The following is a 72089-nucleotide window of genomic DNA, read 5'->3' on the forward strand; positions in this document are numbered from 1 at the left end:
ATTGCGTTAAAGGTACTTTGGAACTACTTTTGTTTTTTTTTTTTTTTTTGTATCTTAGTTCATTTGCTCTTTCTGGGTCATTTTGGTTCCTGACTCCTCTTTTATACAGGGAAGGATCCAATCCAGCATTTCAATGATATCTTAGATAACAGCCTGCTTAGCCTCTGTTTGGATGGTCGTTACCCATGGTTTCATAACGTATAGTATGGTATTGGTATGGTATTGTATTATACTTTATTAATGAATACAATGTTTGGATGAACTGTATAGTTTGTTGTGATTTAATAACATTTTTATTGTTTGGTTTGACTGTATGGTACTGCAAAATAACATGTAAGTTTACTAAAATACCATTAACCCTTAATTACAAACTAGCGGGGGTGAGTGAGTGGTAAGGTGGGTGTGGGGTGGGTTTGGGTGTGATGGAGGTGGGTGCGGTAGGGTATAATGGGTTAATGAAATACTTAATCACACAAAAATATCAAATTTGTGGTTACAAAAATTAAACTTTTCATTGTTATATAATCACAGAATTACAATATCATATAATGTAATTTTAAAAACAAGAAAAACAAACATGGTTTTATAGAAAACTATACATTAATGAACCACGGGAAACAAGCATCCAAACAGGGGTTAGAGTTTGAGTAATAGTTTAGTTGTATTTGATTTTGTTATTTTGTGTTTTTTCACAAAAATAAACTACTAACAAACTTATATATTAACATTGTCCCCCCACCCCCCCTCCCCCACCCCCCAAAAAAAAGTGCATTTTCAGTAAACCATAAAAAAACAAAACAATCAAAAATTTCAACATTTTAGTTTTTCAGTTCAAATTGTCTATATTATACTCCATTAAAAAGCAGGAAATTCCTAACTTAACGGGAACTATCCAAAATAAAGAATATTATCTAGAAAAGATTTTCTTAATAAAAAAAATTAAATTTATTTTTCAGTTAATAATAAGCAAACAAAAGAATATTGTCTCAAAAGCAAAATACGCAACCTAAAAAATATTACTACCTCCGTCTCAATTTAAGTGTCTTACTTTTCTTTTTGATCTGTCACAAAAAAAAGTGTCTCTTTTTATAATCAGTAAGTTATAGCAAGTTTAAGACCACAAGATGTAAAAGACTACACACATCTTTAATTTAACACCATAAAATTCAAAAGTCTCTTTTATTTTTCAAATTTCGTGCACAGTCAAACTATGACACTTAGAATAGAGAGATTACTAACCATGGCGAAGAATAGTTAAGGGCTAGACGTGGATAGCGGTTAGAGGGATTGAGATGAGAAATGATGATTTTATCTATATTATATTAAAAGCACGAAGGGCCTTAGAAATGTTATTTGAACTTTTTGTCCTTCATTAAAACACTCTACAATAGACAAAGTAGTCATTTACTATTTTACTAAATTATTTCTCTAATATTTAGAAATTAAAAATTCATTAAAATATGATTATTAAACCTTACCTTATTTGAATTATGTACCTAAATTAGGCTTTCATTATTTACCTATTTAAGGAACGAAATTAGCCTATTAATTAGGTACCTTATTAAAGCTTTAGACCGAAATTTGCCTATTAATTTGGTATTTGAATTTTGAAGTCCCCTAAATTTCAATGAATTGTTTTTATTTTCCCATAGGCACTAAAAAAATTTGATATATAGCAACTAATTATTATTTAATTATCTACACTAATAATATATTTTTCCACACTCCTAAATCAATTAGAATTTTACCTTATATAAAAAAGGATCTCTCCAATTCTATTTTAGTAATATATTTTGGATGGAAAACATACATTTTGCCGTAAACATACGTTTCTTCTGCTTCCTTCTTCTTTGTCCTCTTAGTTTTTATTTTGGTTTTGATTTTTGTCTTTTTAGTTTTTATTTTTGCCGTTCTTTATTTCTTTTAGTTAATAACGTTTAAGATTATATATGAATTGTATATAATTACAGATTATTTTTTATTGATTGTTATAACTGTCGAAATAATTTGATTGCTTTATGAAGAAGGTAAAGTCGAAAATCAAACTCGTCTTCATCCTTTTTCTTATTGTTAATTTGTTATGGGTGGTTGTATTAACATCTAAATAAATATTCCTTGCTCACAATTATAGTTTACCATGTAGTATTTTTGTTAATTATTGTATTTTTTGTGTACTAACACCAACTGAACTTTGTTGAAGTCACAATTAGCCGTCATCGTATTTGCGGTATTTTTACATCTGGACAAACTCATGAAGAGTATCCTGTGCAAGATCTTAAAGGAACAAAATTATTATATGGTTCTTCCAGATATTGATGACTTATAAAAAAAAAAAATGCTTGCTTCTGCGAAGCAGATTATAAGGTTGGTAATAATATTGATTTTTAATTGACTTAACATTCTTTTATTTTCTTATAGATTTTAAGGTGAGTTCAACTATTTCAATTTCAATGTTGTCTAAAGAGACAATTCATATTAAACGCCTTTACTTTTCATTATAAAAATACCTTACCAGATTTACAGCTTATGTTATCTGAATTTTATATGTTTAATTTCAGTTGCTGAAATTAACAGGCTTCCTCTCCGATTTTCTTTATGTTAATTGTAAGTTCTTTATTCAATTCTGATTTAATCTAATGTTTGAGACAAGACTATTCGATTTTTTAGTTTGGTATAAATAATGTCTTTGTCAAATTTATAGTGACGAGTACCTAATCAATTAGATTCTTCTATGAAGTAAGATATTGAATTTTTCTATCTGCAATTAATCAAATTATAATTAAATTGAAACTTGCAGGAACAATGGGGGGCACAGAACTACATTTAAGAACTTCTGTAGAGCAAGATTTCTTCCCTTATAAGCCTAGCAAAGCTAAATGGGATAAAAGTTTTCAGGATTTTTTTTATTTTTTTTAAGTTCCTACATTTTAACTCAAATATATTGGTTAATAATTTTTCGATATCTTTTTGAAAATATGTACTCATTAATATGGGTATTGTGTGTACGTTGAGTCCACTAACAAAATTAAAATCTGAAATAGAGATAAAGATGGTGAGAGAATATATATATGTCTCGGCATAAGACTTAACGATAAGTAGATTAAGAAGAAAACAAGAAATTGTAAATATAGAATTGAATAATACAAAGAAAAGCCATAAAGGCTATTGGGGAGGTTGGGGAGGAAGAGGCATTATTCCGGCTAAAACTCTAGACTATTGATTGTTCTCTAAAGGATTAAACAAAAGTAATATTTTTTTTATAGGTTTTAGAGTCTGAGATTTAATATATTTACTTGTAGTTTTTATAGGAAACAGTTGATGCGCTTTATTATTTCAAATATTTAATAACTAAAATTTAGTTGATTTTAAAGTCCTAAATAGTAAAACTTCTGACATAATTCAAATAAGAAAATATTTAATAAAATTAATTTCAAAGTTTTAATTATTAGGACTTCTAACATAATTCAAATAAAAAAGATTTAACAATCAAAATTTTAGGTGATTTCAAAGTCCTAAATATTATAAATATTAGAAATATTATTAAATTATAATTTTGTCCAATATAAAATCTATTTTAAAGGGTAAAAGGGGCGAACGACACCAAAATAATTATATGAAGGACAACTTCCTCAGACCTGATTAGTAATGGACTTTTAGGGCAAAATTGCAAGATTAAGGATTAGTTTCAAGAAAAAATTATTTGGTCATGACATGTCTCTATGATTGAAATTCAAAAAAGAAACCTAGAACATATACACCTTTTATTAAGGAAAATTTACTGGTTATAGCTTCTTTTAGTACCTATTTATTCATAATAATTGCCCTTTCATTTAATTATTATTAATAGCTAATTAACTTTTCTAAATTACAATTGGTAGCTATATCAAAAATACATACCCAAATACATTTATCTTTCTCTATTCCCACACACTACCCATTTCGGATTTTTCATCTTTTCAAAATCCTAAAATACTTTCTCTCTCCCCTTCTCTCATCTGCGCCACCATAACCACCACCACCACGACCTGCGCCGCCGCTACCCCCACCATAAAAATATTTCATTCAGATTATACCAGATTTACCCACAAAAAAAAAACTAAAAGAATGAAAATTTTAGGGTTTTCTTATAGAAGATGATGTGATGATGATTAATAAAACTAGGGTTTGGATGATTATTTTTGTGATAGTAGTTGTAGTTGTACGATTTTGATGTAGATGATGATGATGACGATCAGATCTGTGGTAACAACTTGGATTGCGGCGGCGACTTTATTGCGGTCAATTTTACTGCGGCGGCGACTTGTATGGTGACAGCGAAGGCGACGGTGGTGTCGCCGTCGTGTTTCAAATATGGCCGGAAAATGGCTTAGATCTAGCTGGCTCAGATCTGGGAATTTGAGTGTCTTTTGTATTTTTTGAGTGTCTTTTGTATTTTTTGAGTGTATTTGTTAACAGTGTATTTGGCTAAATATATGAACAACGGAAAAGGGCCTAAAATACCCTCGAACTATTAGAATTGGTGCAAAAATACCCTTCATCCACCTTTGAGCCCCCAAATACCCCTGTCATTCACCTTTGAGCCCCCAAATACCCCTTTCATTCACCTTTGAGCCCCCAAATACCCCTAACATCCACCTATGAGATCTAATATACCCTTATTTCTAACAGTCCCATGTTGACGCCTAATTTTGTCCATCCTTTCGTCCAATTTACATTGTTGAGCTTCTATTTTATTAGAATATTAATTATATTTTTTTTATCACAACCTTTAGTTAAATTTCTTGATGATCTCTATTACTACTACTACTACTAGTATTACTACTACCTTTTCGTTTTACTAGAAAAAAAATCACTCATGCATTTATTCTCCTTCTGGCTTAATTGCAGTGTTAATCCTATTCGTATCTCTATAAATATTTATTTAAACATATTTTTTGTATTAGTGTCACACTTATAGTTGTTGTTATGTTTCTATGATTACTTTACTATTACAAGTGATAAAATTATTTACCAAAATATTTTGTCCCTCTACTTTTATTATCATTATGAAAATCGAGAAAATCTATTTGAAATTACTATATTCCCCAAATAAACCAAATAAATTTTTTCACCCATTTCCTAAAGTTTCTACCCAGCCCATAATCCCTTTCCAACTAAAAATCCCTAAAGGCATCAGGTTACCCCCAAAACCAAATATCCAAAACTCATTGTTATTTACTCAAAATTCCTAAGACCCCGTCATCTCTAAATTTCGTTAAAATCAAACATTCCCCGATTCTCGTCGAAATTCCACGGCTACAAAATCCCTTTCTTTGTGCCTTTTATATTCTTTCATTTATTCTAATTTGATTTTCTCTTCTCTTCTCTTTTCCATTCTACTTTATTTCCTTAATTCATTCACCTTAATTTCTTACTAGTGATCATAAAAATCATAGCTTAATATCCGCCTTAATTGCGAAATCGAAACTTTCCTCTTTTCATCTAATATGCCAAGAACAAAATGACCGAAGTTTGGACCCGAATCTGTTTGAAAAAACCGTCCAAGTTCAAGATTAATAATAATAATAATAATAATAATAATAGTAGTAGTAATAAAAGTAATAATAGTAATAGAGATCATCAAAAAATTTGACTACAAGTGATACAAAAATACAATTAATAATCTAATAAAATAGAAGCTTAACGATGTAAATTGGACGAAAGGATAGATAAAATTGGGTGTCAACATGGGGCTGTTAGAAATAAGGGTATATTAAACCCCATAGGTGGACGACAGGGGTATTTAGGGGCTCAAAGGTGGATGACAGGGGTATTTGGGAGCTCAAAGGTGGATGGAAGGTATTTTTGCACTAATTCTAATAGTTCGGGGTATTTTAGGCTCTTCTCTGTATGAACAATGTATTTGGCTCAGATATGGCCGAAAAATGGCTCAGATCTCAATATATTTGGCTGAATATATGAACAGTGTTTTCAAATACACGGAAATCTAAATGTATTTGGCTTCATATGTAGTTTGAATGTACACAATATATTTGACATTTTGTTGAAATCCATTCAAATACATTGAATATATGAACAGTGTTTTCAAATACACGGATTTTTGAATGTATGTGGCTTCATATGTAGTTTGAATGTACACAATGTATTTGAAATTTTGTTGAAATGGCGTCAAATACATCAAAAACCCATAAATGTAGCTAGAGAATCAATATGTATTTGAAAACAAACAAATACACCCGTTAAAATACATATGTTCATTAAATAGTAGCTATGGTTGGTAATATTGAAAAGGTAACTACTAAAGGTAAGCACCTACTAAAGGGTAGCTATTCATGTAAGCTTACCTTTTATTAATACTTAACAAAGATGCAAGATATCATTAGCAAATTAATCTACATGTTAAAAAGATCTGAATATTGCTAAATTTTCTAACATATATAAAAAAATAAGAAAATACACAGATAAAATTCCTATCTTAAAAAATGATTTTAAAAAAGATTTATAATTATGATTTTTTTTTTACCAAAAAAAAAATTATGATTTTAGAAAGGATAAAATCAAAAGAGTCAAACTAACAAAGTTGTGTAAATTTGTTAAATAAGAAAAATATTGGTGGGGAAAGAAACTATAAATAAAGTAAAATAGATTATAGTATAATGTTTAATGGCAAATTTGTAAAATACGGTTTTAAAATAACAAGGATGAAACAGTAGAAAATAAAATATATTTTAAATGAATTATCATTTTTTTTACACTTATCTAACAAATGAAAGCTATTAATATTCTTTATATATTAAGTTATCTCACTACTAAATAAATATGTATTTAGCGATGGAAAGATAAACAGTAAAATTCATTACTAATCATATTTACCGATGAATTAGCGATGAATTATTAAAAAATATTGTTAGCTACGAGCAATTTAGCAACGGATTAACGATAAAGTTTATAGCTAAATCTAATTTCTTTTTCGTGTTTAATTTGTTGTCAAATGAGGTACGCGCTTCGGTCACGCGCAAAGCGCGTACGCTAAAGCTAGTTGTATCAAACCTGTTTTGGCTACTCACTTTAAGAAAATTATTTTTCTTAAAAAGGTTGTGATCATCAAACACGAGAAAAGTGGACACAAAGAAGAAAAAGAAGGTAAAAAGCACAAAAGGAATAAGAAACATCTCATTAACTTGTTTGGATGATTGTGATACTCCATCTATCTCAATTTATGTGGTACCATTTGACTTGGCACGGAGTTTATGAAAAAAAGAAAGACTTTTGAAATGTGTGGTCCAAAAAAAGTCTTATATAAATGTGTGGCTATAAATTATCTCATAAAGTTAAATTGTTTCTAAATATAACAAGATGACATTCTTTTTGGGACAGAACAAAAAGAAAAGGGGAAATTTCACAAATATACAATTTGCTGACTTACATTGCAAAAAAATAGCCCAAAACTTACATCGCAAAACTTTGGCCCCAAAACACTTTTATACAGTTTTGTACACTTATATACAAAAGACAAGTACATTATGTAGGCGTTTGAAGGTATATAATGTGTAGGTATATACACAAAAATATTTAATTATATAGCATTATACAAGAAAATACGCACTTATACATATTTATACACAATTATACAATATTGTATAAGTGAGTATAAACATATATATGGATTGGTTTTGAAAAAGACTTATACATATTTATACACCTATATACATAAGTATATAAGACAGATACATTATGTATATAGGTGTATAAAAATGTAAAATATTGTATAATAGGGTGTATACACCTATATACACTATTATACAATATTATACACCCACTACCCTGCACCTATCGGTTTCTCCATCACTGACCTCAACCACCTCCGGTAATTTCATCTCCACCACTTGCAGATACATTATGTATATAGGTGTATAAATATGTATAATAGTGTATAATAGGGTGTATACACCTATATACAATATTATACACCCACTACCTTTCACCTATCAGTTTCTCCATCGCCGACCTCAACCACCTCCGGTAATTTCATCTCCACCACCACCTCGATGAGTTTTCTGATAGATCTAGATCTAGCAAGCTTGCTAGATCTAGGTAATTTCTGGTCAGATCTGAGCCACCGCAGCGGAAGAGACGGCGTCGGAAATGAGTATGGTGCTCAGGCGGTGGAAGAGAAATCGCAGTCGTTGTCGCCGAAAAACTTCCTACGAGAAAGAGAAGTTGCAGCAGAGAGAGGGGGGTGGGAAAGGGGGGAGGGAGTAATTCCGATGAGCTTCACCGGTCGGGAAGACAGTGACCGACGATGGTGGAAATTGGAAAAAGTTCTGGTCAATTTTTATAAGATTTAAAAATATGGGTCAATTTTGATAGCATTGGTATCCTAATTAATACACAGTGTAATTATCTAAAAAAAAATGATGTCACATAATTTGAGATAGTGAAAGTCTTAACAATAATATGAAAAGAAAAAAGGTTAAGACGGGATCGACGTTACATAGGTAGCATTTTTTTTCATCAGCATTACATAACATGACAACAAATTTAACAATAATGTAAATTTAAATATTACTACAACAACTATTTATTTAAAATAAAAATATTATACAATTGTTATAGTAATACGAACCAACCATCCAAAATTTATTCCAAACAAGACCAAAATTTTTAGTTAGATTCTATATTCCTATTTCTCTGTTTGCTAGTGACTGTTTTTCTTCCCTTTCTTGCTTATATTTTCCTCTTCTTCACACAAAAAATTTCATCTCCTTTTCACCTACAATTTCTTGCAAACTTCCATTATAACTCCACTACAACACAAAAAAAATCACTTAATTATAGCACCGATTGAGCTATAACAACAATCAAAAATCCCCTTTTTGTCCACCCAATTTTATGAATTAGGGTTTCTCAAAAAATGATCAAAATTCAATTACCTTACTTCACCTAATCGCCGATTAATCGGCGACCTTGTATGGAAACTCGTAACCGAAATAAAAGAACGGAGGCCACGTCATCAGCGCCTTCTTCTTCTGTTAAACGCGCTCGTCTCAACTCACGCGCCGCCACCTCAAACTCGATTTCAATGGACCCCACTAATGAATCTTCCGGGTCGGGTAGTACGACCCGAACCCGCCGTAATAATCCAGAAAAGGGTAAGGAAAAAGAACCCGAAATTATTAGGGATAATAATGATATGGATGATGATGATGATGATGATGATGATGATGATAATGAAAGTGAGGGTAATGTTGGTATTTTACATCATAATTTAACTTCAGCAAGTAGCGCATTACAAGGTTTGTTAAGAAAATTAGGTGCTGGTTTGGATGATTTGTTGCCTAGTTCAGCTATGGTGTCGTCGTCGGCCACGTCATCGTTATCGAACGGGCGGTTAAAGAAGGTTTTATCGGGTTTAAGAGCTGATGGTGAAGAAGGGAAACAAATTGAAGCATTAACACAGCTTTGTGTTATGCTTTCGATCGGAACGGAGGATTCGTTGAGTAGTTTCTCAGTGGATTGTTATGTACCTGTGCTTGTTGGTTTGCTTAATCATGGGAGCAATCCTGATATTATGCTGCTTGCTGCTCGAGCGTTGACGCATTTGGTTGATGTTTTGCCCTCTTCTTGTGGTGCTGTCGTGCATTATGGAGCGGTTTCGTGCTTTGTGGCGCGGTTGCTAACGATTGAGTACATGGATTTAGCTGAACAGGTGATAAAGTTTGTTCCTTTGTGCCTAAGGGAGTTGATTTCAGTGTATATTATACTCACTCCGTTTTAATTTGTTTGTCTGATTTTGACTTGACACGGAGTTTAAGAAAGTTGAGGAGGCTTTTGAATTTTGTGGTTGTTAACTAAAGATATGTAGGATGTACGAAAATGGGCTTTCATATTGTGGTTTTAAATATGCGAATTAAAGGGTTGCCGAAAAACGGAAAGGTACATTCTTTTGAAACAGACTAAAAAGGAAAGTTAGGCCCCGTTTGTCCATAGATACCAAAAAAAAAATTTCACTTTTTTTTGGAATTTTGGAGTTGGAGTTGTGTTTGGCCATAGTTTTTGAAATTGTAGTTTTTGGTGAAATGTAGTTGTAAAAAAGTGAAAAAAGTGATTGTTTTTTTAAAACCAAGTTTTTTGAGTTTTTGGAAGTTGTTTTCGGAATTTTCATGGCCAGACGCTGATTCCGGAAAAAAGTGAATAATTTTTATGGCCAAACGGAACCTTAGACAAACAAATTGAAAAGGAGGGAGTTATTGAGTGCGATTCTGTAGTATTGCGCCTTGTACATAACGACAACAGCAGTAATTAGCTGAACAGGTGAAAAAATTATTCCTTTGTGCCAAAGGGAGTTGATTTCGGTGTATTTCTTTGAAGTTACCGATTCTTGATCCTACTTGGGATAGTTAAGATCCACATTGGTTTGAGAACTTAATTGGTATGATTAAAGGTGATTATTTTACCAATGACAAATGTTTGATGAAAAGTGCATAGAGAAACTTGTGGAAGAAAGGAAGCATTTGAGAGTATAATAATATTTGAAAAGCGTAACCTTATAAGTAACATATTATAGGCGTGAATAAATTTTGCGTATTACATATTATAGGTGAAATTACATATCCTGTTATTGGCGTGAATAAACTTTGTATATCACATAATAAGCACATTGAGAGTATAAAAATAAAAATGTCTGAAAAGTTTAGCCTTATCACATATTATAGGCATGAATAAATTTTGCTATATTCTAATTGAGTGCGACTCTCTTTAGTATTGGTCCTTGTACATAACAACAACAACAATGATTGCATCTCAATCCCAAACTAGTTGGGGTTGGTTTATGTGAATTATTTCATTCCAAAGCTTAATATGTATATTTATGATAAAACTTAGAGTTCTCTAGAACTAGAAATTCTCTATATAACATATCCGCTAATAGAATACGCCTTGTAAGTGCTGCAGTTTGCTGAACAGGTGAAAAAGTTTATTCCTTTGTGCCAAAGGGAATTCATTTCAGTGTATATTCTAATTGAGTGCAACTCTCTAGTATTGGGCCTTGTACATAATAACAACAGCAATAGTTGCATCTCAATCCAAACCTAGTTGGGGTTGGTTATGTTAATCATTCCATTTGGACTCATTTTATTCCAATGCTCATTAATTTGTATATTGATGATAAAATTAAGAGTTCTCTAGAACTAGAAATTCTCTATATAACATCTCTGCTAAGAGAATAGGCTTTGTAAGTGCTACAGTTTGCTTAATATTGGCATGATGAGATTTTAAGTTGTGATGCTAATGTTTAGCTTTAACAGTCTCTACAAGCTTTAAAGAAGATATCTCAGGAAGATCCAACTGCTTGTTTGCGAGCAGGTGCACTCATGGCTGTGCTTTCGTATCTCGATTTCTTTTCCACTGGTGTTCAGGTAGCGACGCTAATAAATTGTAAATGATTTTATTGACATAAGCCATTATTAGTTCCATTAGTAGGTTGCATATCATTCTGATCTTTTTTTCATCCTCTCCCGTAGAGAGTAGCATTAGCAACTGCTGCTAATATGTGCAAGAAGCTGCCTTCGGATGCTGCCGACCTTGTGATGGAAGCTGTTCCACTGTTGACGAATCTTCTTCAGTATCATGATTCAAAGGTGAGATCATCATCACGTCATAACAAAATCACGGGAAGATTTGTCAAATTATTTGGCTCAAAGAATTTATTTTCGTCCTCTTCGTCTCCTCAATTTGCTTAAGCCTTCTCACCTCTCTCATTTTGTTTCTTGGTGCTTGGATGTGTGAGTAGGTATTAGAACATGCTTCTATCTGCTTGACCCGGATTGCTGAAGCATTTGCATCATCTCCAGAGAAGCTAGATGAACTTTGCAATCACGGACTTGTCACACAGGCTGCCTCCCTCATCTCAACCAGTAATTCTGGAGGTGGTCAGGCTTCACTCAGCACGGAAACTTACACAGTAAGTTCAGATCTTGAATGTGTTGATCGTTTACACAGGGCTGTTAATGACTTGATTTGGTTTGCAGGGCTTGATCCGGCTTCTGTCTACGTGTGCGAGTGGCTCTCCATTAGGAGCTAAAACCTTGATGATACTTGGTATCAGTGGGATCCTCAAGGACATCTTATCAGGTTCTGGCCTCGTGGCCTCTGTCTCTATTTCACCTGCCTTGAGCAGACCTGCGGAGCAGGTATGTGTGATAGCTTTAATTTTCGCAATCCACTGCTTGCTGTGTTTGTCACTGTCGTCATAAAGATTTGTTCAGGAATATCAGAAAGAAGAAATATGAATTTTACTAAATTATAGATATTTGGAACAAGTATTTTGTGTCGAATATTGGATATTTGTGGCATGAGGTGACAGGATCAGATATTCTATGTATTTTCATGCGGATAAGTGGAAGTGGACAATAACTGAGGTTTGAGCATTAGTATGTGGAATGGATTGAGTAAACTGTAGGAGTCCGTTTGAGTTCCATTACTCTTGCCTTTTACTTTGTCATTCCCCCACCCCACAAATCAAAGGGAGAAAATCCGGAAACGCTACGAAAAGAAGAATGTTCAGTAGATGATTGATACTACACTCCATGTGATATGAATTAGCGGGGTTCAACCTTTTGTTTCAAAACAAGGTAGTACGGTGTGTCTCTGTTTGGAATGGAACACCTGAGTCCAGAATGGTTTTTCGCAATTGATAATAATGATCATCTAGTTAGTTCATTAAGATTTAGAAGTTATCTATTTCTTTTTCAACTCAGTTTTTACACTTCCATGGCAGCCCTGAGAACTTTGCTATTAGGTTTGGTATTTTTTGTTTGGGGGGAATAGTATTCATGTAATTTGCATGACACATAATCAAAGTGCTAGGTCAATTTGGCCTCTTTCTTTAGCCGCTTTCTGGGCATTCTGGTTCTTGCTTTTATGATAGATCCTAAGTGTAATTTCTTCTTATTGTAGATTTTTGAGATTATGAATCTGGCAAATGAACTACTTCCTCCGCTGCCTCAAGGAACCATCTCTCTTCCAGTTAGCACAAATTTGTTCACTAGGGGTTCTTTGACGAGGAAATCCTCTGCTAGTGGTTCTAGCAAACAGGAGGATCTGAATGCATCTTCTCAGGAGGTATCAGCTCGTGAGAAGCTATTGAATGATCAACCTGAACTTTTGCAACAATTTGGAACGGATCTCCTTCCTGTTCTAATCCAGGTTAATATTATAACTCTATGAGTGTATTCTGTCACTGCCTTACCATAGTGGACACTACAGATGTGACTTCCTGTTGCTTGTTTTGCTGAGCAGACATATGGATCCAGTGTGAATACTGCAGCGCGCCACAAATGCCTCTCAGTTATTGGAAAACTTATGTATTTCAGTAATGCAGATATGATTCAGTCTTTAATTAATGTCACTAACATATCAAGGTATGTCGGGACCAAATTAAAGCTTGATATTATTTTCAACATTTGGTCCGCGGAAGTAATGTTTATCCATAGGACAATCTTTCTTTCAATGATATTTCTCTCTGTGCGAGTTCCATGAAAGTAATGCTTGGATATAATGTCTTAATAGTTTCTTGGCTGGGGTTTTGGCTTGGAAGGATCCCCAAGTATTGGTGCCCGCTCTTCAAATTGCAGAGATTCTAATGGAAAAGCTCCCCGTAGTTTTTGGCAAGATGTTTGTCCGAGAAGGTGTTGTTCATGCTGTAGATGCCTTGATGTTGTCGGAGTCTCATGTTTCTGCTCCTCCCCAGCCTTCTCGTGCTGAGAAGGAGAAACGTAATCGACGCCGTAGCGCTAATTCGAATACAGATGCAACTGTTGTTGAAGATCCTAGAAGTCCAGTTCCAAGTACTGGATCTCCGCCAAATTCGATGGAAATTCCGACCGTCAATTCTAGCCTTCGGATGGCAGTCAGTACATGTGCAAAAGCTTTCAAAGATAAATACTTCCCTTCAGATTCTGAGGCAGCTGAAGCTGGTGTCACAGATGATGTTATACGATTGAAGAATCTCTGCATGAAGTTAAATTCTGGTATTGATGAACAAATAGCTAAACCTAAAGGAAAATCAAAAACATTTGGTCCTCAGCTTGGGGATATTTCTGTTAGTAAGGAAGAATACTTGGCTGAAGTGATAGCTGCTATGATGGGGGAGCTCAGCAAAGGGGACGGTGTTTCAACTTTTGAGTTCATTGGAAGCGGAGTTGTTGCTTCTTTGCTGAATTATTTTACGTATGGATACTTTTCTAAGGAAAAAATCTCGGATGCTAGTGTCTCTAGGCTCCGACAACATGCAATCAGAAGATACAAGTCTTTTATTGCAGTTGCTCTTCCTGCTGGTGTTGATGGTGGAAGTTTGGTTCCCATTACTATTCTGGTCCAAAAGCTTCAAAATGCTCTATGTTCGTTGGAGCGTTTTCCTGTTGTGCTGAGTCAGAGTTCCAGATCATCGACTGGAAATGCACGTCTTTCTTCAGGTTTAAGTGTTTTGTCTCAGCCATTTAAGCTGCGCCTTTGCAGAGCTCAAGGAGAGAAAACCCTCCGTGACTACTCTTCAAATGTTTTGTTGATTGATCCTTTGGCAAGTTTAGCAGCTATTGAAGAATTCCTCTGGGCCCGAGTTGAGCGACCTGAGGCTGAACAGAAGGCCTTTGCCTCTGGTGGCAACTCTGGGTCGGGGACTATACCTGCAGGAGGCAGTGCATCATCTCAATCTCTGGCACCCCCTTCCTCCGCACCTCGTCATCATTCTGCACGATCTAGGTCAGCAGTTAATAGTAATGACAGTGATGGAAGCTCTTCAAAGGGCAAAGGAAAAGCAGTTTTGAAGCCTGCTCAAAAAGTTGGCACAGGAATTCGATCAAGAAATCCTGCTAGAATGAGAGCTGCCTTGGAGAAGGCCTTAAGAGGAGAGAAATCTGATGAGGGGGACTCTAGTTCAGAGGTAATTTTGTTGACTTTATTATGTTTGTTGTGCTGTGTATGTATGTATGTTGAAGTTGTTTGGTTTAGTAGGTGCTTGAGTTCAATTTAAATGAAGGAGTAATCTCGTATGATTCTCAAATTAAACCTGAGTAGTGTTTAAAGCTATTAATTTTAGATCTCTGATTTTCTATTATTTTCTCTTCATATTAACTATTTGTTGGCGAAACAGGATGATTTTTTATTTAAAAGAAGAAGGATAACAGGGAACTTGTGAAGGTGGTTATCCACGTTAGTTCCTGTTATAACAGTATAAAACTGATCAAGTCAAGAAAGGATATTATTTGATTATTTCCTGACAGTTCATGATTTTTGCAAGTACAATTCACTTTTTTTGCAAGCGATTTAAACCGTGAAACCAGACTGAGCTTTGGTTTGGTTTATGAATTAACCAAAATTTGAATTAGGAGTACGTGGTTTACAGTAGAATAACATTATATCTTATATTCATATAGGCTAGAGCAGCCTTAACTTAGTGAAATCTAATATTTCATCAAACTAATATTCATATAAAATTAACTGAGAACAGGGGATAAAATTAAATTTTTTAGGGTTTATAATTGCGTACCAGTATTCACATATGTTTTGTCATGTAACTTCTAATCAAACTGTGATTTACAGTTAGTTTGGTTTAAAAATTATTGGAAACAAACTGAATGACTGTGTTAAATGGTTTGAATTGTAATATTATTGTTTGTTTACAGTTTGAACCAAATTTTGCAAATCCTAATCAAAAATTGACTCTGCCCCTCTTTTAGTAAAAGTGAAAAATTACATGCATCTGGATATTGATGTCTTAGCTATTACATTTAAATATTTAATATAATCAAACATTTAGTTTAACATGAAACTTCTTCCAAGGTAACGTAATATCTTTCTTTCTGTCTATAATTCTTGACATAATTAGCTTCTTGAAGGGGTTTAAGTTAATTTGTTGATCACCAATATTGCTTTATAGCCTTTATTGAGGATTTGAGTTTTCCGGATGAAGCCAAGATATATATGGGAAACTCTGATTTTTTCCTGGTGTCCGTGCTTACACTTTTCAACTACTAAGGCGGGGTTAATGGATTTAATAACCACATGAATGCTGACATGTCTCTGCTTGTTCTCATGTTAAGGATGACGAGATGGATCGTTCTCTTGTGGAACTTGATGATGCATTGGTGATTGAGGATGATGTGTCCGATGAAGACGACCATGATGATGTATGTTAGATTTCTGTATTTCCTTTGTTCTTTCTATTTTCTTGTTTTTGGTTTAATTTGGTTCAAATGGATTAGCTCGATCTCCATATTTAAGAGTTCAAAGTCTTCTTGAACTGCTGAACACTGTTAGGCAAAGGAGATTACTTTAGATTTAAACCTGCATCAGTGTTCTAAGCTTTTTATTGCTGATTCTCTTCCTTTTAATGCAAGGAGTGTAAATAGAAGTAGATAAATTTTTAAAAATGGTGGCCACGGGAAACTAGCCCCTAGGATGCTTTAATTGGATTGATTGTGTTGGAAAAAAAAGAAAGGAAAGTGTTCCCAGCTGAGTCAAAAATACTAAGTGATTTCTTTCAATCTGTCCAAGCCTTGGTGAATAGAGTTACCCGGTACATGTGCTAGGTACCTCGTAGAATTAGTCGAGGTGAGGGCAAGCTGGTCCAGATACCACGGTTATTTAAAAAAAAATGGAAAAGCCTGATTAAAAAGTTTCTATAGAAAACAAACATGAGCTAAGTTTGCTTGTGGATTAGGGTTCAAGTAAAAAATGGTACTTGGTCTGGGGTATTATGTGGTGTTCCACCAAAAGGGTTTTTGGTTTGCTGTTCTTTTAATATAGGATAAATCTGTTCTGTTATATCAAGGAATTTTGAGAAATGGAGTTGTGAAAGCTCTTGTGATGAGGAAATCACTGGGGATCACTAAGCTGGGAGCCTGGGACTATGGACGGAGTGGGCAAACCCTTGTCCTACGTTTGGTTCTTGAATTAGGCATGGATTTCACAATGATATTTTTTGGTACTATCCAGTTTGTCAAAGGCGCGCTTAAAGCGCGCTTAAGCGAGGCTCGAAACATGTTGGAGCGCTTCGCCTCGCTTTATGTGCGCTTCAGTATCATCATCAATGCTCTAAGACATACTTTTCCTTGCCAATGAGCCTCTCTTGAAGAGGTGACAGTAGATAATTGATATTTCACTTTATCGCAATGTTTATGCAATTTCCTTTTTCATATATTTGTTGTTCATGCTTATGTTTGTTAGTCTTGGACTAAACACATATATATTTGTATTTTTGCACCATTGCGCCTTTTTTCCTTAAAGCCCACACTTTATTTGCGCTTTGCGCTTAAAGCCCCAGCTGACCGTAGAGCTTTTTTGCGCGTTTCGCTTTTGATAACGCTGGTACTATCAAACCTTTTCCCTTCTATTTTTGTAACTGAAAATTTAAAATATGAAGTAAAGACATGTAGCTGATGATTGCAGGGAAGTGATTGGACGGTGAAGCCAGTGGAATGTAGCTAATACTCTTTCTGCCCATTTTTCCAGGTGCTGAGGGATGATCCTCTTCCTGGATGCATGGCAGATGAAGTGCATGATGTTAAATTGGGAGATTCTTCGGAGGATAGTCCTCTTGCACAGACACCAACTGATAGCAATACAAATGCTGGTGGTGGTTCTAGGAGCAAAACTGCTGCTCGGGGATCTGATTCCATTGAGTTCAGAAGTAGGAATTCCTATGGTTCAAGGGGTGCAATGTCATTTGCTGCTGCTGCCATGGCGGGTCTTTCATCTGCTAGTGGTAGAGGTATGAGGGGCGCTAGAGATCGGCATGGGCATCCTCTATTTGGCTCTGGTGATCCACCAAAACTAATATTTTCTGTTGGTGGAAAGCCGCTTAATAGGAACTTGACTCTCTACCAGGCTATCCAGCGGCAGCTTGTTCTAGATGATGATGATGACGAGAGATATGGTGGCAATGATTCCGTATCCAGTGACGGAAGCAGGGTTTGGAGTGATATTTACACTATTACATACCAAAGGGCAGACAACCAAGCTGAGAGGTCGATGAATGGGGCTGGAAGCTCAATTTCCAAGTCCCCCAAAACCAGTTCTTTGACAAGTTCCAGTTCTGATCCTTCATTGCTTCGAGCGTCATTGTTAGATAGTATATTGCAGGGAGAACTTCCTTGTGATTTGGAGAAAAGTAACCCTACTTACAGTATTTTGTACCTCTTGCGTGTATTGGAGGCGCTGAATCAGCTTGCCCCCCGTTTGCGATTCCAGTCCATGATTGATGATTTCTCTGAAGGAAAAATTTCTAGTCTAGATGAGCTCAGTACTACGGGTATCAATATTCCTTCTGAGGAATTTGTCAATAGTAAGCTCACTCCGAAATTGGCCCGACAGATCCAGGATGCTCTTGCACTTTGTAGTGGGTCACTTCCATCTTGGTGTTACCAGTTGACAAAGGCCTGCCCATTTCTTTTTCCATTTGAGACTCGGCGCCAGTATTTCTATTCAACTGCTTTTGGGTTGTCACGTGCTTTACATAGGCTGCATCAACAGCAAGGTGCTGAAGGTAATGGATCTACTCATGAGAGAGCAGTTAGGGTTGGTCGATTACAGCGCCAGAAAGTGCGTGTCTCAAGGAACCGCATTCTGGATTCGGCTGCAAAAGTGATGGAGATGTACTCTAGCCAAAAAGCTGTTCTTGAAGTTGAATATTTTGGTGAAGTTGGTACTGGCCTGGGTCCTACACTGGAGTTTTATACCCTTTTAAGTCATGATCTACAAAAAGTTGGACTTGGAATGTGGAGATGTGTTCATATAAATAATAAATTAAGTGGGGGTGATAAAGATCTCGTCCAAGCACCTCTTGGATTATTTCCACGTCCCTGGTCACCACATGCTGGTTCTGTTGATGGAGGTCAATTCTGTAAGGCTATTGAATATTTCCGCTTGCTTGGACGTGTTATGGCCAAAGCTCTTCAAGATGGACGGCTTTTGGACCTTCCACTGTCCACTGCCTTCTATAAGCTTGTTCTTGGCCAAGTAAGTTCTCCCTGCTCTTCTTCTTTGTCATATTGCACACTTTATCTGCTGTGATCAGTGGTATTTTATCTATTCCACTAATGTTTCTAACTTAAACATCGCAGGAGCTTGATTTGTACGACATTATTTCTTTTGATGCCGAATTGGGGAAGACTTTGCAAGAGTTGCAAGCTCTTGTCAGTCGAAAGCAATATATAGAATCAATGGAAGATCAGAACCTAGACAAATCTTATGACATGCATTTCCGTGGGACTCCAGTTGAGGATCTTTGTTTAGATTTCACACTTCCTGGCTATCCTGAATATGTTCTTAAAGCAGGCGATGAGAATGTAAGCGGCGATGTCTTGGATGTCATCCCTTTTCTTTTATATTTTTGTTTCTTCCCTATTTATTTTTGTTATTTGACCGATAGTCCCTCAATTGCATGCCTTATTTCCATTAATATTTCTTACCTTGAATGGAATTTGCAGGTGGATCTCAGTAACTTGGAGGAATACATTTCTTTGGTAGTTGATGCTACTGTCAAGACTGGAATCAGGCAACAAATGGAAGCTTTTAGATCTGGCTTTACTCAGGTTTGCTGCTGTCATATGCCTTTATTGCCTGAGGATTTTTTCTAGAGAACTTATAAGACCCAGATGATTTTGTGGGGTAAAAAAGCATATAGTTGGACAATCTGATCGTTTCCTTATTGCAGATTGTTATTTCTTTATTAATGCATTAGCAATTTAGATACATCTGGAGATAACTTTATATTTATATGTAATAATAAATAACTTTTGAGGCTCCTCAACGTTCAGGTTTTTGACTATTCAGCTCTACAAATATTCTCTCCTTCAGAGCTGGACTATCTGTTATGCGGCCGTAGAGAGCTGTGGAAGGTAATATCTGTTCTCATGAATCCACTGGTTATGATAAGACTAACTTTTGCTCTATTAGTTGAATGTTTATATTATTTTTGTCTTGCAGCCCGAGACGCTAGTAGATCACATTAAATTCGATCACGGATACACATCCAAGAGTCCTCCCATTATTCACGTAAGTTTTGTTCTTCAGCTGTTGGTGAAACTAAACTGCCTGAAACGATGATGATTAGGATGCCGTTCTTCATCATTCACTTCTATTTGTTTCAATTTGATAACTTGTAATAAATTATTCTCCTCAGTTACTAGAGATTATGGGAGAGTTCACACCTGAGCAGCAACGAGCATTCTGTCAGTTTGTCACTGGTGCTCCCCGGCTCCCCGCAGGTGGTCTTGCTGCTCTGAATCCTAAGTTGACAATTGTGAGGAAGGTATGGTTGTAGCTAAAATTTAAGTGTGCCTATTTGCTACGTCTCTTTATTTCAGTGACTGACCGTCATATCTTTGGAACAGCATTCATCCAGTGCTGGCAATGCAGCACACAACAGTAATGCACCATCAGAATCTGCAGATGAAGACCTACCCAGTGTGATGACATGTGCTAATTACTTGAAACTCCCTCCCTATTCTAGTAAGGTAGAGTTTCTCTAATTACTGTCGCCATATGTTGCCTATGTTTTCCTTGTCTGCGTCGGCGTTTTAACGGTTGAAACTTCCTATTTAATCAATTCTGTATTTTTCCCCAAGTAGTTTCTTATGCGTTATTTCACTCCACAGGAAATCATGTCCAAGAAGTTGCTCTATGCCATTAATGAAGGTCGAGGATCATTCGATCTGTCATAAGTCAAGTGACTTATAGACTTGTTCATACAATTCGAGAGAAATGGTGCTTCTGGTCATCTTTAATGGTGCTGTCAACCATCTTCTTCAAACTAACAATAGCAAGGTCTGTAATCATCTGGAATCTGACTGGAAGACATTGATAGGATTCTCTCTTATACTCGGTTTTGCTACCTTTACTATTTAATCTATATAGTTTCAGCAGGGCTCAGTTTGCCGTTTAAGTTATTTATAAAATAGCATATTGAGTATTTGTTTGTTGTCTAAAACATGTTAATTGTGCTTGCTGATTTACGTGCCTTGAAAGTATGATTGCTTCATTAAACAATTTTTAAGTCTTGCTGCATGCTTTTTGGCTGTTTAATTTCACAGCTGACATGGAAGCTTTGTTCAAGATTTCTCCGGGGTTCTTTCTGCTGCTGTGAAGCTTATTCAAGTTCGCTGCAGGAGTTCCTTCTGTTGTAAATGTTCGTAAATACGTAGCAAGATTCTTCTTTCATTTTTGACTTACCGAGCTCGTGAAGTACACAAGTGTAACACAATGTTGCCTTCTTCCGTTTGCTTCTCTTAGATTTAATTAAAATTATATTGTTCCTTTTGGCATTTCAGCTATTGTAATAACATTATAAATAAATTCGTTGAATCCGACACATTGCATGTTTCTTATCTATTGCTTCTCTAAGATGATGTGTTTTGAACTATGCTGAGTTCATCCTTGATTGTAAAGAGTGTGTTTGATTAGCAGTGGTTCTTTTTTTTAGAGAGTTGTGTTAATAAAAGGATCTATTCTAGAACCGAGCCACATCATTTCTTTTATTTCTTTTGTGTCTTGAAATTTACAGAAATATGATCCAACAGGATTTTTCAAAAAACATGAAGTTGAGGTTGCGTTTGGGTTTAAGATAGGAACCAGTAAACTTGTTCAGATGCTGATTTTGATATTAATTCACTACTGTCTACTTACCATGTGACAATTGTATTTGATTAATGAACAGTGATTTTCGAAACTTCATTGAGTGAAGATATAGTGAATGTGAAGTTTGAATATAAATTTTGTGGCTATAATTTCAAATAAAATGGACAGATGGAGTTTTATATACAGTGACATCAAATATTACAATTTTAGATATAGTAGATTTCTTTACGAGACTCTCTGCATGTTGTTGCTTAAGAATCCTCAAATTGTAGTGGTTGGCGCCTTCGTATACATCAAACAAACAGGAGTTTTAGAATTGTCAATGTTCTCTTTTAGTAGCCTTAGAAAATATTTAACCAGTGATCTGTACATAATTAAATATTTAGATGTTCAAAAAGTAAAACTACATTTAATAGTGAACAACAATTACCTCGTACACTACGCCCTTTTAACTCACTTCCAGGTTAGAAAATCAACAGCCTTCCAAATTCCAAGTACTTCCATGTGACTCGAATTCACCGTCTTACTAATTGGAGGTGAAGTCGTACCCTACATTCCAGTTCATGTGTAGTTGAAAAAAAATTAAGTGAATAGTTTCACCCAGATTTTAATCAACAACAAATTCTCCAGGTAATTATCCCACGTCGGAGAAAATGGCAAGTTGCTGGAAAGTCCCATTTCCAACACATTTTTGGGGTCCAAGATTAATTATACTTTCCCGTCTAAACATAAGTTTTCTAAGTTTTTCCTGCGCGAATATTGTAGTTGGTTGGGAACACCTCTATGAGGCTATACAAAAAATTTGAGCAAGATTGGAGGTGATCTGGAGTTAAAATTCAGACTTGCAAAACGTCACTGTGAATATGTCTATCGTGTATATTAGTATACATCACTGATAAATTTTCATGTGTATACATGACATACATGAGATACAAGGATATATCAAGGAATACACGTGGTAAATACACGGTGCCTTATTATTAAGGAAAAGAGTATTTTTCAGCTTACTGATTAGATTTGGCATTTAAATTCAGTCTTCGAACAAACAATAAGTGATGGAGTGCATAAATTCCTTTAGAGATATGGGTGACTTTCTTGTGGTAGTAATTGGAATGAGTAAGTAGGGGGCTGTCGTTTCATTTCTTACGAGATCGCTTCACACCTTTAGGTGCTTACACTTCTTGCCTATCGAAGTTTTGTTCCAAAAACTCATCCAATAACTTGTATAGAGAATGATTTCCACGACCCAATAGTTCTGCCATACCAACTTAGCAGTCTGGTGTTGCTCTTGCCATACATTTGGTACACTGGAGGGGAAGTGTGGAAACACTATAAATCCTCCTAAATGGGGTGGGAAAAAAAAAAAAAAAAAAGGTTAGCTCTACCTACTCCTCTCGAATTGGTTCGTCGCAGTTCTCCCATTAACGCCAACGGTAGCTAGGAACCGAACTATCTCACACCATTCTAAACTCAGCTCACGTACCACTTGAATCGACGAGCAACCGAAACCTTGGGACCTTCTTTAACCCTAAGATGTGATGAGTCGAAATGAAGGTGCCAAACAACTGTGTCAACAAGAGCTCTTCGGAGTCATCAGTCTGTTATTTCGATGTACCTTTGATCCGTTGTGGGGGGAATACACGAATAGAGTCGTTCTCAACCTCGAGTTTTCAATACAAAAAATCAGTTCAAGATCGCTTCAAATTGTCTCCAAAGACCTCCGAAATTGATATTCGAGCTCCTTATGATGTTACAACAAAGTTCGATGTCACCCCATTAAAACAAATCACAATTGCGCAGTTAAAGAAAATCAGAACCGAACTTCAATGATCTCTAATGGTGAACGGACGGCAATGCTAGCGATGTGCCCTTTTCACTCAATGTTATCACACATCTCTCAACTGGTGGGTATCTAAAAACGGGGTCGGATTTTCCGGCGAACTCACAGTGGTGATGGTCTGTATGAAGGAGAGATATTCACACTTCACTATTAGAAAAGGAATTTAGGTGTTATGCTCTAAAATGGGATGAGATATAGCATGATAGCATGCCAACTTGCACCGGGCGAATTGATTTAGTGTAATAACTATCCGCTTCGTGCCCGTGTATCATAACTCAATAAATTAGTTACAATATTAAATAATCAAAGGAAAGTAATGACATTTGAGTTTCAGCACGTCAATTCATAATTCAAGACATGATGTATATGGTGCTTACGATAATATCAATGGAAAAGGAGGAATAGGGGATGTTTTTAGAAACCATAGAGGCAGCTGAAACTTGGTTTCTCTAAACAACTTATCTTTACTTCTATTGTCCAAGCAAACTGCTCGCTTTATTACATGGATTGCAACTGGCTTAGGACTTTCTTTGCAAATTGAATCTGACTCACATGTGGTATGCTCTACAATAGAGTACATGATAAATCCACATATTTGTTTACCCCGGATTTGGATAATCAATTAAATTTGTGGATGGGTATAGGATATGTGCTTGGATCTTGATGTGTATTAGATAGAGAAAATATGTATGTGAGGGTTCTTCAATAAAACGGCAAATGATGACAATTTACTATGAATATAAACGTTTATGAACAATGTTGAATACTTGATGGAAGAAACACAATATAAATGGAAACGAGTATCCTTGGCCGGATTAGATATTGAGAGAGAGATTGCACATATGTTTTTCTATTACAAGTGTTCTTGGAAAAATAAAGAAGCCAACCCCCTCAAAGGAGGGGGATATGCCCTATTTATAGTGACACTCCCATGGTTCTCCTACAATATCAGTTAATAAAATAATGACAACAAGGACTGTTCTGCACGGATTTGGTGGGATTAGACTGACGGCGCCGCCTGACACACGCAAGGTAGGTAGTTGACTATGGCAGGACGCTACTGGCACGTGGCCCGCATACACCGGTCACACGGACCAACGGCTACTCGGACTAACGACCACGAATGCTCGGGTCATCGGGCTTGGATGTCCTAACGATGTCGAAGGCAGACCTGTCGGTGCTCATGCCGAGCTCCGGTTCAAGCATTACCCCGGTCTAGGGCGAACGATATCGCCACCCCATTCCCATTCCTTGCTCCGGCTTCGTTCCTCCGGTTTGTCTCGTATCCGGTATTCACCGTATACAGATAGCCCCCACACTCCCCGGATCTCCGATCTATCGGAGTAACGGGGAGTGGATAAGTTCCTAAACTGGTGGCTCTCTCATCCCGACCTTACCTTCGTATTTTGGCGGGAACGAGTGCGTAACGCATGCCCTTTATCGGCCACGTGTCTCAACCCTGGTGGTCCACTTCTGTCAACCGCCTTTTTCACGTCGTTTCGAGTCGCTTCACATTAATGATGGGGCACGTGACGCCATCTGATTGGTCGTCCTCGGTAACCGTTTCTCTCCCAACATGCCTATATAAGGCCTTCTACCCCTTCACTTTACCATTTTCACGTTTTGCATCCTCTTCAACCCTACTTCAATTCTGCGTTTTTTCTACTTGCTCCACACACAACCAACTTCATATCTGTTCTCCCTATTGATCTGTTGCTTCACATTGTGTGCACAAGAGTCAACCTTGTCACCGCTGCTGTCGAGTATCCTTTGTTCGAGCGTTGCTGTTTCAACTTTGCCTTTTATCGAACCATCAGTTCCTTCGTTCTTCTTAAATTCCTCTCTTCGGCCTTCTTTCTTTCATATTTTCAGGATGTCCGAATCAACTTCCCATGATGCCCCATTGGTATCATCCCCGGGAGCCGAGCCTGCGTCCTTGGTTAAATTCGAGCCCACGACATCGGATATCATACCGGCCAAATTTAATTTCAACAAAGACCTTGAGGTCGAAAAACCTTCCTCCGTTTCAGACAGGGGATTCGACGTGAGGCGGTATCCCTCATCCATCACCGAGGAGAAGCTTGAAATAGTCCGGGCCGATTGCGGGTGGGACACTTGTCCTGTTCGGGTCTTCGCCCCCGGACCTGATGAATCCGTTACCGACCACCGTGAAGGGTTTTTGTACGTTTACACATACCCCCTTCACTCTCAAACTCGACCCTCCGGTGGATCCGGTCATTCTCGATATGTGTCGTATCTACGGCGTTACGTTGGCCCAGATTGGCCCAAATGTTTGGAGGGTTGTAGCGTGTCTCCGGTCATTGGCCAACAACGCCGAGAAGGAGTTCACACTAGCCCATCTGATACGCCTATACTCCCCGAGGCTGTTCCGGGGTGGCGTAATGAAACTGGCCAAGCGCAGCTGGAATCCGTTCTTTGCGAAAATGGACGAAGACAGAGACCGGGGATGGTTGGAGCGATTCGTCCGGGTGAAGACCGAGGACATAATTCCAGCTGAGCATATGCCTTTCCCGGAGAAATGGAATAATAAGCGTAAGTCCCAAGCCTCGAATAATTGCTTTGGTATTGCTTTGTCAAATTTTGATTCTTCCTTCTCACTGTTTCTCCTTTACTTTTGCTAGCCAATGGGTACGTTCCTCCGGTCATCCGTAATCTGAATGACTGGGTCACAGTGCTTCTCGCCTAGCATCCCTATGAAGACCGGACATGGGCCCACTTGTCCCGTGGCCGATGGATCGCCCAAAATCATGGTAGCCCTCTATTCTTGTTCTGCCGCATTCTCCTTTACTCGTTTCGTCCTCTGTTTTCTGCTAACATCTTGTCTTTTCAGGTTTGCCTAAGGGCTCGGTAGCCCCCAGGTCAGAATCGGGGACCGCCCCTCCAGCATCGGCGCCCGAATTTGACACAGCAGGTTCTTCCCGCGTCCTCTCCGATGCTGAAAAAAGAAAGCGGCCCTCCGAAAAGGGGCAGACGCCGAAAGGGAAAAAAGCAAGGAGTGTTACCCGCCCTTCGAGGGAAGAGGCAGAGCCCGATATCATAGTTCGGAGAGTCGGCTCCGTTCCCACCGTGGCTTCAATACCGGAGGAGGCGGTCTCCGTTTCGCCCCTTCCTTCCATTGGCGAAGGCCTCTTGGTTCCTGCTCCACATCCAGGTGCGGAAGAAATACTTTCACCAGCTCCTCTTCGGTCGATTGACTTTGTCGACATTTCAGGTGAAACTTCTTCGGAAGATGCTCCCCTTCAAAGAAAAAGGTCCGGGGAAGCGGTTGCTGTTGAAGCCGATAAAAGGACCGAACCAGTACCGGAGAGCGAAGCCCCCACAGGCACGCGTCCGTCTCCCGAGCACGGGCCTGCTGCAACTGTGGAGCCCTCGGCCTTTGCCGAATTTATTGAGGCTGCTCCAAGTTCATCTACCCCGGCTACGCGAGTGGATGACTTTGATGATATGTTCTCGAGAACCCCCCCCCCCCCCCCCCCCCCCCCCGCTACCGGAGAAGCAGCGGGCTTTGGTCATCTCCCTATTCCTCGGGCCACAAGGCCGGCCAACCGGATCTCCGAGTCAGGGGCCAGGGACAGCTTGGTAAACATCTTCCCGGCCCCGAGCGTGGAGCCAAGGAGAACCAGATCGGCCGTAGTCACCGTGCCCGAGGACTGCAGCTTTCTGTCGCGCCCGGTGGGCGTAGCGAGCTATTTACGGCCCCTTATTTCTGACTCGGACAAGCGCAAAATGACCGGGCTCACTTGGCAGTGCCTCATTAACGAGGGTATTGTTGACACCCAATTTTGTCCCTTCTTTATTTAATTTTATTTACTCGGGCTTCTAAATTTACTGACGAACTAAATACTTTATTTTCCACTACTATTATTTTCACTACTCCTATTTTTAAACATTACGAGCATTACTTTATCACAAATTTTAAATGTTCGTCATCGTTTCATTTTCGGGTTTGGAATCGTTAAATTAATTACAAGACAACACTTTGTTAAATCCTTTATTTTCTACATATTAATCACTAATTATCATAGTATATAGATTGTACTAGTTACTAAATTAGAAGCCCAAAAAAAAAAAAATCAAAGTAGAGGAGGAAAGACCAATATTTTTCAGCCAATTAACGGCCCAAACGGACCAGCCCATTACTTATTTCCCACATTTTAAATACCAGTCCATACCTATTTTATACACTAATGGACCAGCCCAATACTCGTTTAAAATTGACCCGACCCGGGTCAATAAACAAAAAACCCCCTAGGGTTCTTTCCTCTTCTTCGTCCACCTCCCACCCCTCTCTTTCTCCTCTCATCTCTCTGCTCCCTCATGTTCCTCTCCACCACACCTGCTCCCTGCCATTTCCACTCACCTTGTCCCCCACACGCCTCTGTCTCCTCCATCCTTTCCTGTTCCCCGCTTCCTCTCTCTCATACGCTCCTCTCTCTCCTTTCTTAAACTCGAATCGAAACCCTATAAAGGGAACTTTCTTGAGACGTTTGCGGGGGATTGGCTGGAGAAAAGGGGATATTCAGTATCTTTGGGGATTTGGGGGAGACAACACTCAACATTTCCTATTTTCGTTACTCTAAATCTGAGTTTTGTTCAAATTCTTTTGTTAGAGTTCTTGGATTGAAGACGAAATCAATCCTACGAAGAGGAAGACCGAAGGATTTTGGAACCCAAAAATCCCCTACAAAGACATCAAATTTAATAAACAAAAACAGCCGACAATAACTCTATTTGCCTTTTTTTTTTTCTGCTTTAAAACTCTAATTGCTTTGATCGGGTTTAGATTCGGATTCTTCGAGTTCAAGGGTAGATTCGACGACGTCGGCATCCATTTCACTGCACCACCAACAGGTAAAATTTGATGCCATTTCGACTCATTGTTCTGTTAAAATTGTGTTAGTATGAAAAATCATGCCTTCGGGATATGTTAATGTCATATATGGGACGCTTGCGTTGATATTCAGACATCTGTTGTGTTGATGTATTGTGAAAGTAGATATCGAGCATTCCTCTTATCGATACCTGTGTCGTATGGATTAAATTCATTTTTAGAAATCATGTGTTAAGTTGCTGTTGTTTTTCTGCCTGTATAAACTTCAGAGTTCTGTTGGCATCTTGATGGTTTCCAATTAATTTTTAACTATGTTTTGCTGCTTGTGTAAAGTGCGATATGGTTTGGTCGATTTGATTTTATAAGAGTTTTCAGTATGCGAATTGAGAAGCATGAATCCTTTACAGCTTTCATTACCCTTTTGTTTGTCCCAAAAAATGAACTAGTTTAAGAGGACTAACGCAAAGTATGGACTAGGTTCTATTCGAATCATGTCTTCAAATCTCTTCCCGCATTCTTTTTAGTACTGTCTTCAGATCGTCGTTACAGGTCAGTAGAGTATTAGTCAGATGATTGATAAATTTATTTGAAGCGCAAGGATGCTTTCTTGCATAAGGTTGAGTTTGTTTTGTTTGCTTTGAGACTTAGTTTAGTTACAAATCAATAAGAATTACTCAATGCTTTCAGTTCTGTTTGCTTTGTCATGTTTCATTTGCTAATTCTGTTTAGTTTGGTTTAAATCAAGAACTAGCTGGTTTGATTTCATGGATAGTTAAGTTATGCCTTAACTATGGTGTGAGTCTAGTGGTTCTTTCTTCTTTCTCTTCTTCCAGTTTTCCTGTTTGATCAGTCTGCTTTCAGTTTGTGTGGTTCATGTATTAGTTTGGTTTAATTCGATCTTGTCTTGTTGGGTTCTGTGGTTGTTTAGCTTTAGGTGCATTTGGAAGAATGGTTATGTAGATTTTAAAACTCGTTTGCATATTTTGATTAAGTTATAAGCCAGGGCAACCTATTAGTCAGGCAGATTTATATTTTTACCAGTGTTGAATTGTCTTGTCAAGTCGTGATCTTCTTTGCTTTGAAATATGATTTATGTGATTAAAACTAATTAGTCATTGAATTTGTTAAGTCTAGAATCTTCATTCAGACCTGTTGGGTGGGATCACGGTTAGTTATGTGCGATAAAGTCGGGATCTGTTTAATTATGTCCTAGTCGCCTTTGTCTTTTGCTAATGAGCTGTATAAACCTATTAGACGTACATGTTGGGATGTTGATCATGTTGGCTGGTCAATCTGCCCCCCCCCCCCCTGAATTGCTGTAGTTTAGCCTCTTTGTTGTTGTACGTTCGGGCCATAGATCATTGCATTCTGAGTCGAACTTCTGCTGCGCATTGTGAGCTGAATTGTTATTCATTTTGAGGTTATAACACTGCTTTCACTGCTGTTTTGCTGCTGCACATTTTAGCAAACCATTATGAGATTTAGCTCTCGTTCGTTGAGGAGTCATCTAAATCTGAATCTGTAGTGGACAGAATTCAGATTTCCATAACCTTCAGTAGTTGAGCCCTGTTTTACTTTGTTACGTCCTATTTCTATTGTTGCATAATCCTTTTAAAAGTTATATGTTTATAGTTGATCATGGATACTAAATAATGATGTTTACTATGCTGTAGAGCTAAAGTTATACACGATTTAACTACATATCCCTATCTTCTGACCCCTTGTTCTTTAGTTCCTAATGTGAAATTGGGTGTACAAATGTGTAAATTTTGTTTCAGTCTTTCAAACTAAAATTTGCCTCTGCCTTTGTCTCTTAAGTATCTGAGCATGCACTTTGTTCAGTTTATGGTGGGCTGACAGCATAGTTTTAAAATTTACAGCCTCAATCAATTTGTGCCTATATGAGTGCTAATCCCTATTTTTCCTTTCTTTACATGTACACATCGGAGAAAAAAATGGAGTCCTAATTCAGGACTTATCACTTGCCGCATTCGGTGTTGGGCTAAAAGCCCAACAAAATCCTCCTCTCGAGTTAGTCTGCCCGCAACAAATCTGCTAAACAATTTCGTCGGGCCGAAGCCCAACAGTAGCGGACAACAGCATTCCTTAATGGGCTGAGCTCATTTACATCACACCTAATCCTCTATTTTATCTTTGCGTGCATTTGATGTGTATTTTATGACTAACATTCTTTTTGTTAACTTAGATAAACCTTAGTGACGTTAAGGGTTTTAGTTTAGTAATGGGTAATTAATTCCACAAATTACATTCACTTTTATTTCTAAAACTATTTATAGTATCTACAACATTTATTTGAGTAATTGATTTTCAAAATAGCGTGACTACATCTTTTGGCTAAGGGAATCATAATTTATGCTTACTATTTTAGAAGTTTAAAACGTCATAAATCTTACACTAACGTTAGCCTATTCTAAGAAAAATGAAAGCAAATTAGTTTCAACGGATAATTTTTTTCACTTCAGTTTCTGTTCAACACTTGAAGTACATATTTGTTCAAAATAACCTTCGCACAATATACGTTTGAACTAATACCCTTTTTTATAAAACTTCATTAATAACTCTTTTAAATTTGTTAGTCATTTTTTCCAAAACATATAAACATTACACATCCTGTTCCTTTTAGTTCATTTGTAATTAAACTCTTTTATGCAACTATTATTTTTTACCAGTTTCACTTTAAATAACTTTAGCAATACTTACAAGGTATTTTCTTAAACATTTAAATATTTACACTTAGCCTAACTAATCATAAGTCCGGTCGGTTAACCATTGTTAGTGGGTCTTAAAGGGTGCCTAATACCTTCCCTTTAGACTAATTGAACCCTTACCTAGAATCTTAAGTTTCGCAGACCTTAAACAGAGTTAACTTTAAACATAACTTTAATAAATTTAGGTGTCCTAATTCACCATAAATAATTAGGTGGCGACTCCTTAAAATAAACAAAAATAGGAATCATCAATATGTCGTACTTCTACTTTAACCCGGTTAAAATGGGGTATGACAGCTTGGTGACTCTGCTGGGGATCACTTAGGTTCTAACCATAACGGACTTAGTTCAAATAGGCTTTGTGTGCTTATTTTAATTACTTTATTTATTTGTTAACTGTTTTTACATGCTATTAATTGTGTGTTTGATATAAACTGTTTATGTGTTACTTGCTTTGATAAAATTGTCATTCCGTTCATATTTCTTCCACTCCTGGAAAACTCACACATATTCACACACTTAAAACGGCTTCGCGGTTCGCGCCCGTGCACTACTAAATTACCCCTTTTAGTTGGATTGATCTTGTGGATTTAGTCGATCGGCGGTGCAGTCGACGGCCACGGACTTTCCACTCCCAAGTTGTCCACTTGGGGGAACCTTGTGTCATAGGAAGCCAACTCTTAGTCAGCCTAAGATAGAGCTAAACCAACACCTTTATTAGGAGCATACATCTCATGACCTAGGAGGTTTAATACCCTTGGTGTATTAAATTCATTAGATGACTTTACCCAAACGTCCAAGCGGGTTCACGACCCCAAGTGACATTAAGCATACTTTATGTGCATGTTTGAAGGATAACTGTGCCTAAATATTGACTATTTTCTCTAATTAATTAAACTTTAGGAGGGAGAGAATGACTAACGTTTTATGACATGTATGGATTTGCATTGGAGTACAACAAATGACGCAGATTAAGGACATCACAAATGGAACTAGAAGTTAGGCATAGGAAATTTTATTTACTTTATTTAGATTAGGAAACACTTTATGTTGTATTCATTTGACATGTAATAAATATTACATTGTTTTGTGCTTTATTTTTTGAGAAATAGAACTTGTTTAATTAATCAAAAGCAACAGGATGACGTATTATGACACACTTTACCCTTCAAACAAACGTTAGGCCTACCTCTGGCACAAAGAGGTCACATGCATATTAGGACGCGTTATTATCGTTTGATATAATCGTTTACATTTGTTTGACAACTTGTTTGACTTTATTTGACGAATTATTTGTTACATGACTTACTTGACTTTACATGATCATAACTTTACCTAGACTAACATCATTTACACTTTATGTTTCTCTTATTTTATTCCCACAAAAGAGAGTTGATTCGTGTTGACACTCGATGGCCGACCATCCTTACATCACAAGGTCAAAGACGTCATCGTTACCTGAACGTAGTTGGGTTGTTCAAGGAAATGAAATTACTATGTCTGATCCCGCCGCAGCTATTTCAACTGGTGTGGAAAATATCGTGATCTCTAGCGATCCGCCCGAGACTTCCGAACACAGAACTAATATTCAACATGATGAACATATCGCCCGCCTGACTCAAGAAATTGAGAATCTACGGGGAGAACTAAATCGGGTTAGGGACTTGACCAATTTATCCCTCACACTCCAAAGTCCATCCCCTGAACCTAGAAATACTGCACCAAACCCACCTCGTTTTCCATCACTCGAATCTCCAGTTCCTGAACATTTTCGTCCACAAAACAATGCACCTACCAACAACAACTTACCTCCGATCACCCCCGCAAATCCACCAAATCCATCATCCCTCTATACCCCTCCACAAAGTCAACCACCCACCTACACTACCTATGCTACTCCTAATCCACTACCCATCAACCCACCAAGTCAATCGCTAGTTCACACTCCCTATGTTACTTTGCCCACCAACACTAATCCACCACCTGCAACTACTCCGCTAAACCTACCAAATCAACCACCTACAAACACCACTTATAACACACCACCTCCAGTCCAAAACACTCCCACCGTCCAAACTTATCCAACCCAGCATCTACAAGGGGCACATTTTGTCACTCCAAATACACAGTATGTGCCTCCGGTATATGCAACAGAAACACAAGCCTTTACCAACCCAGTAACGGTCAAGTTCCAACCCGAGGTGGATCAATACGAGGAAATGGAAAACGATGCAAAAGCAGGGGCAGATAACATATTGCTAAAAGAGATCCACAGTCTCAAAGAAGCGATGAGAAACCTTCAAGTCGCCAGGGGAAGCAAAAGTGTAGAATACGAAGATCTGTGTGTTTAGCCTGACGTCGATTTGCCCGTAGGCTACAAGCCGCCGAAATTTGATACATTCAATGGAACAGGCGATCCTCATACACACTTAAGGGCTTATTGCGACAAACTGGTTGGAGTAGGAAGAGACCAGAACATAAGGATGAAGCTATTCATAAGAAGCTTATCTGGTGAGGCTCTTACTTGGTATACACAACAGGACGTCCGTAAATGGCGTGGTTGGAGTGACATGGCACAAGACTTTATGGACAGATTCAGTTTTAACACCGATATCACGCCTGATAGAGTTTACATGACTAAGTTAACCAAGAAAGCAGCTGAGACATTCCGCGAGTATGCGTTACGTTGGAGGTCAGAAGCGGCCAGGGTTAAACCTCCGATGAATGATAGAGAAATGACTGCTACCTTCATTGAATGCCAGGCTGGCATATTTTACGAGAAAATGATAGGTATGATGGGACAAAAATTCACAGAAGTTGTCCGAATGGGAGAAGCCTTAGAAGAAGGAATCAAATCTGGGAAAATTCAGGATCTTATTGCTTTACAAGCAATAAACAAAGCTGTTCAATCTGGTTCTATCAACGGGGTTAAAAAGAAGAAGGAAGACGTCGCTGCAGTCATGAATGTCCAAGGGCATAAGCCGAGCCAAGCCATTACTTACTTTAACCACCCACAACAACCTTTCTACCCTTACCACTACCCTGAACCCTACCAAGCTCCACCATCTCCTTACCCTGTTTACAATACCCAAGCAAACTACTACCAACCCCGAGCACCTCCACATCAAAACCCACGTCCATATCAACCCGTCCAAGCCCCAACTTACCAAAATCGACCACATGCTATACCCAGAGCCCGTCTAAACCATGACACCAAAAACACCCGTAATTACACTCGGATCGCTGAACCCTTGGCTCAATTGTTTGAAAGAATGAAAGCAGCAGGCGTAATACAACCGATTGAAGGAAAAATTCCCGATCCTATCCCAAAATGGTTTGATGGTTCCAAGAGCTGTGCATACCATTCTGGAGTTGCTGGGCACGCCACTGAAGATTGCTATGGGCTTAAAAACAAAATCGAAGCCCTGATTAAGGAAGGAGTAGTCCAGCTCGCGGAAGCTAAGCCCAATGTGGTCAACAATCCTTTGCCTGCTCACGAAGTTTGAACGAATACAGTGTGTCGATTGGAGGGTGAAAAGGAGACATGTCATCAACTTTTGTCGCTCCCATGAACAGTCCAAAGACAGACACACATGAAGATTACTGCTACAACTACTCACAACACCAAGGCACTGACAATACGGGGTGCCGAACCTGGAGAGACTCTGAAGAATTTGACTTGTACTCCGTCTCTGATGCGCCGGTAGTCTTGGTAGACTGAACATGTAGTGGATTGTTATCTTTTGAATCACGCGTAAAACTTTTGTTGCTTTGCTTCATCTTTTGGATTGCAAACCTATGAATGCATTTCTGATTTTCCTTAAATCATCTATTATTGTTATTTTCTACTTTATTTATCAAAACTGTCAACTCTACGATTGTGACACAAAATAAACGAATAAAAAACATACATCTCGAGAGAGTAACAAAGAAAATTCGAGTACAAGACAATATTCCACTTGGAAGAAATCGAAATAGCCGATAGACAATGACCTAAACAGAAAGCTAGCAATTCAAGGAGAAATCAAAGTATAACATTAGGTTAGACAACCTAGTTCGCAACCTTTCCTAACAGTTACGAACTACGCTTGACCTGATTCCTCGGTGGATACGTAGGCGGCCCATACAGGGACTCGGTCATACTAGGTTAGAATTTTTTCCCATTTGCATATACGAACTACGCTGACCTGATTCCCATGGGGGAATACGTAGGCAGCCCACATAGGGTTCGGTTGCATTACAACAAAGAATCCAAAAATCCTTATACAAGGAATACTACATATAGCCTGATTCCCTCGGCGATATTCGTAGACTATTAACATATGGCTTAGTCATGTTTAGTTAGAAATCCAACAAACCTTTATCATTTACATAACAGAACTACGCTGACCTGATTCCCTTGGTGGGATACGTAGGCAATCCACATCGAGTTCGGTCCCTTTATCAAAAAATTCCAAACCATTTCTATGTACCTTACGAACTACGTTCTAACCTGATTCCTTTGGTGGGATACGTAGGCAACCTATATAAGGTTCGGTCACACCACAACATAAGTTTAGCACACCCTTCTGAACCAAAACTGGGGCATATTTTGAAAAGAAATAGACAAAAGAACGGTTGGACATTGATGGGTTTAAGGCTACCAGACAAGAAATAGTATAGACAAATGACTTTTCAATTGTTTCAGAAATATCACAATCTGAAGTTGGCAGAAATATTTTACAACTTACATACATTTACATATATATATTTCCTTACGTACATACATTTACGCATATATATTTCACAATTTATATACATATAGTTACATTTCCTTATACATATACTTACATACCTACCTTTCAAACGAAATACTTTCTTTCAATTGTTTCACTACTGTTCATCTACCGAGGCTTGGACGGAGATCGCAAGATCCAAACAAACAAGACGAATGGAGCGCCAACAACATCAAGCTTCGAGTCGACACGAATCAACTTTCCCCTCCCAAACTAAGAATTTTTCTTTGAGTGCAGGAATCAAAAGGACACGAGATCAACAGTCAAGTCTATCGATCATGGCTAAAAGCATCGCTTGGCCATTGTGGCCTCGCCTCAAAAGCCATACGGCTTTACTTCCAACCTTATCTTTTAATTTATTTTTATCACAATAATTTTATGACTTTATATACCTGTTTTTGTAGGTTGACGAGATTGAAGGTGAATTAAATCATGATTACGTGTCCTGAATTTGGCCTGTCACGATACCATCAACATCATAAGCCAAACGGCTATTCTACCGCTTTACTCCATACTTTATCAATTATTTTATCATATACTTTACCAGCTTTAACCATTTTACTCTAAACTTTGCAGGAATCATTGTTAAGTTTCCGAAGACAGCTGGAGGCATCAATATCACACTCCGAGGATAACTATACATTTTAGGCTCGTCCGCCTTTAATAGGAAATTTTAGGCTCGGCCGCCTTTAATAGGATATCATTTCTTCAAAAGCACCGCACTGCATATGCACTACTGCTTTCAAATGCCCGCACTGCAAAGGCACCGCATCGCATTGCATTATTACTTTCAAATGCCCGACAAAGGGACAACCTCATTGTTCGCAAACTCACAACATTTAGGATCGTCCGCCTTTAATAGGACACTTTAGGCTCGTCCGCCTTTAATAGGACATTTAGGCCCGTCCGCCTCTAATAGGACACTTTAGGCTCGTCCGCCTTTAATAGGACACTTTAGGCTCGTCCGCCTTTAATAGGACACTTTAGGCTCGTCCGCCTTTAATAGGATATCATTTCTTTAAATGCCTCACACGGCATATGCATCATGTCCTCGAAAACAACCGGAGACATGCTCGGGTTCGTCCACCCTAAAATAGGACATATTGGGTTCTTCCACCCTAAAATAGGATGCTTGGGTTCGTCCACCCTAAAATAGGACATATCGGGTTCTTCCACCCTAAAATAGGATATTTGGGTTCTTCCACCCTAAAATAGGATACATTGGGTTCTTCCACCCTAAAATAGGATATCGGGTTCTTCCACCCTAAAATAGGATACTTGGGTTCGTCCACCCTAAAACAGGATACTGGGGTTCGTCCACCCTAAAATAGGATACATCGGGTTCGTCCACCCTAAAATAGGACATATTGGATCATTCTACCCTAAAATAAGAATTCACATATTTATCTTGAATTTTACAGGATTGGCGTCGAGTCCCGAAGACAACCGGGGGCATCACTTGGCTATACGACCTCATATGCATAAGCCAGACGGCTACACTATGACTCTACTCTCTATTTTATCATTCACTTTACCAACTCTAACGATTTTACCTTGAACTCTACAGGAATATTATCAAGTCCCCGAAGACAACCGGAGACATATCATCAAGTCCCCGAAGACAACCGGAGACATATCGTCAAGTCCCCGAAGACAACCGGAGACATATCATCAAGTCCCCGAAGACAACCGGAGACATCGCATGGCTACACGGCCCCACCTGCATAAGCCAAACGGCTATACACTTACTTTACTCCTTACTTTATTTCTTTATTTCATCATCTACCTTACCTATTTTAACGAATTTACCTTAAATTTCGCAGATATCATTTATCATTGAGTCCCGGAAGACAGCCGGAGGCCTTATCACTATCATCTTCAACTGCAACTAGAGATTATTGCATCCTCGGCATACGCATCACACATTCGTTCAAGTCCCTGAAGACAACCAGAGACAACATTGGCCACACGGCTTCATCTTCATTCCCACACTCATATTTACTATCATTTTACACTCTTTATAATTTCAATTTTGTTACTAATTTTGACATGAATTTCAGTTTTGGCAGAAAATATAACCTGCAGGGACGCAAAACAACGTGGAACTTTATCTTACGCAGTGAACTCGGGCAAATTTGCTGAAGAGGAATACCAAACTCACAAACAAAGGTCACGGATCTACTCTCGAACTCAATTCCGCCTATGTCCACAAACACGTGATACGTAGGTTAATTTCTCTTTCACATCCTCCGCTAAAACTCTACTAAATCTACTCTTTTCATAATCTCATATTCCTTTCTACATCCCCAGCGTCTCCATAACTCAACACTGGGGCATTTTTGGAGAATTTACATCGTGCCTAGTAGAGTCCTACTTAAAGGTGTGTTGCGCGCCACATTTATAATTAGGAGGCTATAAGTATATGTTCCATTCTTGAACGTTCTCGTCACCTGTCTACAACCCCCGCAAGACTATGAATCCACAAAACTTTCAAACTACACATGGCCTTAGTGCAACCTTAGATACGTAGGCAACTAAAAACTGAGATTCGGCGATAATTTTCCATAATTCCTTCGGACCTCATCCTTATAATATTTTCCATCAATTTTTCTAAACCGTACTTTCTTACAAACTCATATCCGTCGGTCCAAACAAAATTGGCTACTACGTCAACTTCTTCGCGCGAAGATTCTTACATCACCTCCGGTCGAAGAGGGGCATCTGTTGACACCCAATTTTGTCCCTCCTTTATTTAATTTTATTTACTCGGGCTTCTAAATTTACTGACGAACTAAATACTTTATTTTTCACTACTATTATTTTCACTACTCCTATTTTTAAACATTACGAGCATTACTTTATCACAAATTTTAAATGTTCGTCATCGTTTCATTTTCGGGTTTGAAATCGTTAAATTAATTACAAGACAACACTTTGTTAAATCCTTTATTTTCTACATATTAATCACTAATTATCATAGTATATATATTGTACTAGTTACTAAATTAGAAGCCCAAAAAAAAAATAATCAAAGTAGAGGAGGAAAGACCAATATTTTTCAGCCAATTAATGGCCCAAACGGACCAGCCCATTACTTATTTCCCACATTTTAAATACCAGCCCATACCTATTTTATACACTAATGGACCAACCCAATACCCGTTTAAAATTGACCCGACCCGGGTCAATAAACAAAAAACCCCCTAGGGTTCTTTCCTCTTCTTCGTCCGCCTCCCACCCCTCTCTTTCTCCTCTCATCTCTCTGCTCCCTCACGTTCCTCTCCACCACACCTGCTCCCTGCCATTTCCACTCACCTTGTCCCCCACACGCCTCTGTCTCCTCCATCCTTCCCTGTTCCCCGCTTCCTCTCTCTCATACGCTCCTCTCTCTCCTTTCTTAAACTCGAATCGAAACCCTATAAAGGGAACTTTCTTGAGACGTTTGCGGGGGATTGGCTGGAGAAAAGGGGATATTCAGTATCTTTGGGGATTTGGGGGAGACAACACTCAACATTTCCTATTTTCGTTACTCTAAATCTGAGTTTTGTTCAAATTCTTTTGTTAGAGTTCTTGGATTGAAGACGAAATCAATCCTACGAAGAGGAAGACCGAAGGATTTTGGAACCCAAAAATCCCCTACAAAGACATCAAATTTAATAAACAAAAACAGCCGACAATAACTCTATTTGCCTTTTTTTTTTTTTTTTTTTTTTTTTTTTCTGTTTTAAAACTCTAATTGCTTTGATCGGGTTTAGATTCGGATTCTTCGAGTTCAAGGGTAGATTCGACGACGTCGACATCCATTTCATTGCACCACCAACAGGTAAAATTTGATGCCATTTCGACTCATCGTTCTGTTAAAATTGTGTTAGTATGAAAAATCATGCCTTCGGGATATGTTAATGTCATATATGGGACGCTTGCGTTGATATTCAGACATCTGTCGTGTTGATGTATTGTGAAAGTAGATATCGAGCATTCCTCTTATCGATACCTGTGTCGTATGGATTAAATTCATTTTTAGAAATCATGTGTTAAGTTGCTGTTGTTTTTCTGACTGTATAAACTTCAGAGTTCTGTTGGCATCTTGATGGTTTCCAATTAATTTTTAACTATGTTTTGCTGCTTGTGTAAAGTGCGATATGGTTTGGTCGATTTGATTTTATAAGAGTTTTCAGTATGCGAATTGAGAAGCATGAATCCTTTACAGCTTTCATTACCCTTTTGTTTGTCCCAAAAAATGAACTAGTTTAAGAGGACTAACGCAAAGTATGGACTAGGTTCTATTCGAATCATGTCTTCGAATCTCTTCCCGCATTCTTTTTAGTACTGTCTTCAGATCGTCGTTACAGGTCAGTAGAGTATTAGTCAGATGATTGATAAATTTATTTGAAGCGCAAGGATGCTTTCTTGCATAAGGTTGAGTTTGTTTTGTTTGCTTTGAGACTTAGTTTAGTTACAAATCGATAAGCATTACTCAATGCTTTCAGTTCTGTTTGCTTTGTCATGTTTCATTTGCTAATTCTGTTTAGTTTGGTTTAAATCAAGAACTAGCTGGTTTGATTTCATGGATAGTTAAGTTATGCCTTAACTATGGTGTGAGTCTAGTGGTTCTTTCTTCTTTCTCTTCTTCCAGTTTTCCTGTTTGATCAGTCTGCTTTCAGTTTGTGTGGTTCATGTATTAGTTTGGTTTAATTCGATCTTGTCTTGTTGGGTTCTGTGGTTGTTTAGCTTTAGGTGCATTTGGAAGAATGGTTATGTAGATTTTAAAACTCGTTTGCATATTTTGATTAAGTTATAAGCCAGGGCAACCTATTAGTCAGGCAGATTTATATTTTTACCAGTGTTGAATTGTCTTGTCAAGTCGTGATCTTCTTTGCTTTGAAATATGATTTATGTGATTAAAACTAATTAGTCATTGAGTTTGTTAAGTCTAGAATCTTCATTCAGACCTGTTGGTTGGGATCACGGTTAGTTATGTGCGATAAAGTCGGGATCTGTTTAATTATGTCCTAGTCGCCTTTGTCTTTTGCTAATGAGCTGTATAAACCTATTAGACGTACATGTTGGGATGTTGATCATGTTGGCTGGTCAATCTGCCCCCCCCCCCCCCTGAATTGCTGTAGTTTAGCCTCTTTGTTGTTGTACGTTCGGGCAATAGATCATTGCATTCTGAGTCGAACTTCTGCTGCGCATTGTGAGCTGAATTGTTATTCATTTTGAGGTTATAACACTGCTTTCACTGCTGTTTTGCTGCTGCACATTTTAGCAAACCATTATGAGATTTAGCTCTCGTTCGTTGAGGAGTCATCTAAATCTGAATCTGTAGTGGACAGAATTCAGATTTCCATAACCTTCAGTAGTTGAGCCCTGTTTTACTTTGTTACGTCCTATTTCTATTGTTGCATAATCCTTTTAAAAGTTATATGTTTATAGTTGATCATGGATACTAAATAATGATGTTTACTATGCTGTAGAGCTAAAGTTATACACGATTTAACTACATATCCCTATCTTCTGACCCCTTGTTCTTTAGTTCCTAATGTGAAATTGGGTGTACAAATGTGTAAATTTTGTTTCAGTCTTTCAAACTAAAATTTGCCTCTGCCTTTGTCTCTTAAGTATCTGAGCATGCACTTTGTTCAGTTTATGGTGGGCTGACAGCATAGTTTTAAAATTTACAGCCTCAATCAATTTGTGCCTATATGAGTGCTAATCCCTATTTTTCCTTTCTTTACATGTACACATCGGAGAAAAAAATGGAGTCCTAATTCAGGACTTATCACTTGCCGCATTCGGTGTTGGGCTAAAAGCCCAACAAAATCCTCCTCTCGAGTTAGTCTGCCCGCAACAAATCTGCTAAACAATTTCGTCGGGCCGAAGCCCAACAGTAGCGGACAACAGCATTCCTTAATGGGCTGAGCTCATTTACATCACACCTAATCCTCTATTTTATCTTTGCGTGCATTTGATGTGTATTTTATGACTAACATTCTTTTTGTTAACTTAGATAAACCTTAGTGACGTTAAGGGTTTTAGTTTAGTAATGGGTAATTAATTCCACAAATTACATTCACTTCTATTTCTAAAACTATTTATAGTATCTACAACATTTATTTGAGTAATTGATTTTCAAAATAGCGTGACTACATCTTTTGGCTAAGGGAATCATAATTTATGCTTACTATTTTAGAAGTTTAAAACATCATAAATCTTACACTAACGTTAGCCTATTCTAAGAAAAATGAAAGCAAATTAGTTTCAACGGATAATTTTTTTCACTTCAGTTTCTGTTCAACACTTGAAGTACATATTTGTTCAAAATAACCTTCGCACAATATACGTTTGAACTAATACCCTTTTTTATAAAACTTCATTAATAACTCTTTTAAATTTGTTTGTCATTTTTTCCAAAACATATAAACATTACACATCATGTTCCTTTTAGTTCATTTGTAATTAAACTCTTTTATGCAACTATTATTTTTTACCAGTTTCACTTTAAATAACTTTAGCAATACTTACAAGGTATTTTCTTAAATATTTACACTTAGCCTAACTAATCATAAGTCCGGTCGGTTAACCATTGTTAGTGGGTCTTAAAGGGTGCCTAATACCTTCCCTTTAGACTAATTGAACCCTTACCTAGAATCTTAAGTTTCGCAGACCTTAAACAGAGTTAACTTTAAACATAACTTTAATAAATTTAGGTGTCCTAATTCACCATAAATAATTAGGTGGCGACTCCTTAAAATAAACAAAAATAGGAATCATCAATATGTCGTACTTCTACTTTAACCCGGTTAAAATGGGGTATGATAGGTATGCATGCAAGTAACCGGGTAAGCTCTTCTGTCATCCTTGTACAGTTTATCTATGGATTTTATGCTCACTTCGCCTAAGCCTTCTGACTTGCTTTACCCGTAGAGTGTGGTGTTGGTTAACGAAGCCTTCATCCGTGCCCAACATGAGATAGATGATCTTCGAGGCCAACTGGATGCCCAAGGCCGAGAAACGGAGAAATACCGGCATCTCCTTCAGGAGAAGGAGGAAGAGTTCAATCGGGCGGTCGTGCTGGCCAACCTTCGTCCAGAACTCGATGCGGCTAAGGATGAAAATCGTCATTTGAAGAGCGAGCTGGCCGCAATGACCGATTATAACCGGAGCCTTGAGGCTGTAAAGATCGGCCTTAGCCGGGATAAAGCCCAATTTTCTTCGAGGCTAGATGAGCTGGAGACCACGATTTCTTGACTCCGGGGGGAGCTGGACTCGGTGAATGTTGATGCAACAACCCTGGCCGAGAAGAACCGGCGGCTTGAGTCCGAGGCTGCTTTGTCCGACGACCGCAGGAGGGTGTTTGAAGAGAAAGCCGAGGAGCGATCTCGGATATGCCAAGGCCTAAGAACCGAGCTCGAGGAGGCGGCTATTGCCAACAATGCCCTTAAGGCCGAGCTGGACGCAGCCATTGGTAGGATAAGTGTCCTTGAGGGGAACCGGGCTGATCTGGGAGCAAAACTGGCCAAGGCTGAGGCCGACTTGGAAGAAACATGGAGAATAGTTGAGGCGGCCGAGGCTCATACTGCTATTGTTGCCGAGTATGAGAAGTGGAAGTCTCGGCGGATCACCCTCGAGCAAGCCGAGCATGGTCTCTCGGATCTCCCGGCCCTGATACTCGAGGCCAAGAGGATGGAGGAAGAAGCCGATTGTGCCCTTGGGTCCGATTCAGACGACTCCGAGCTAACTGAGTCCGAGCATTCAACCACCTCTAGTCATGCCGGATAGTATGGGGCTGGTGCCTTGCTTTTTGCTTTTTGCCTTTGTAGGACTTTGTTTTTCTTTTGATGTAAGGGACATCCGTTGTATAAATAAAAAGTGCATTTTTCTTGCCTCTTCGTTTGAATGTTTGTTTACTGCTATTGCTATAGCTGTTGATCCGTTCTAGGACTGGCCGACTCATAGTCGTTAATTCATTGTGCCCGCCGGTTTTATCCGATATTTTGGGGCCGGTGGCTTGCCAAATTTTGGCTTGGATCATAGTGATCTCGTTGCCTTTGTCGAATTTCGACCAAGGTACCCGGCGTAGGGTATGCGATTGAGGCAGCGTCGAGATACGACGGTTATCGACTGGGCAAAGTATATTTAACCGAGAGCTGTTTTCCCAACTTTTGGTAACTTGTATTTGCAAAAGTGTTTGCATATATGAGAATTTTAACTCTTTCTTGCTTAGCTGTAGCAAACGTAAAATGGGACACGATTCATTGTGATCGTTTGGTCCTTACATCGGAGGCTATGGCCGGGGCCGGGCCTTAGTTTTGCCGTAGTAAATGTTGAATAGGACACGATTCATTATGATCGTTTGGTCCTTACATCGGAGGCTATGGCCGGTGGCCGGGCCTTAGTTTTGCCGTAGCAAATGTTGAGTTCTCCGTTTGTTGTAATCGGTGTCATCTTTGGTGTGGCATAGTACTCCCCTAGCACTTATCCGATCTCCAAGGTCGGGTGAGTGTTATTATGTCCCCAATCGGAGGGTGCGACACCGGGTATTCAGGTACTTGCCCTTCATATTTGTTAAGTAACACGTTGTACTCGTTGCCTCGTTAAAAACCTTGTCGGAAAACCCATTTTGGGACAAAACCGTACTAAGGAAAAGAGTGCAACACGTGTTTTCAGATCTGGGTTCTAATTTTGTCCCACTCCTGCCTTCCTGGAAAAAAGAAAAGTTAACGAGAGAACACGGGGGGACCATACCTTAGCAGTAGTATCTCTTTAGGTGGGCCACGTTCCAGTTATTACGCAGACGCTGCCCGTCCATGGACTCCAACTGATACGACCCTTTGCCCGTTATACCGGTTATCTTGTACTGGCTTTCCCAGTTCGGAGCCAGCTTTCCCTCGTTGGGGTTCTTGGTGTGCAAGGTAACTTTTCGAAGTACTAAATCCCCAACTTGGAAATGCTGAAAGTTGGCTCTTCGGTTGTAATATCTCTCCATCCTCTGTTTTTGGGCCGCTATGCGGACCGACGCTCTTTCGCGCAGTTCATCCGTGAGGTCGAGCTTCACGGCCATGGCCTCCCCGTTTAAATCTTCGGTGGTATACCTGAAACGGAGGGTCGGTTTGCCAACCTCCACGGGGATGAGGGCTTCGGCTCCGTAAACCAATGAGAACGGGGTTTCCCCCGTGCTCGACTTGGATGTGGTTCTGTAAGCCCACAACACCTCCGGGAGTATCTCCATCCAATGATGCTTCGATGCTTCAAGTCTCTTCCTTAGATTTTGGATTATTGTTTTGTTCGTCGATTCTGCCTGTCCGTTTGCACACGGGTTATACGGGGTTGACACGATTTTTTTGATCTTCAACCCCTCGAGGAAACTGTTGACCTTGCTACCCACGAACTGGGGGCCATTATCACAGGTTATCTCGGAGGGGACGCCGAAACGGCAGATGATGTGGTCCCATATGAAGTCGATGACCTCTTTCTCCCTTATCTTTTCGAAAGCCTGCGCTTCAACCCACTTAGAAAAATAGTCAGTCATAAACAAAATGAAACGGGCCTTACCTGGTGCCCGAGGTAACGGACCCACAATGTCCATTCCCCACTTCATGAAAGGCCAAGGTGAGATGACCGAATGCAGCAACTCCCCGGGCTGGTGAATCATCGGAGCATGTTTCTGACACCCGTCACATTTTCGGACAAAACTTTTCGTGTCCTCGTCCATCCGGTTCCAGTAATAACCGGCCCTGACAATTTTTCGAACCAAAGCCTCTGTACCGGAGTGGTTGCCGCAGGTTCCCTCGTGTACCTCTCTTATCACGTATTCCGTTTCACCGGGGCCCAAACACTTGGCCAGAGGACCGAGGAAAGAGCATCGATACAGTTGGCCGTCCACTAAGCAAAAGCGGGCGGCCTTGGTCCGTAGCGATCGTGACTCCTTCGGGTCATTTGGGAGCTTACCATTACGCAAGTAGTAGATGTACTTGTTGCGCCAATCCCAGGTCAAGCCCATTGTATATATTTCAGCGTGCCCGGTTTCTATGGCCATGTTCGATAAGTGAACCGTTGCCCCGAGGTCGATTTCCTCCCCCTCGACCGAGGATCCCAAGTTCGCTAATGCATCGGCTTCGCCGTTCTTCTCCCTTGGTACATGCTGCATGATCCATTCTTTGAATTGATGAAGTACCACTTGGGTTTTTTCGAGGTATCACTGCATCCGTTCGTCCTTTACCTCGAATACGCCGTTCACCTGGTTCACGACCAAAAGCGAGTCGCACTTTGCTTCGATTGTTTCGGCTCCCATGCTCCGAGCTAATTCCAAACCTGCAATCATAGCCTCATACTCGGCTTCATTGTTAGTTAGTCTAGAAGTTCTAACGGACTGTCGGATGACCTCCCCGGCCGGGGTCCTAAGGACAATCCCGAGTCCGGAACCTCTAAGATTCGAGGCCCCGTCCGTATGTAGAGACCAAACGGCCGTGATCTTTCCCGAGGTCAGCAAAAGTTCCTTCTCGACCTCAGGGACCATGGCCGGGGTAAAGTCTGCCACAAAATTGGCCAAGATTTGGGAGTTGATGGCTGTTCGAGGTTTGTACTCGATATCGTAACCGCTAATTTCTACAGCCCATTTTGTTAATCTACCGGATAACTCAGGTTTATGCATGATGTTTTTTAAAGGGTAAGTGGTTATTACACATATGGGGTGGCATTGAAAATAAGGTTTGAGCTTTCTGGAAGCACTTACCAATGCTAATGCCAGCTTTTCCAAATGGGGATAGCGGGTCTCTGCATCCCCCAAAGTTCTACTTACATAATAGATAGGGAATTGCGTACCTGATTCTTCTCGGACCAAAACGCCGCTTACCGCCATTTCGGAGACTGCTAGGTAGAGAAAAAACGGCTCATCGGCCTTCGGCGTGTGCAGTAATGGGGGGCTGGACAGATACTTCTTCAACTCCCTTAGGGCTTCTTGGCACTCCGGTGTCCAATCGAAGTCGTTCTTCTTTCTGAGCAAAGAGAAGAAACGGTGACTCTTGTCCGAGGACCTCGAAATGAAGCGACTCAGTGCCGCTATCCGCCCGGTGAGCTTCTGTACCCCCTTTATGTTGTTCATGACCTCGATGTCCTCGATGGCCTTGAGCTTTTCCAGGTTGATTTCAATTCCCCGGTTTGACACCATGAACCCCAGAAATTTACCGGACCTTACGCCGAAGGCACACTTCTCCGGGTTGAGTTTCATGTTGTATCTGCGGAGTACATCGAAAGTTTCCTGCAAATGCTTTAAATGGTCCTCTGTTTCCAGGGACTTAACAACCATATCGTCAACATAAACCTCCATTGTTTTCCCTATTTGTTCTTCGAACATCCCATTAACTAGGCGTTGGTAAGTTGCACCGGCATTTTTTAATCCGAAAGGCATGACGTTATAACAGTAAGTCCCATAACGGGTGATGAAGGATGTTTTCTCTTGATCCTCCGGGTGCATCCAGATTTGGTTGTACCCGGAGTAAGTATCGAGAAAACTTAACATTTCATGTCCGGCCGTCGCATCGATCATTCTGTCGATGTGAGGCAATGGAAATGAATCCTTCGGGCATGCCTTGTTTAAATCCTTATAATCGACACACATTCGAAGTTTATTACATTTTTTAGGCACCACCACCACGTTAGCAAGCCAATCCGGGTATTTCACCTCCCGGATGGAGCCTATATTCAAAAGTTTTGTTACCTCGTCTTTCACGAAGGCGTGTTTTTGCTCTGACATGGGCCTCCTTTTTTGCTTCATCGGTTGGAATTTTCCGTCCAAGCTGAGTTTGTGTGACGCTATTTCCGGCGATATACCTGTCATGTCTATATGCGACCATGCAAAGCAATCGGCGTTAGCTTGAAGAAATTCAATTAATTTACGCCTGAGCTCCGGGGTAAGCCCCGTGCCCAGGTATACCTTTTTGTCCGGTAAGAACTCGAACAAAATGATCTGCTCCAGCTCCTCCACGGTTGACTTGGTCGCGTCCGAGTCATCCGGCGTGACGAAGGACCTGGGCGTCCCGCAGTCATCCTCTTCATGTACTGGATCCGGTCCAGTGCTCTTTAGTTTCTATTGGGGGACCTGCCCTCCGGTTGTACCCTTCTCTTCTTGAGCCGGCTTCTCGGGCCGGGGAGCTGCCTCGTCTACTGCGAACATTTCCTTTGCTGCGGGCTGCTCGCCCCGGATGGTTTTCACCCCCTCCGGAGTGGGGAATTTCAGCAACTGATGCAGTGTTGAGGGAACTGCCTTCATGCTATGTATCCAAGGTCTGCCCAATAACGCATTATATTTCATGTCCCCTTCGATCACATAGAACATTGTTTGCTGAATGGTGCCATCCACGTTTACGGGCAACGAGATCTCTCCATTCGTGGTTTCGCTAGCCATATTGAACCCGCTGAGTACCCGAGCTACCGGCACAATCCTATCAAGCAACCCTAGCTGTTCGACCAACCTCCATCGAATGATGTTGGCCGAGCTACCTGGGTCAACCAAAATGCGTTTAACCTTAGTTTTAAAGACAAGTACAGAAATTACCAATGCATCGTTGTGCGGCTGAACGATGCCTTCCGCGTCTTCGTCATCGAAGAGAATAGAGCCCCTGGTCGAATGGTCTCGGATGCGTTTTTCATGAACAATTGAGACCTTGGTCCGTTTCATTACCGGTCCCCGAGGGACGTCAATACCCCCAACTATCATGTTGATCGTATGCTGGTGTTCGACCGGTTCGACCCTTCGATGAGCTTCCCGCTCTTTGTAGCGATTTTTGGCTTGCTCGCTCAATAGATCTTGAAGGTGGCCGTTTTTTAATAACCGGGCCACCTCTTCTCTCAACTGGCGGCAATCCTCAGTTTTGTGACCATGGGTTCCGTGATACTCACACACCATGCTAGGATCCCGCTGTCTCGGGTCTGATCTCAACGGTTTTGGCCATCGCACATCCAGTACTCGGCCGATGGCCGATACAAGGCCCGAGGTATTGACGTTGAAGTTGTACCCCGAAATCTTCGGTGGACCCCTATGGTTGACGGGACTCCCGGCGTCGCTCCTGAACGAAAGTCCCCGGCTGTTTGACGGGCGCTCGACCCGCTTGCTACCTCGACCGGAGAGGTGGTTTAGGCTCTCCCTCGACCCTTCCGACCTGAAGTTTGGTCTCTCCGAGTGGGAGTATGGCCGAAACCTCTCTTTTGACGATTCAGACTTCATTTCATAACCCTTTCTCGACTTCTCTAAACCTCTATCCACTTTTAACTTCATCGGGGAGAGCTCGCACTGATCATCCTCTACCCGAATCTTCGATTCATACCGATTGTGGACATCGGCCCACGTCACGGCCTCGTATTGTTACATCCCGTATTTTTGAACGTCGGATTATTTGTAAGCTGAGGTGGGGCCCACACGTCAAGACTTTTTTTCGGAACATGTGACAAGTTATATAAATCACATATGTAAAGTTAAACACAACTCTTGAAGGACCCTTGGGCCAAATCAAAGTGGAAGCCCTCCAAACGAATATTTTTAAGAAAACATTTTCGGGTGACCTGACTTTGAGGGGCAAAAACGGTATTATAAGTTTGGAATTTGGAAAAATACCAAGAAATAGAAGTTGTAGATAATTGAATTAGCTTTCCAACCATAGGTCGTGGGTTCCCAGGTGACGTCGGTACAAGGAGATATGGATGTTTTAAGGTCGAAAGGTCAGTGGGCTAGGCCCAACTCGGGCCCAACCGGGTTAGGCCCATTACCCACACCCTTTTAAATGAAATTTAAGGTCTTTCTCCTCATTATTCATACAAAGAAGACCAGAAAGTTCTGGAGAGAGAGAGAGAAAAGAGTATTGGAAAGAAGAAAAATCAATTTTGATCAAAATCCGAGCCCCGAATCCCGAAGCCCATGAAGACAAAAGTGTTGTATGTCGCGTTGTCTTCAATTTGAGGTAAAAATCAACCAAGGAGGAGGGTGATAACGTGGTGGCTGAATTCTTAAGGTATGGATAAGGCTCCTTTTCATTGCTAACAAGTTTATTTAAAGTTTTAACGGATTAGAACGGGAAAAATAGCGATATAAATTTGTCAGTTGGTATTGTGAATTATGGAATGAGATTTGAAGAGAATTTTGGATGAAAATAAATGTAGTTAACTTGTAGAATGTGGAGGATGTTGCTATTGATGTTGTTAGTATTAATTTCGACTTCATTACGGAAATAAAAATTATGAAATAGCTATATGTGAATTGTTATGTTGGTTGGTGAATTTAGAAGGATGCTAGTCCATATTAGCATGGAAATTGGTTGTAGGAAATTATGTCATTTTAATGTGATTTTATGACATTATGGAAAGGAAGTTAATAAAGTGTGGATTATTGTTGTTGGATATGAATTTGTAAGTAGAAAATGTGTTGTGATGGTTTTGTTGCATATGTAGGAATTTTGGGTGGAATTGATGGAATTGTTTAAATCCTTGGGTATTGATTGGAGTGTTATTGAATTATGTTTGAATAACCTTGAGTTAGTGAATGAATATGAGAATGGTGATATTAGCTTGATATTGTGAAGTTGAAATGGAAATCAATTAATTTTGTTTAATATGTTAGTTGTGTTGTTGAGATCCTTATAATGCAAATGAAGGTTAAATGGTTTAAGTTGGCATTGAAATGGAATGTAGAAGGTTATGTCATTTTAGAATGATTTTATGATATTATGGAAATGAAGTTGTTAAGGTGCAAATCATGATTATTGTTGATGAAATTGGAAGATGGAAATATGTTATGAATATGTATGTTGAAGATTAGAAGTTTCGGATGAATTATGGTTTTGGTGGAAAATTTGTATATTTTGTATATTCTGTGAATATTTTGTAAAATGATATGAAATGTTTCCGAATTGTATTGGAGTGATCTTGATTAGTAAATGAATATGAGAATGTTGGTATTGAGTTGAAAATGTGAAGTTGGAATGAAAGTTATTGCACTATGTTGGAAAGAAGACTAGTTATGCTATATTGTGTTTGGTAATGATTGTTGGTGTTGTTGGTGTTGTTGTTGAATTATTTTGGCCGAGTTAAATTCTCGGGGATGCTATATGTATAGGGGAGATGCTGCCCAAATTTCTGTAGACAAGTATCGGTTAAAATTGAACTCTTAAGCCTTATGATTAATATTTGGTAAATGTGACCAAATGTAGATTTTGGACGAAACGGGATTTGAATTTGGAGAGGCGTAAGGAGCGAATAAGGTATGTAAAGCTGTCCCTATCCTTCTTTTGGCATGTCCTAGGTGTACTAGGATCGGATTTGAATCTCGAAAAGTATTCTGTTCATCGGAATCCGCGTTTGAAAATGTCACTTTTTCATTCAATAGGATTGAATTCTATAAGTATGTTTTGTTGCAAGAATTGTGTAAGCCTTCACAAATTGTCTAGAAAATTATGGAACGTCCCTAGGACCTCTATGGGTGACTTTATAGACCTAATATACGTAATTTGAGCCCATCGCTTCGGTTGTCCCGAGGTGGGCCCACTATTCCCGATTTTACCCTTTGTGTATCTATGACTTGTCCTCGAGCGGTTCTAAAGGAAATGCTTTAACTACTCTTCTAACTACTAAATAAAAAAATTGTTTTAAATATTCCCTTAAGTCTTATAAACTATTTTGGAACATGGAAGCGATTCCAGAAAGATTAGTTCTCTGTAATTCATCATGACATCCGAAACACACCTATTATGATTCTGTCCGATTTCGTTATTTCGATTTGTCATTTGATATGTCTTATTGAGTCTCTGGAAATATAGGATATTTTATATTGCTTTTAGTTTCTCACTACTCCATTCGTGGATGCCTCAATGTTTCCCCCACTGAGCCCGGGCTAGGATATGTTGTCAAGCGTATTCCTCTGCATTGTTCGCCGTGCCTCGATGTGAGGGGGCAGGTTTACTTCTACATGGGTTGTGGAGTATGCTGTGCCATGTACACACATTCTGATATGACATGATATGATTTGATATGGCCATCCGATATGATATGTTATGTTACGGGGTTATTCCCTATTCTGGAGTATGATGTGTTGTGGCGCCAGTGTCGGGGTGGCGACCACGTTCTGTTCACCGTGTCCCTTAACGGGGGCCGGATATGATATGGCATATGTTTCTGCATACGTTCTTTATGTTTTGGAAATATGCATTTGATAATCTGGATATTACACTCATTTTCTGCAAGTTCTGTTTTGACTATGATTTCGTTTCTGTACTTCAGGCTTTACATATTCAGTACATATTCCGTACTAACCCCCTTTCTTCGGGGGCTGCGTTTTCATGCCGCGCAGGTACAGACGATAGATTTGCTGATCCGCCCGCTTAGGATCCTATTCTGCTCTCTTGGAGTGCTCCTTTGTCCGGAGCCTATATTTTGGGTACAGACTTTTCTGTTGCACATATGTATGTTATTTAGGGGTATGACGGGGCCCTGTCCCGTCTTATGTTTTTGTTGCTATTCGTAGAGGTCTGTAGACATACATGTGGGTTGTGTATATGTTTTGGGTTGCTATGTTCTATGATAGCCTTATCGGCTTCCGTGCGATATGTCTGTTTGTCTGCGATAATTAGTAAAGCCATTCGACTTCTGTATCTGTATATTCCGCTTATATTCTGGTTTGGGTTATTGGGTACGTATGGGTGTCCAGCACGGACACTAGTCGCGGCCTACGGGGTTGGGTTGTGACACGTATTCCAGCAAATTTTCCTTTAACTTGGCCGAGGCAACTGAACTTAGCATGTTGAGCCCTTTTGTGAAAGCTTGTGCTGCCCATTCTTCTGGCACCGGGGGTAGTTCCATCCGTTCCCTTTGGAACCGGGTGACGAACTCCCGTAGTAGCTCATCATCCCTTTGAATAACTACAAGTTTGAGTTTGGACTTGAGAGTTGAGTATTCCATAATGCTCTAATCCCCAGCCTGTGTTTCTTTTTTAGCTTAGAATAAGTGAAATGAATAGATCACTGTTTATGTGCGCTTGAGTTTTCTAACTATTTAGAAGAGTGAGTGAACACTTTTTCGTCGTCCACCCACCACTTTTTCGTCGTCCGTTTGTGGGCCCAAAAAAAATAAATTGTGGGCCCACATATTTTAAACAACTACTAATATTTTTTTAAAAAAATTATGTTATCCGGAAGATATCGGCCTTACGGGCCTGCACCTTTATGGCACCGGCATGTGCCTTTACGAAGGCATCGACAAGCATTTCGAAAGAAGTGATCGAGTGCTCGGGTAGATGGTCATACCACGTCAACCCTCCCTTCGACAGAGTTTCCCTAAATTTTTTCAGCAATACCGACTCGATCTCATCTTCTTCCATATCATTGCCTTTTATGGCACAAGTATATGAGGTCACGTGCTCGTACGGGTCGGTGGTGCCGTCATACTTCTGTATGTCGGGCATTTTGAACCTCTTCGGGATCAGTTTCGGGGCCGCACTCGGTGGAAAGGCCTTTGGATGTACCTTTTCGAATTCGGCCCCTTCAGTAAAGGTGGAGCCCCCGGTATCTGGTCCACCCGAGAATTGTATGTCTCGACCCTCTTTTCAGTCGAATCCACCCGTTTCGCCAAAGTCTCGAGCATCTTTAGGACCTCAGTCGAGGAGCCGGCTCCGGAGCCGTCGCTCTCAACCATTCGTACTTCGTTTCTTCCGGTCCCGACTGTACCCTTTGCCTTTACCGGCCCTGCTTCACCCTTTCCGCTCTGCAGTTGGGCAATTGCTAATCCTTGCTCGGCGATTGCCGCCCTCTGCTCCTGCAGCATTTCAAAAATTAAACGTAATTTAATGCCATCATTTGGCGCGTCCGGTTCTCTTCGGCCCCGATCCCGGGATAACGTAACGGAATGGTGAGTGTTGAGAGGATCGGTGGCCGGTATGGCGACGTTCTCTTGATCTACGGTATTTTGCCGGTTGAGTCCTTCCCTTGAATCAACGGGGTTCGGATCAGCGGGGTTCGGCAATGCCCGCAGCCCGCTCCCTTCGTTTTCCGCCACGATCTCGGTATTATTGACATGACCGGATTGTTCGACGTCAGCCATTCGGACCGTTTTCACAGAGATGGGTAGGGACGCTTTTGGTTTTGATGAATATGGTAGAAATCAAGGCCAAAGACCACTATTTTCCTAGCCCCACGGTGGGCGCCAAACTGTTTACCCCGGATTTGGATAATCAATTAAATTTGTGGATGGGTATAGGATATGTGCTTGGATCTTGATGTGTATTAGACAGAGAAAATATGTATGTGAGGGTTCTTCAATAAAACGGCTAATGATGACAATTTACTATGAATATAAACGTTTATGAACAATGTTGAATACTTGATGGAAGAAACACAATATAAATGGAAACGAGTATCCTTGGCCGAATTAGATATTGAGAGAGAGATTGCATATATGTTTTTCTATTACAAGTGTTCTTGGAAAAATAAAGAAGCCAACCCCCTCAAAGGAGGGGGATATGCCCTATTTATAGTGACACTCCCATGGTTCTCCTACAATATCAGTTAATAAAATAATGACAACAAGGACCGTTCTGCACGGATTTGGTGGGATTGGACTGACGGCGCCGCCTGACACACGCAAGGTAGGTAGTTGACTATGGCAGGACGCTACTGGCGCGTGGCCCGCATACACCGGTCACACGGACCAACGGCTACTCGGACTAACGGCCACGAATGCTCGGGTCATCGGGCTTGGATGTCCTAACGATGTCGAAGGCAGACCTGTCGGTGCTCATGCCCAGCTCCGGTTCAAGCCTTACCCCGGTCTAGGGCGAACAATATCGCCACCCCATTCCCATTCCTTGCTCCGGCTTCGTTCCTCCGGTTTGTCTCGTATCCGGTATTCACCGTATACAATATTCTTGCTAAATGCGCGCAGGTCTATACTCGATGATCTTGGAGGGCTACCGGTGCAACACATTTTCAGAATATCCAACACTGTGATCGATATAATAGCTGAATAAATATTATATCCAATTATATTTTATATTAATGACCCTTCAAATCAAATACGGAGGAAAAGGATCACATTTTATAACGGCTAGTTAATATATATAATATGTTTTCTCAATAAAAAGAAAAATTGAACACATTTCTCGTCTTTAATTTGTTGCCAACAATTTCGATGGACCATCATCATTTTTCTTGCACAAGACATTCAAGCTCTATAAGGTTATAAAAACTGATTTAAGTTATATATGCAAAAAATTAGCAATATGGTTTAAGTGGGAAAATGCATAAAGATTAAAACAAATTAATACAATGAATTTGGTCAATGCAATCTATGAAACATGAGTTAATTTATTTAAGGATAAAACAGCTAGTTGTGTTATTCAATTTACAAAAACTGCCATCATCTTCATATAGAGAAGCTACCAAGAAAATTAGCTTCCACATGGTGAGTTTCATTCCTAACCATAATTAGCAGGGAATATAATTCATGAAAGAATAGATATGGCTGAAATATTGTTCTTTTATTTGAAATAAAAAACAAGTGAATACAAGGCATGAAGTCTACTATATACATTTATATGTCATAGCCAAACTTTCAGCCTATAGCCCTACTTCTTGTTCCCACACTTCATTTGAACAGCCAAAGTCTTGAAGATGTTAGGGCATGGGTCCTTGCTCGGCTCGTCGTAAGCTTCTCTCTCAATTGGGATTGTGCATGTGTTTTTCCCCAAGCAATTTTGTTCTGCAATTTTGATACTGTTGGCAGAAGTGCAATTTCCATTGAACAAGTTTCCACAGGCACCATCTGGATTACCATAGCTAGCAAACTCAACTTTTTCGATGATTTTGTTGTCTGGGCAACTTAAGTGTGCTCCTGACTTGAGATCTTCCACAACTGCGACAAAGTCAGTACCAGATCTTTCCCATGATTTGACATGAGGAGGATGGTATTCAGTGATGATACTGCAGATTGTGTCTCTGTTTACTGTTTGGACTTCAATGCTTTCTGGGTGACCACCAGTTTCCTCAAAGATGACTAGGAGATTGTTGGTTGGCTTCAAGAAAGCTCTTGGAATGTGGTACCTGAAATATCACACGTAAAATATGTTACACTTTTCATATTTTAGACTATTTAGGGATTTTTTAAAAATTTATGTGGTGTTTTCATTGATATACTTACTCGAATTGAGTGGGCTGTCCAAGAGGGGAGAGGAAAGATGACCAGTAACGACCAAGGCTTTTACCGTTCACCCACATCATACCCTTTTGCATTTTGTCCATTTTCAAGGCCACTGGGTTGTTGCCTTCGGGGGCATCGAAGTAAGTCTGCGGTCCAAGAAGAATTTAAGTTATATACATCTAAAGTATAGAATTGTTTTATATATGATTTAATAAGGAAATATTTCTGCGCTTATACCTTGTACCAAGTAACAGCTCCTTGGGGAGGACCAGTTAATGGAGTCCACTTTACTTTCTTTGCACCCTCTTCAGTAAACAGTTCTTGTTTTTCGCCAAATACACCTACCTGTTAAATGACCAACAAATCATTTTGGTTATCAATTAGTTGACCATATATCTTTTGAAGGTTGAAAAAGATCAAATATAATTGAATATAATTATGTGTTTTGTATGTGTACCTCATGTCCCCAGTTGTTTAGGGTTACATCGAGAGTTCCAGCCATCAAACCTTGAATTGTTATGCCTCTGGGTCCAGCAAACCTTTTCTCCATGTAGGCTCCACTATTCTGTATTTGTAGATAACAAGTTAAATTGTCTTGATGGTAATGGTAATTTCTTATATTTGTACTTAATGTGCAAAATGAAGGTATTGGTCAGAAAGAAGAGAGTACCGGAAAGCCAACGGTCTCAGCCAGAATTGAGATGGTGTTAGTTCCGGGTTTCAAGATGATAGGCTTTTGGAAGACAAAGCTCTTCTCAATGTTGTTACCATGTCCAAACCCTGAAATGTAATACCAGCAATTGTTAAGTAAATAAATTTTACATTATCAGTGCAATTTAACATGCTATAACCATTAATGTACATACCAACATATTCGCCATTAACAAAGGCAACCAATGCATGACCCATACTTGCGATTTGCAGGACGGGGAGGATGTCAGGCCTCATGGGCAAGTCATGGCGATCGAAGGTGAGACTATTATGTAACAATTCCAGCATTAGAGTAAACTCAATTTGATCAATCAAGATAAAAAAAGACAATGAAAAATTTAATAGTAATTACCTTGTACTGTACCAAGCATAATCTGAGGTATCCTTTGTCAAACTATAGAGTTCCAAAGGTTCCCTGTTCTTAAGTGCCAAGTCATTGATGGTCGGGACCTTTTCTTGGTACATTTCCCATTTAAGATTCTTTGCTTTCTCTGATGCCACGAAGTTCCTTGAATTGTGTTGGGAGACAATCTGTTTTCCATAACAGAAAACATTGGATTTTCAGTGTCCATTTCAAATAATTGAAATCTTCTACATTTTTTTCTATGTAACAAAATTTACCGTTTGAGTGTTGTAGACAACGGTCTTGCAGTCGGGAAGAATGCTAACGGATTTCTCAGGTAGGTAATATTCTTTACCCCTGAACTTGATGGTGGCTGGGTTAGTTGTGTGGTTGTTGGTTAAAAAGGCAGCACAATCACTTCCTGGCTTCTCATAAACTGTAATCTGTGAAATAGTAATGTTTAAGATGTATAAGTTTTCTATCAATTTTGTCTAGGGTCAACTAATACAATACAAATTCGTTATATATTACCTCAAGGTCTTGGTTGATTGTTTGTACAGTGGGAGTTCCCCAAAGGAGAGCCCTTCTTGATAGCCTCAAAGCCCTGTGCAAATCCCTCAAGTGACTCCATTTTGGTTCCCTATACAAACCTGAAAAGATATACAAATATCTCTTAAGTTAAAACATTTTGCATGGGAATGTGTTGTTTTGTAATATTTTTTACACTGTTAGTGCATAAAATTTAAGGGCAGCATGCACTAACCGAACTCATCAAGGGGAGCTTCATCATAGTAACGAGTTGTCACGAAAGATGAGCCTGTTCTTCCAAAGTTGGTTCCACCATAGTACTGGGAAACAAGAGTGAAACTAATTTAGATATGACTAATTAAGGTTTATGAGAAAATAATCAAATCAAAAGACTACCATATACCATGTAATAGTTTGTAAGAGTTCCGTTCTTTGCGAAGAAACGGGCTACAGAAAATGCAATATCTTCTGCTGCTCTTTGTGATGGTGGATCTCCGAATGTCCTATATCTGCAAATCATTTTTTTTTCCAAATGTTAGAACTTAAACATAAAATTACCAATCTCTTAAACATTAGAGAAAAGATGTATATACTTACTGGGCGGTCCAATTTTCAGTCCATAGAGAAGGTTTGTTGGGACCATTGGGGCCGGTGAAAGTATCTGCACAATGCCTTCCATTGCATGTGTTGATCTGGGAAAATTGAAAAGAGAGTTATGTATGTCTTTCACATTTTAACTAATTGTTATTTGAAGAAGAGATCGATAAACTTACGATTTGTGGAGGGGCATCCTTTTGCTTACACATGATCCAAGGGACTCCATCGTATAATGAAGTAGCCATATTGGCAGCCCATTCGACGTATTTCTTACCATTGTCTCTGTAAGCTAGTTGAACATTGTTGTACTCGTTTTCGATTTGAGCCATGATGATGGGGCCTCCTTGGGGTGCAAACAACTTCTCCTTTTTCATCAAATCAATCACCATTTCTGAGTACTTTTTCATGTGGTGCTGCAAACAAAAACACAAAACAATTAAGAACCAGTTTGTATCTGTATTAATTTAAGAGAATTATCTACGTTTTCGCCTTAACACGTACGATGAATGGTTCGTTGTAAGAACGGAATGTGATGTTTGGGACCTCCCTTAGCCAATATGGGAATCCTCTGTTCCATGAACAATAAGCCATTATTAAGCAACATTATATTAACGAATGAACAAAATTATATAGAATTTTAATGGATTTATATATACCCTTGATTCCATTCAGCCTCGATGTATGGTCCAATCCTGAGGGTGACATACAAGCCCTGTTCACCAATTGTCTTGATGAACTTGACCACATCATTGTTTCCTTCGAAGTTGAGCTGCAAATTCATAGACAACCATTATAAGTCGTAATATTTGTAACAATGATCTTTTAACACATGCATGACAGAAATATTCAAGATTCGAACATAATGTGTTATGTGTACATCTTAATATACACACATATTTTCACATTTATGTTAATTACCTGGCCTTGAACAGGCTCGTGGAGATTCCAGAAGACATAAGTCTGGATAAGGTTTAAACCTCCTTCCTTAGCTTTCCTTATGATCTCAGGCCACATCTGAAAGAACAGTCGATAGGTTCAGGATAAGCGTGATCATATACTATAGGTATACATTATACATTTTTTTTTTAATTAATTCGCACGGTGGATATTGGAGTTACCTCAGGGGGCATACGAGGATAATGAATGGAACCAGAAAAGAGCAATTCCCTTTCCCCATTAACGATCATTGAACGAGCATCATAGGTAACCCCCTTAGTTTTTTCTCCGAATGCACAAGAAACCGCCAACGAGAGGACGACCAACGACAGTAACCGACTTGATATAGCCATATTTTTTCTTTTTTTCTTTTTCTTTTTTACTATGCAAATTGAGTGCAATGCAAGGACAAGAAGGAGAAGAAGACAGTGAGCTAAACGGCACCTCTTCCTTTTGTGGAGGAGGCACCAAGTTATCAAGCTGTCTTGATTCTCTTGGAATGATCATTTATTGATCCAATTTATAATAATGATAGCAGAGATACATACAAGGCTTGGAGAAATTCATGGCCTGTTTTCTTCCTTTTTGTTGCTATTTTGTAGTAGTTTCTAACTACCATTGATGAATGGTTATAATTAAACGGGAAACTTATTCTTAGGAGTCATTGGAGAATTGTTCAACCCCTCATTTTATCCTTATTTTTGTTCCTCCTCTATTATCTTATTTTGTTTGAAACAGAAGCACATTAAAATAGTTGGTTTTTCCTTTTCTATTTGCTCGCATATTTGTTCAATCACACATATAATATCTTGTAGAAACTTGTATCTACTTGGGCAATATATATCATACAATAGTATGTGCTTTATCAAGGTAATTTGGAAATTTCTAATGACATGATAAACTTGTAACGAAGATATGAGTTAGTTTCTCATACAGTCACTTAATTAATAGTTTTTATCTCAAAAAGTCACTCAAGGAATTATCTCAAAAAATCACTCAACTAATAGTAATTATCTTAGAAAGTCACTCAACTTTGTTTTGTAACAGAAAATTCATTCAACTATTGTCATTTCACCTACCAAATCACTCAATCAATTTAGTCAACTTTAAGAACCCGTCTTAGAAAAATTGTCCGGGGCTAGGAGATTTTGTGAAAACGATGTGCTTGAATAGTTGTTAATTTTTATTAAAAATAAAGATTCAAAAGACTCTAAAGATTCATGTAAGGATAAAATTAATCAATCTATGAAATTATTATTATTGAAAAAAAAAAAGAATCAATACTTTTGGCAATGAAAAATCATAATTAAATCATCGTACGTTACATAACTTTAATTTTAATTCATTGAAATAGTGAAAAAAATTTATTCAATAAAAGCTAATACACTGGAGGCCCACAATAGTAAACACAGACACAACTTTGTGGTTCAAGACCAGCACAAACTCCAGTGAAACTATCTTTGCCATGAATCTTGTTGCATTCATCCAAACAGCTTTGAGCGTCACATTGATTTCGATGTAATATTGCGCTGCATCTCTTTCTTTTCTTAGCTTGAGCATCAACTAATACACCTGCCAATGACACACATACTTTAAAAATTACATTGCCTCCTTCCAAAGGCTAAAAGAATAAACTAAACATACTTATATTATAAAAAGATGTTCCTTTCTATATGCACTCAAATATGTAGCTAGCAATTGACCTACTATATCAATAAAAATCATGGGATCCTAATTAGGACCTTAACTTTGCTCCGTAAACATTGCCGTATTACTAATAGGCGACAATTATACAAATTTTCTTTGATTGAAGATACTTTAATTGCTTTTCCAAATAATCCTTGAAGTATTTCAACCGTTAAGAATATAACGATATTAATATGTGATGCTCTTGCAATATAGATTTTCTCTATACTTTGACATATTACCCAAACATTTTGATCAGCAGATACGTAGAAAATAAATAAAAGAGGAGAAAAAACCTACAAAGATAGCAGAAATAGAGAATGAAAATTGATAAAAGTGTAGATGGTACATATACTTATCAATACCAACCTGACAGTAGAAAAGCAAGCAAACAAAGATGGAGGAAAGAAAGCTTAGCCATGGTGAAATAGCTAAATAATGTGTATGTAACTCTTCTTCAAATTCACCAGTTTTCAAGCAAAACTATAGCCATATAAATAGATGGCAGAGTTGATTTTATGAATATTTTTCCATAAAAATGTCTCCTTGGTCTATATAATAATTTTATGAACTTTTTTCCATAAAAAGTACTTCCTTTTTTAGTATTATAAACTATATGAATTATTTTTTCCACAAAAAGTTCTTCCTCGTTTAACTTCTTTGCCTTTTATTCAGAGCATGATCTGCATTTCTAGTAATTATAAAATCTAAATGATTCATCCAAAAAGAGTAGAATCATAAATTCTCCCATGCTTATTAGATTTCCTTTTTAAATCATTTTTCCGTTCAGTTTGTGAGAACTTCAAATTCTATGAACCTTCTCTTTCGGTAATTACTGACCTTTAATTGTTCAGGATTCATCTCCAAATGGCGTCGCAAATTTTGAGTATTCTATTCATATGACCATTTGAAAAAGAAAAAAAAAATCATATGACCATCATGTTCTCAGAATTGACAAGTATTCTATTATAAGATTGTACATAAATAAAAAGAATCAAAAATTTTGTTGGTAAACACTTACTGCAGGGCCGGCTCAATACACAAGCCACTAATGGCAAGTGTTTTAGTCCCCTAAATTTTGGGGGTCATTTTTCAATAGTTACTAACATGAAAATTAGGGGTAGAGATTTTTTTTTCTTAAAATTATTGAATTAATCTAGAAAATAGCTCGTAGTAGTAGTCTCCTATGCTCAGCAAACTATTCCAAGAAACAACCGTCCCAAAGTTTAAACAATATTTAATAAGTTTGAGTTTAACTACCAAGTTAGCTGAAATAGGACAATTCTTCATTATTTGGAGCTTGCACTAATTTCATTTTACTTTAGAAGTATACCTTTCACACATGTTTAAAAAATAATATTTATGTGATTTTAAAAAAATTTATTATTAATTGACATTGGATGCAAGTGGGCACACGGGATGCACGTGTGATGCACAAAATGCACACATGGCGCACACAGAAGTTAGTTTAATTGAATATAGTTGAGACCTCTTATTAAGATTTGGCTTCAGGCCACGAATTTCATTGAGTCGTCCCTGTTTACATGCAATGGGTATTTACACCAAATCATATCAAACTATCATGGTTAAGTGATCAATGAAGTAAAAATGCATGATAAAAAACCACAGTTAAGTGAGAAAAATGTATGTACAAATACGTGTAATGCATCTATTCCTTTAGTGCAACATCTGATGCGAGTAAATTTTTACCCTTTTTTGTATAATGAGAGAGCTTTAGAAGCTATCGTCCCAACTGAGAAACATAATTAACGTTCTTTTATTAAATTTTTTTTAAGGTAAGTCCTCTCACCTTCCTTGCCTGTTTAAATTTTTCATAAATAATAATTTATTGTAAATAATGATACAATATTTATTATTCCTGTTATTTAGAGGTAAAAGTTGTTCGTAAATAATATTTACTTGTTATAAATAATATATTCAGTAGAGACGTTGGTCTCACGTAAGTCCTCTCCCCTTCCATTCCTAATGAAATATTGCGCGTCACTAATTTTAATTATGGGAAATCTACATGGTGTAGCTAACATTAGATCTCTAGTAGTTATACTTTAATTTGTTTACACCTCATAACTAAAAAGTGTATATCAATTACATTCCATAACTATATATCAATTACATTCCATAAACATACAAAATAGGTTAAAATAAAAAAGCAACCCCTGTATCCACATTTTTCTCTCGCCTCCCTCCTTCTCCCTCCCTTCTGCTCTCAATATCGCTGTCGGAGCTCCGGTCATTGCTCCTCATCATCACCACTGCTTCATGCGAAAGCCAGACGGAACATACAACCCCTGTCGAAGTATGACGATGTCACTGCTCCTCATCGTTGGTTTTCAAATAATGAGCTCGATGAGGGCAATATGCACAAGCAAATATATTGATTTTCAAATTGACGAGGGGAATATCCACAAGCAATACATTAATGTTCAATAATGAATTCCTCGTCGAAGTGTTCTGTAACATTTAGAAGCTAAGTTCCTAAATGGCGATCTGACAGAGCTCCCGGTTAGCACTAGATTTCCTCATTCATTTGTACTAATCCTAGATTGACAACAATTGTAACAAGAATGATATCCTTATGGTACATTTAAACACTGCTGATTCGAGGACCTATCAGGGATTTGTGCGACAAGTGTTCCACGAAGGAAAGTCTCAAATTGTTAAGCAGGTGCACTGGCAGATTCAGCAAGTTCTTGCAGTAACTCTTGTTGTTGTTCGCCGTCTCTCTCTCTTCTCCCTCACGACGACGACGGCTTACAGCTCCGCCTCCCATAGCGGTTAGATCCGGACGGAAACAGTCAGATCTGGCCGGAAATGGCTTTCTATTTTTTAATATAATCCGGTGTTGATGACGACGACGGTGACAACGGTCAGATCTGGATGGGAACAACCAAATCTGGCCGGAATCTGACTGGAATTTTATTTCTTGTATTCAGTTTTGAGTGTATTCGTTAATTTTATTTTTTGTATACAAATGAATACAGCGAATTTTGAAGTGTATACAAATGAATAGAGTAAAATTTATTTCTTGTATTCAGTTTTTGAGTGTATTCGTTAACTTTTTTAGTGCAAATTTTTGTGTTTTTGATGTTTTAGTTGAATACATCGGATTTGAATACAGCAAAATCTGAATTGAATACAGCAAAATCTGACTCAACCGAATTTTGAATACAATCCGATTTCTGAATATAATCAACTGTAGCAAACTACTGTGGCGTGCACTGTAGCTACAAAATGTAATTAGCTAAAATGTAGCTATGCCCAATTTAAAACCCCTAAATGTTAGTCATTTATGTAAAATTCCCTTTAATTATTGCAAACAACCCGTTTGGCCTAGCTGATTTAAAATAGCTGATAAACATTATGTGTTAATAAGCATTTTTAAGTGCTGAAGCTGATTTAATAGATAAGCAGTTACGTGTTTCGATTAAAGTGCTGAAACTTATAATAAGCAGCTGAAGTGTTTGGCAAAAAAAGTGCTGATAAGCAGGATTTCTTTTAAAATGACTTAACTTGTCACGCCCCGAACCATGGCCTGGACGTAACACGACACTCGGTGCCTGACTGCATGGGACCGAGCGAACCACATGACTACCTGAATCATCATGATGCATAACATAAGCGGAATATAACGTGAATGCATGATGAGCCTTTATAAAACATGGTAAGTCATAATACTTAATAAAATACTTGTTTAAACATAAGTGAGCCAAAATGGCTATACGACTCCAAATGTCTGACATGACATAACTGACTTGTCTAGTCTATGAAACCTCTATCATGAGTCTGACTGGAAAACATACTTACTGGGACAAGGCCCCCAGCATACCTTTAGATGCATAATTAATCATAAAATAAAAGTTGACTAAACCCCGAATGAGATGGGGCTCACCAATAAGCTGATACGAATGTTGTCCTACTGAGCAGATGTGTCGTCCTGTATATCAGTACCTGCATCGTGAAATGCAGGCCCCCGGGCAATAAAAAGGGGACGTCAGCACATTGAATGTACTGGTATGTAAAGCAACCGAGAGAAACAACATGGGACATGGAATAACATGATAAGAACTGAAGCTGAAAACTTGGACATGAACATGAGCATGAGCATGAGTACATATATATATAACATGAGTAAAACATGATAAGTAGGGAGAGCATTTCATAAACCGACACATGATATCACCACGTGGATACGTGGAGTCTGGTACCTCGCCGGACCAGCAGAGCCCCTATACCTTGCCAGGGTATAAGGTAATAACGTACCTGATGGAACCATTCAGTGTGAAATTAAGGTATCGTCCTAACTGGCGGAGCGATCCTTGTCCTATGGTGGCTACATAGTTTCAGGCTATCTGAGCCTTCTCGGTAATTCGTGCAACTCCCAAAAACATGAACATAATATAGTTGGCTAAAAAGCCCATGATTTTCGTGAATTAACTTGTAATCATGATTTCACGAAATAACTTGTAACATGGTTTCGTGAATTAACTTGTACTTGTCTTGAAATCATGATTTCACGAAATAACTTGTAAATATGGTTTCATGAAATAATCTTGTAAACATGATTTCATGAAATAATCTTGTAAACATAGTTTCATGAAATAACTTGTAAAATAGTTTCATAAGATGAGTTGTCATAGTCTTGCAAACATGTTCTTGATTCATGAGTAATACAATAGTTCATAATCATATATTTGTAGTTGACTTGAAAACATGTTTATAACTTGCAAAATAACTCATGCAGTTTCATATGAACATAATGAGAACACATGAGGAAGAATTCATGATTCATGGATTAAGCTAGGATCCCTAATGTCCGTAATGGAAGATTAGGAAATACAATAACGAACATAGATACGGAATTCGTGTACATACATACATAATTACGGGCTACCAATATGTTGGGTTTAATCCCCTAGGATTTGAACTTCATAGATTTTACGAAACGGATCATGGGGAAGAACGTAGAGATTCCCACATGTGGATGGAAGTTCTACATACCTTACTTCCCGCTTTTGAGCGTATCACAATGTCCTTCAATCCCTTCAACTTCAATCTATAGCAATACAAGCCATAGGGATTCTATATTAGCAACAATGTCCAAGTTTTGTTCATCTAAGCATTTTATCAAACACTTAGTGGGCATGAAGCTCTATAACCCTCATTAATGGTGTTTTCTTCACCCAATCCCCATTCTATTACTTCTAGCTAATTCTACAATATCAATTAGATGTAATTAACATCATTCTTCATCAACCATATGAATACAACAATCCCAAGTCAACAATCCAACAATTCTAGCATAGTTCATATAATTCTCTTCATCAAACCCAATTGTTATTCTTCCAAGAATTCATCAATTCACAACCATAAATGATTAGGGAGTAGAAAAATTACCTTTCAAGAGTAGTAATCACGAAATCAACACCCCCAAGTTCGATCCTTAGCTTAGAATGACGGCAACAACTTGTACTACACTTTATCCTTCACGAGCTTCGGGATTCGGGGCCTTAAACTTGGTTGATTTTCTACTTTCTCTCTCTAATTTCCCCTCTCTCTCACTTCCTCTCTCTAAAATCTGAAGTTATGGGAAAAATGGGGCTGCTAGGGTTACATTTCCCTTATATACCAAGGGGAAATGGGTTTGACCCAACTTGAAAATGGGTTGGGACCTTTCTGTCTTAAAACGTCCATATCTCCCTATCCCGATGTCTCCTGTGAACCCACAACCTATGGTTGGAAAGGTATTTCAATTATATACAACTTTCGTTCTTTGGGTTTTCCGAAATTCCCAAGTTATGATAGGGTTATGGCCTCCCGAAGTCAGGTGACCCGAAACGTACATACGGACCAAGATACGGTCACTGTTACGGTCCCGTAACACGAGGTACGGACCGTAACTTGGTACCGTACCTTGGTGAAAATTTCCAGTGAGGTTCTGGAAATTTTCGGGACGTTACGGTCCACTGTTACGGTCCGTAACGTCACCGTTACGCTGGCAGAATTTCCAGCGAACAGGCTTCAGTAAAATGGGCATAACTCTTTGCACAGATGTCCGTTTGACCCCCGTAAGATACCGTTGGAAAGATATTTCAAAGGGATACAACGTTCATCAAGGAAGTTTTCTCAAATTCTCAACTGATGTTCATGAAATTTGACTGGAAGGCAGACGTATCAAAAACTTAGCCGATTCTATAGGATTTCAAGTGCCTTACTATTAGCCATATTGAGACGATCATATCTCCTTGCTCGGATCTCTGATTGGCTTGGTCCTTATATCGTTAGAAAGGTATTTCTACGTACTACAACTTCATTGATAGTACCTTCCAAAATTCCAAACTGATCAAGGAGTTATTGCTGCCCGAACTAGGCCTATCAACCATTTTCGCAAAACGTTCAAACCTTCAATGTTTCCACTAGAACTCTAATAATATGAGCTTAAACTCAGTTCCAAGATGTGGGGTGTTACATAACTGTCCTTAAAGTTATTTACATTAATAAAAAAGTAATTTTCACATTATTTTCAATTTCAGGTTGATTCAAATATAAAATCATTTATGCCTCGTTATCTTTAATATAGAATTTAGATTATCTTTTTATATATATCATTTTATGATAATTTAAAAGGTAATCAAACTCTATGATTTAACAAATAATAATTTGAATCGTGCAAAACATACTTAAAACATACTAAAATATTAGTATAGAATAAACAAATGCCTAATGAAATTTTGGTTGTTGCTAATTTATTAAAACATTCAACTATAATAAACACTCTCAGCAATCAAATCACGAACTTGGTTTGGGGTTTTATTTCAGCAAGGGTATTTGAGAGATTGCAAAATAATACTAGGGATTGAATAGAAAAATCTTTGGTCAAACTAAAGTGTTTATAAGCTGGAAAAAAAATAAGTTAGGGATGATCAACTTATTGCTTACGGCTGATTTTGGCTTATAAGCACTTTTATTTTTTACCAAACGCGTAGATAAGCCGAAAAGTGCTTATAAGCTGGTCAAACCAGATATTAAGCTTAACCAAACACCCTCAATATTTATTGTTTAGAGGCCGTTCAATTTTTAAATAAAGTAAACATAAAATGAGAAAATATAAATGCTACTCTCCATGTGCCGCTGTAAAAATTTGTACAAATACGATATTAATTATTTTGAATAATAATTTCAGAGACCTCTCTACAGGTTTCACTTCGTAACACTAATCAACCTTGTCGTTTACTATTTTATGCTTACCTCTCTTATTTTGACTTTTTTCGAAACAATTCTCTCAATCTATTATCATTAATGAAAAAATAATTATAGTACGACTCATTTTTCCTTTTTTAATATTAAACTTTTATCATTGATTATTTTTATGAATATTTTCTTTAACAAATTCACATAGGGTTTATCGAAAATAGCTTCTCTACACCCCCAACCACACCCCTCCCCCCCCCCCCCCCCCACCTCCCCACAAAGTTAAGGTCTGCGTACACCTCAACCTCTCTAGACCCTACTTGTGAGATCACAGTGGGAATGTTGTTGATGTTGTTTCCTTCAACAATTTTTTTTTTCTCAACAAAAACCTAATTCCCTATGAAACCCAATGAAGGAATTTAAAGGAGATCCCGCCACACCCCTAGATAGCACTTCTGCTACTAGAAAAATTATGGAGAATATAAATTAGCTTGATGTGTGTCAAAGACGAAGTCATAATGAAATTTCTTCCATGCAACATATAAAATAATAAGGAGCATCTCTAGAATTCAACAAACTCTTTCTATTATAAGTTTGAAGTAAAAACAACATAATTATAGTAATTAAAAAAAAATAGAATTATAGTAGACAAATGGAAGGATGAGAAAATATGTGTTTAGCTCTCCAAAACATCATGTATATATAAGTTCAAAACGGCTAGCGAATCACAACAAACAACTTGTATATTTGTTCCTCAAATTTGTGTTCCTTCATCACTAGTGCGGAGTTCGGAATCTGGCAGACCTTCATGGTCAAGACTAAACCTTCGCGATCGTGGAGAACATTTGACCTGCTGGTCAACTCTTCTTTTCTCTTCGTGACTTCTGTCCAATCATCACATTCACGTTGCGTCAAAAGGTTGACTTCCTTGTTCTTAGTGCAAATTCTTCTTTCCCGTTTACCCGCCGGCTCCTCTTTGTGATCACACTGTCATGTCCGGCTCCGGAGGTAGTGATGGGCTAGACCAATAGAATATCTGCAATCACAATTTGTGTTTCAAGCATGTAGAAATTCTTCGAGCCCTTGGACTAACCTCGATCATACGGACAAGTCATTAATGGTTATACAAACCTGTTGGAAGCCTTAAATGTAATTTAAATCATAAATGCTTAGATTCATGGGTCGGATTGTTACATCCCCAAATTGAAATTCGACTTCCGACGCTCTGATGAGCGTGATACACTGGCAGGGTTGGAACTGCTCTCACTTCCTATGACGTCCAACCTTGCAACTCTCTTCTGTCTTTCGTTTTATTGTGTTTCGTCCAACACTCTTTGTCTATGTCTTTCGTTATACCTAACTTAGTCTCCAAAATTTTACGAATTTTACACTAGTGTAATTATGTTATGACAAATAAATGGGTCATTGAAATTACTATATGTAATTACTCGATTATATAATTACCAGGGTGGTAATTACACAACTTAGTAATTATATATCGATTTTCAACATACTCTAAAAATTCATGTAATTATAAAATTAATCAATCTACGACATAATAATTATAATAAAAAAAATTTAATCAATACCTTTGGCAATGAAACCATCATAATTAAATGAGAAACAACATCGTACTTAACTTTAATTCTAATTCATGAAAATAGTGAAAAGATTTATTCAATAAAAGCTAATACACTGGAGGCCCACAATAGTAAACACAGACACAACTTTGTGGTTCGAGACCAGCACAAACTCCAGTGAAACTATCTTTGCCATGAATCTTATTGCATTCATCCAAACAGCTTTGAGCGTCACACTGATTTCGATGTAATATTGCGCTGCATCTCTTTCTTTTCTTAGCTTGAGCATCAACTAATACACCTGCAAATTACACACATATTTTAAAAATTAAATTGCCTCCTTCCAAAGGCTAAAAGAATAACTAAACATACTTATATTATTAAAAGATCTTCCTTTCTATATGCACTCAACGATGTAGCTAGTAATTGACCGATGATATTAGTAAAAAAAAAAAAAAAAAACTTAGGACCTTAACTTCGTTCGGTACGTAGGAATTGTCGTATTCCTAATAGGCGACAATTACATACATATTCTTGATCGAAGATATTTTAATTGCATTTCTAAATAGCCCATTAAGTATTTCAAATACTAGGAATATAACGATATATATTAATATATTATGCTCTTGAAGTATAGGTTTCTCTATACTTTGACACGTTACACAAACATTTTAATCAGCAGACACGTAGGAAAGAAAAAAAAAAAAGGAGCAAATAAACCGCAAACATAGGCAGAAATAGGGAATGAAAACTGATAAAAGTGTAAATGCTACAAAAATTTATCAATACTGACCTGACAACAGAAAAACAATCAAACAAAGATGGAGGAAAGAAAACTTAGCCATGGTAAAATAGCTAATTAATATTTATGTAACTCTTTTTCAGATTCACAAGTTTTCAAGCCAACATGTAGCTATATAAATAGGTGGCAGAGTCGATTGTATATATTTCCAAAAAAGTGTCTCCTCGTATTAACGAATAAATATTGATTTTTTTCCATAAACAGTACGTATTTCCTTTTCAGTATAATATATTGTATGATTTTTTTCCCATAAAAATTCTTCCTCCGATAACCTTCTTTCCTTTTATTCGGACCATCTGCCTTTGCAGTAATTATAGAATTTAAATAATTGATCCAAAAAAGGTAGAATCATATTTCTTCCATTCTTATCAGATTTCCTTTTTAAATTAATTTCCCTTTCATTGTGTGAACATTCAATTCTATAAATTATTGTCCTTTAATTGTTCAGAATACATCTCCAAGTTCCTGTGCAAGTTTTGAGTATATTATTCTTTTGACCATCACGTTATCCGAATTAACAAGTAATTTATTACGTAAATAGATGTCAGAGTTAATTTTTACGAATAAATTGCAATTTGCACCATATATTATATTTTTAATGATTTGCACCCTAATCTATTTAGTTTTTTGTTGAACCATAAAAACTTTCTTTTCTCAACTACTTATGAGGGCAAAATAGGAAGTAAATATAAGAAAAAACAAAACAATGACTTGAATCAAAAGCAAAAGCAGAATAATAAAAAGTCGCTAGTGTTTTCCGGTGAAAACGGATAACTAGTTAGAGATTTGTATTTCAAGGGTTTAAGACAAGTGGGTCGAATCTAATCCCGGAAACTCTCCTTTTGGGGTTAGTATTCGTGATTACAAGAGTTAGATTGAAAGAACCGAGCTTAAGAAATGATAAAATCAAGCAAGATAAATATGTGTTCCGAGATAATCAGTGTGCCCGGAAGTACATTTATTGAGAGAAAAAAATAAGAGATAGGTTACAAGCGACGAGATTAAGATGACTTAGCTTACATGATAAGCTATCTATATAGAAACCAAAACAAGACATTTCAAGCCTAACGTACGCGTGATGTGACATGAGGTTGCCCCCAATGTTAGTATTAGTCAATGGCTCTTTGATCTAGAATAGAGGATGTGACTGGAGTTGGTGAAAATGGGTTACAGCTGTGAGGGTTCCACCCGTTCTCCCTAAGCCCCCAATCTCGTACGCGACCCCGGGCCGATTTTGGGCCTAATACAGATAATCCCCCATTTTTCAGGGTTACCCTAATCGTGAACCCGGGAAATGGAAGAGCCCATTACTTCTAACCTTCGCGTGGGGAATTCCTCTAATCGTCGCGGCTTATCTTGTCAGGATTTTGAATTTAATGCGCCTCTTCTCTCATTCGGTGCGTCGTTTCCCCTAGAACACATTCTTTTCCTATCAGATGCTATTGGCGACATGTTCCATTTTCAGCCTAGCCTTTTTGTGGAAGATCGCGCCTTCACAATGATGGCGGAACCCTTTTTTTGAGATATGACTTAAAACACTGATACACTCAAATTACACCTATTAATGGTATAACGCGGACGTTGTCAAATATAGTAACCCAACAAAGTTGGGGTTGAATCCCACAGGGAAAATGGTGTGAAAAGGTTACTAAAGTCGTAGGATGCTAAGCTTAGGTCTAATGTCTTAATC

General features: G+C 38.4%; 3 protein-coding genes across 3 annotated transcripts; 1 reads left to right on the forward strand and 2 right to left on the reverse strand.

Annotated features, from left to right (window-relative positions):
• Positions 1–8648: 8648 nt before the first annotated feature.
• On the forward strand, positions 8649–21402 carry LOC132606635 (E3 ubiquitin-protein ligase UPL3-like). Its single transcript, XM_060320212.1, has 18 exons — positions 8649–9709; positions 11307–11417; positions 11523–11639; positions 11792–11962; positions 12030–12191; positions 12958–13206; positions 13300–13421; positions 13570–14941; positions 16101–16187; positions 17512–19017; positions 19122–19346; positions 19488–19592; positions 19818–19898; positions 19987–20055; positions 20183–20311; positions 20394–20516; positions 20658–20826; positions 21093–21402. Exons 1-17 carry the CDS (start codon positions 8972–8974, stop codon positions 20721–20723), a joined length of 5433 nt encoding a protein of 1810 aa, XP_060176195.1. The 5' UTR covers positions 8649–8971; the 3' UTR covers positions 20724–20826; positions 21093–21402.
• A 33753-nt stretch (positions 21403–55155) lies between these two features.
• Positions 55156–59627, reverse strand: LOC132606636 (beta-galactosidase 13-like). Its single transcript, XM_060320213.1, has 17 exons — positions 59305–59627; positions 59105–59200; positions 58843–58955; positions 58688–58754; positions 58363–58599; positions 58187–58281; positions 57993–58098; positions 57825–57909; positions 57593–57711; positions 57340–57504; positions 57071–57249; positions 56874–56983; positions 56678–56787; positions 56465–56572; positions 56245–56352; positions 56008–56153; positions 55156–55910 (listed from the first exon to the last, which is right to left on the reverse strand). The coding sequence occupies exons 1-17, from the start codon at positions 59473–59475 to the stop codon at positions 55436–55438; spliced, it is 2490 nt and encodes an 829-aa protein (XP_060176196.1). The 5' UTR covers positions 59476–59627; the 3' UTR covers positions 55156–55435.
• A 776-nt stretch (positions 59628–60403) lies between these two features.
• On the reverse strand, positions 60404–61251 carry LOC132605334 (uncharacterized). The gene is made up of 2 exons (XM_060318518.1): positions 61178–61251; positions 60404–60694 (listed from the first exon to the last, which is right to left on the reverse strand). Exons 1-2 carry the CDS (start codon positions 61227–61229, stop codon positions 60501–60503), a joined length of 246 nt encoding a protein of 81 aa, XP_060174501.1. The 5' UTR covers positions 61230–61251; the 3' UTR covers positions 60404–60500.
• Positions 61252–72089: the final 10838 nt, after the last annotated feature.

The sequence above is a fragment of the Lycium barbarum genome, chromosome 8, assembly GCF_019175385.1.
Source record: "Lycium barbarum isolate Lr01 chromosome 8, ASM1917538v2, whole genome shotgun sequence".
In the NCBI taxonomy this organism is placed as follows: domain Eukaryota; kingdom Viridiplantae; phylum Streptophyta; class Magnoliopsida; order Solanales; family Solanaceae; genus Lycium; species Lycium barbarum.

Bases quoted from the DNA above. Each gene is read 5' to 3' on its own strand.
- LOC132606635 (XM_060320212.1), top strand. From the start codon at position 8,972: ATGGAAACTCGTAACCGAAATAAAAGAACGGAGGCCACGTCATCAGCG. The intron at 19,593-19,817 runs GTTTGCTGCTGT...CTCAACGTTCAG, and splicing joins TTAGATCTGGCTTTACTCAG to GTTTTTGACTATTCAGCTCT. The intron at 19,899-19,986 runs GTAATATCTGTT...TTTGTCTTGCAG, and splicing joins GCCGTAGAGAGCTGTGGAAG to CCCGAGACGCTAGTAGATCA.
- LOC132606636 (XM_060320213.1), bottom strand. From the start codon at position 59,475: ATGGCTATATCAAGTCGGTTACTGTCGTTGGTCGTCCTCTCGTTGGCG. The intron at 57,910-57,992 runs GTATATGGTAGT...CTTGTTTCCCAG, and splicing joins CTCTTACAAACTATTACATG to TACTATGGTGGAACCAACTT. The intron at 55,911-56,007 runs GTAAGTATATCA...GTGATATTTCAG, and splicing joins GGACAGCCCACTCAATTCGA to GTACCACATTCCAAGAGCTT.
- LOC132605334 (XM_060318518.1), bottom strand. From the start codon at position 61,229: ATGGCTAAGCTTTCTTTCCTCCATCTTTGTTTGCTTGCTTTTCTACTG. The intron at 60,695-61,177 runs GTTGGTATTGAT...TGTCATTGGCAG, and splicing joins GCTTGCTTTTCTACTGTCAG to GTGTATTAGTTGATGCTCAA.